General features: G+C 44.6%; 1 protein-coding gene and 5 long non-coding RNA genes across 14 annotated transcripts; 2 read left to right on the plus strand and 4 right to left on the minus strand.

Annotated features, from left to right (window-relative positions):
- The first annotated feature begins 16,854 nt into the window (after positions 1–16,854).
- Positions 16,855–28,375, plus strand: LOC122626832 (NHL repeat-containing protein 2). Of its 3 annotated transcripts, XM_043807251.1 has the most exons (4): positions 16,858–17,095; positions 17,151–18,358; positions 18,412–18,987; positions 21,683–21,880. In XM_043807251.1, the coding sequence occupies exons 1-4, from the start codon at positions 16,909–16,911 to the stop codon at positions 21,863–21,865; spliced, it is 2,154 nt and encodes a 717-aa protein (XP_043663186.1). In that variant the 5' UTR covers positions 16,858–16,908; the 3' UTR covers positions 21,866–21,880. The 3 variants fall into 3 exon arrangements, with proteins under 3 accessions (XP_043663187.1, XP_043663186.1, XP_043663185.1); XM_043807250.1 differs by lacking the exon at positions 21,683–21,880 and having other exon boundaries at positions 16,859–17,095; positions 18,412–19,191; XM_043807252.1 differs by lacking the exons at positions 17,151–18,358; positions 18,412–18,987; positions 21,683–21,880 and adding an exon at positions 28,232–28,375 and having other exon boundaries at positions 16,855–17,095.
- On the minus strand, positions 19,725–21,676 carry LOC122626834. 3 transcript variants are annotated; one of them, XR_006326744.1, is made up of 4 exons: positions 21,331–21,676; positions 21,068–21,247; positions 20,939–21,009; positions 19,725–20,881 (listed from the first exon to the last, which is right to left on the minus strand). It is a non-coding gene; the product is annotated as an uncharacterized LOC122626834 (long non-coding RNA). The 3 variants fall into 3 exon arrangements; XR_006326745.1 differs by having other exon boundaries at positions 19,725–20,581; positions 20,667–20,881; positions 21,068–21,676; XR_006326743.1 differs by having other exon boundaries at positions 21,068–21,676.
- On the minus strand, positions 22,410–28,215 carry LOC122626833. Of its 5 annotated transcripts, XR_006326742.1 has the most exons (4): positions 26,367–28,215; positions 26,238–26,308; positions 25,293–26,180; positions 22,410–22,636 (listed from the first exon to the last, which is right to left on the minus strand). It is a non-coding gene; the product is annotated as an uncharacterized LOC122626833 (long non-coding RNA). The 5 variants fall into 5 exon arrangements; XR_006326741.1 differs by having other exon boundaries at positions 25,293–26,308; positions 26,367–28,214; XR_006326740.1 differs by having other exon boundaries at positions 26,238–28,214.
- A 4,569-nt stretch (positions 28,376–32,944) lies between the features above and the next one.
- LOC122626837 lies at positions 32,945–33,880 on the minus strand. The gene is made up of 2 exons (XR_006326747.1): positions 33,255–33,880; positions 32,945–33,171 (listed from the first exon to the last, which is right to left on the minus strand). It is a non-coding gene; the product is annotated as an uncharacterized LOC122626837 (long non-coding RNA).
- A 10,593-nt stretch (positions 33,881–44,473) lies between these two features.
- LOC122626836 lies at positions 44,474–46,313 on the minus strand. The gene is made up of 2 exons (XR_006326746.1): positions 44,784–46,313; positions 44,474–44,700 (listed from the first exon to the last, which is right to left on the minus strand). It is a non-coding gene; the product is annotated as an uncharacterized LOC122626836 (long non-coding RNA).
- LOC122626838 lies at positions 45,949–46,545 on the plus strand. The gene is made up of 2 exons (XR_006326748.1): positions 45,949–46,043; positions 46,384–46,545. It is a non-coding gene; the product is annotated as an uncharacterized LOC122626838 (long non-coding RNA).
- The last annotated feature ends 24,968 nt before the right edge of the window (positions 46,546–71,513 follow it).

The following is a 71,513-nucleotide window of genomic DNA, read 5'->3' on the forward strand; positions in this document are numbered from 1 at the left end:
AATGTTAGTGAACTACAAATCTACATACCTGTGCTACTGTTTTTCATGACAACACTTTAAACTTTTTTAATTCTCTTAGGAAATATAAACCACAAATGTTGCAAAATAATTTGCCGCCAATTTTGTCTTACGCATGTTATCGACAATCAGCTATCTTTGAGAGGTTGGCGATAAGCCTGTATCGCTTATAAAAGTAAAAATCGACTTTTTTTATCTAAATAGACTATCCTAAAAATAAAAAAACCATAAATTGTTTTATTCCGTTAAAATTTTTTTTGACTTTCTGCCAAAAAAAACAGTGTGCAATGTTGCAACTTTCTAAGTGTCTCGCCAACTCACAAATTTGGTCATGCTGTCTCACCAATACTGCTCCCACTTCTTAGATCCTCCTGAAGACTAGTGACACCTCTGCGGATCTGTTTGTAGATCACCACCGCCGTGTTGTCACTCCGCTTCCGTTACTTGCTTTGACCAGCCTCTTGAAGTCCCCTCTCCTGATGTACAACTTCCACAAAAACCCATTCACGCCTTGCACTTTGTCCAAATGACCACCGTCCTCAATCCTGTCTCTCGATTATAGGGGTCCACCAAAAAGTCGTTGCGCTGTTCTCTCCTCCCTAATTCTTTTGCATTGCAGCAAAATTATTTAACCGTGTCAATCAATACGCAAATCTGTTTTCTGGATCTCACACAAAACGTTAGCTCTTGCGAATTCTTTTGTCCTTCTTGATTTGCGCACCAGAGTTTTATAGTTTCTTTTATTTACCCCACCGCGTAGCACAAAAATGTATCTACTTTTTAAACAAAACTTAGTTTTGTGACAAATGTTGAAAATATCTCCAAATTCTGGTCCCAGGGTTCCTTATAATGACAAAAACACCTACGATGACCTTGTATTATTATATTTTATTAATGAGAGCTTAATTGTAGTTGGATTACTCTTCTACTGAGAAGCTTTATGGTCAGAGAAAAATTTGGTATGGCCCGTGTGATCAGTCGTTTCGTGAGCATAACCGTGAAGCTTTCACAGTCTTAGAATTGAAGTCGAAGCAGCCAGCTGCGCCCGCGCAAATAAACGTATTAAAATCGAACCTTTCGTCTATTTTTGCTAGCCGCCAGTCCAAATTTTCATCGGAAAAATTCTTCCGATTTTTCATGGAGCCCGAACAGGGACTACGGCTGACATTTATTTAATTTTTAATATAATAAAAAGTGAATTGCCTTTGACAAAACTTATGGTGTTAATTTCTGTGGAAATTTGGAGAAATTTATGTGCGTTAAATACATGCGGTCAAACTGCAAAAGTTCAGTAAACCTACATACATACAAATACATAACGCCAGTTTGCCGCCAATTTCGTTTCTCTTTTGTGCAGTGCAGAACAGTTATCTGTCTGCTATATATACCTCGCACATTGGTTATTTTCAGCAGTACATACTGTGGCAGTGGCTCTCAAACCGTACATAGTGGAAAGTTCCTGCAAAACTCGGCAGTGAACTTAAGCCCTGCTCACATTTGTATGTACATCTATGCATTTGCGTGTACATTAATACGATTTATAGTGAGATATTTGGCCTTATAAAATTGTATTACTTTTTTTGAATTTCTCGGCGGTGTTTGTGGGGATATTTAACCCGAAAGGGATCCGCTTAAATATTTCGGACAGTTTATGTGTCATACAAACTACATATTTTGTGCATTTCGGTGGTTCTTCGGCACAGTTAACCCTCATATAACCCAATAAAATTTATTGTTGAATTTGAAGTTGGAAATCAAGTTTTTTATATTTGGGCATCGATTAAAAATTGGTTTCGCGCGCATTTCGCTGACGTGTACCGTGCGTTCCTTCTTGTTCTTCCGGTGCCGAATCTTACATATCACTGAAATCCACAATTTGATACGGCCCATCGAACCTCGGAGCTAGTTTGGCCGCAAACTCTTCAGCCGCTTTTGATAAATGTTGCTCTTTGGACCACACCACTTCACCAATCCTCGGCTTCCACTGCCTTCTCCGCAGGTTGTAATGCCTCGCTTGGTCCTGGGACACCCTCTCCAGGTTCCTCAGCGTTTCCTTCCGGTGACTCTAGTTGCCTTCCTGTACCTAGCGTTTCTCTGTCATAGAGTGCGTTTGGTAATCTTGGCTCGCGGCCCTGTGTAAAAAATGCCGGTGAGTAGCCTGTGAAATCTGACACACTGAAATTAACAGCCAGCATGATTTCAGGCCAACTCTTATCCCAATTCCTCTGGTTTTGTCCGGCAAACTGTGCTATCATTGTGCGGTTGGCTCTCTCCGTCGGATTCTCCTGCGGGGTGTGCGGTGCAATAAACTGCTGCTTTACTCCCATGTCGTTGAGGAACTTCTTGAAAGCCCGACTCGTAAACTGCACGCCGTTGTCCGTAATCACCACCTTCGGTACTCGAAATCGTGCGACTATGCGTTCCCTGAACGCTTTCTGCAATGTTCCAGCCGTGGCTGTTCGCAAAGGCACCTATTCCGTCCACTTTGAAAACCTGTCGATCAGCACCAACAACATATTGTTTCCATGCTTCGATCTTGGTAGTGGTCCGACGAAATCGGCGCACGCTGTCGCCCAGGGCTCTTCCGGGATCTGTGTCAACCTCTTTCCCGCCGCCTGCCGCTGATTCGGTTTCAACCTTGTGCAGTCCTCGCATTTTCGAAAGTAGGGCCTTGCGTCTCTCAGCATGGACAGTTTCCCTCAGCCGCCGCGGAAGACATAGCTTCCAGGTCACTACATCTTCGTTCCTTGCACTATGCGGAATCTGCCTGTAAAGGGTGCTAACCGGCTGAAGTATGAAATGACCTTTTCGCCATCTTCTGTGTCCTGTGTGAGGATCGCGCCAATCCCATAGTCACTGGCGTCCGTTTCCAGGATGAACATTTTTCCGAAGTCGGGGCACGCCAAGACTGGGTCGGTAACCAGTCTGGCCTTTACCTCCTCGAAGGCTTGCTGGTGGTCCTGTGACCATGTCCACCTGGTACCCTTGCGGAGGAGGTCATTGAGTGGCCTTACAATGCGCGCGAAATCGGGCACGAAACGACGGTACCAAGATGCGACTCCAAGGTATTGCCTTGGATATATAGCTCGCGGACTGATGACGGTGGTTCTAGCTGGGCTATGGCCGATACCATCTCTGGGTTCTTGCCTATCCCTTGGCTTGACGCGGTGCCCTAGGTACAGTAGTTCTTGCTTAAAGAACTGGCATTTCTCCGGGTTTATTCTTTGGTTCGCGCTCTTCAATCGACGGAACACTTCCCTGAGGTTTCTTTTGCGTTCCTCTAGGGTGCGGTCAATCACGATAATGTCATCTTGATACGCAAATGCAAGTGGCGACATTTCCGGTCCAATCACCTGATCCAGGGTCCGTTGAAATGTGGCCGACGCGGAGTGTAATCCAAACGGCATCACTCTCCATTGAAACAGCCCTTTCCCTGGGACCGTGAAAGCCGTGAAGCCGCGGCCTGACTCTTCCAACGGTATTTGCCAATACCCATCCTTGAGGTCCAGGCTGCTTATGAAACGCGCCTCCCTTAGCTGGTCGAGGATGTAGTTTATCCGTGGCATCGGGTAGGCATCCTTTATGGATTTCACGTTTATCTGCCTGAAGTCCACGCATAGTCTCCATTTTCCCGTTTTCTTCTTCACCATGACTATGGGTGAGCTGTACGGGCTCCTTGAATGCTCTATCATTCCCATCTTCAGAAGTTCGTCCACCTTTGCATTGATCTCCCCTTGAATCTTTGGATTCTTGGGGTAGTATCTCTGCTTAATTGGTGTATCATCCTTTATGGTTATGGTGTAATCGGCTATACTAGATCTTTCGGTCATGGAGTGAAACTCCGCGAGCTCTGTTTCTAGGAATATATTCATGTCATCCTCTTCGCCGTCCTTTTGGACTACTGCGACCGACAACTTCTCCTCGAGCCACCCGTTGTGTCTGCCTCTGGCCGGTATCCGGATTTCATGACCGGCGCACCTGATCTCGGCCCCGACTTGCGTGAGGAAATTCCACCCCAGTACCAACGCATCCACTATTCCTGGTAATATCAGCAGGCTCATGCTGAGTCGCCTGTTGCCGAACTCCACTCCTATTTCGAGCTTTGCGTTGATTTCGCCGCACCTTCCATCTGCCAACCTTACCTGCCGTCGTATCGTTATAATCGCTCCACGGGCAGCCAGCTTGTCCGCCAGCTCTTCGCTTATGAAGCTTGCTGTTGCCCCGGTGTCGATCGTGGCCTTGTACGTGTACCCGCCGATCGTTACCGCTGCGGACAACTGCTGCTCCTCTTTGCCAGTTAGTTTAGAGAGGCGGTACCTTGCAACCCCGGCTCGCCTCTCTGCGGCTGGGATCGCTGGCCATTTCCCGCTCTCTAGCAGCATTCCGTACTTCGGATTCCTATTTTTCCGCACATCCAGCAGAACAGCAGCCTCTGTTATCGGCAGCCTCTTGCCCAATGGTCGTGTCCACCGAACCTGCGACACGCTTCTTGCGGATTGGCAACATGGGTTTGGTTTTGACCCGAGTTGCCCCCAAGAGTCGTTCCAGTGTGTCTCTGGGTGGTTACTGGCGGCCTCCATAGGGTTGTGTTTTGTCGCCTAGACTGAGCCGGGGTATATTGCGCCCACTGTTCCTGTGTATGCGTACCTAGATCTCCTGAGTCCTCACACTTCTACACGTGACGTGTGTTGCGACCGGGGCTTTGTTGCGGCTGAATTTATGTTCTTCCGCAAAGGCTTCCCGTTCCTGTGCAATTTCTCGTACTCATCTGCCAGGATCATAAGTGTCTCTAGGTCGTCCACGTGGTAGGATCTCAACGCGATTCGGAGATCTGGCGTGCAGTTCTCCTTGATGAGCTCCAGCATTTCCTTTTTCCCATACCCAAGAGGTCTTATCAGGGTCTGCATCTCGACCATGTAGTCCTTAAATGCTTCCCTAAACCCTTGCTTCCTTTGCTTCACCTTGTCCGCGAGTTTTATGAAGTATCCCCTGGGCAGGAAATACGTTTGAAAGATATCTATAAATTCGGCCCACGTCCTCCAGTGTTTGTTGTTTGAAATGTACCATTTCAAAGCCTTTCCCTGCATTAATTCCGGCATGGCTCGGGGAATCATGTTCAGGTCCAAACCGTATGTGTTTGCGGACCATCCCACCTGCTCCAGGAATTCGAGGGGTTTTTCTACTCCGTCGAAGCGAAAAGATCATTCTCTTACTTGCTTTGCTACTTTTGCGTAGTCCGGCTGGCTGGGCCTGGGTCTTTCTGGACTTGGCCTCCTTTCCCTCGTCTCTCTCCGTTGACCTTCTCAAAACATCTCCTCCATGTTCAGACTTGCGATTAAGTCTTCACCCTCGGGGTTCGTAAGCTTTATGATTGGACCTAGTCTGTCTGGATATGCTGCCTCCAATTCTGTCCAGACTGCTGCGAGCTTTGGGTCGTTTTCTGTCTCTGCGTAATACTCCGCTAGGGCCTTTCGCATGTCCTCTGTCCTTCCGGACAGCGATATGCGCAACCTCTGTGCGACATATGCGAAATCTTCCTTTTTGAGACGGTAGATCCAACTTCTACCCATACTGCTTTATTTGTGTTTACTGCCGGAATAATCACGTTATTTGGGCGCCAAATGTAACGAACTGATTTGCTTGGGCTGCTCGCTACGGAATACGTGCGGCTAGCTCAGTAGATTTGTGCGTCCGTCCCACCAAATTTATATTATAACGTGATCACCCGGTTACCAGTAATAACACTTGCAGATTTGTCTCTTGGGTCTTTATTTGTGCTTAGTTTACAACGTAATTCGATTGTCCAGACGTCTCTGCTCTCCCGTCGTAGCGTCGGACCCTCGCCTGGTATTGCCGCGGACGCACGTGTGCGGGTGGCGAGAAGAAAGGTCAAGGGCTTAGGGAAGCGTCACCGTTCCCAGACTAGGGTGAAAAATGGGCGGGCTCTAAAAGGCATACGCCTCGCTAGCCACAACCTCTTGTTCCTTGCTCTGTCCCGCCGGACGCCTGTTCCGGGCCTCCGGGTTACCCGTGCTCGATTGAGAGACTTTCCTTGTCCCGACGGCTGTAGCTCTTCTGCTGACTTCGCTCTTCACTTGTTCACTGGCATACTTGTTCTCCTTGACTGTGTCCAGCTTCTAGCGTTCGGCCTGCTTATATAGGCCTTCTTTAACGGTTCATCCCTCTGGTCTCCAGTCTCCGGATCCAAAGTACACGATTTTACCGTTGGCCCGGTCCAAAGTTCAACTTGTCCCGTTATTCGCCTTTAAACCTTCTGCCTCTCCAAACTCTCTTTTCTCTAGGTTCAGAGTCTCCACACTCTCTTTCTCCAGCTCCAGAGTCTAGAAACTCTCTTCTCTCAGAGTCTCCTTGGTTTTGCACTGCCGTTACTACGCGTTGCCATCACCATGCCATCACCATCTGCATTTGTGCGGAGTTTTAACTCCTCACAAAGTTTAAGCTTTAAATTTGAGCTTTAAGATTTGTATGATTGCAATATATTGTTTATGCACAAATCACATAGCAGTAACAGCGAAGTTGAAGCTTTAAGCAGCTTTCTATAATTGGCACTAATATTGTTTATATATAAATCACGTCGGAGTCACCAAAATGTTAAGCGAATAATAATAATAATAATCAATAATAATATTTATTAGCCTTTATTTTGCAAATGAATGCCGATTTTGATTTTAGGGAATTCAAACGATTTTATTTATATATCTTCGAGAAATTTGGCAACAATGCGCATGCATGGGGTACGAAAACGAGGTACAGAGTATTATAGATCGAACAGCATAACGCAACGACAAAGATGCAGGCGAGAGTAAAAGAGGGCGCGATCTTTAGCTGATCCGCATAGATAATTGTTTTCTCCCATGTTGACAACAACTAGACATAAGTTTAGGTGCGGCTGCGAGACCCGACATTGAGCAAACAGTCAGTTTTGAAATTAATGTTTCCTTTCATCTCAGCTGTGTTAATTTGTGTTAAGCAATGTTAATTTAAAATTATGCTGAACCTAACACTACATAAGATTAAACTCCTGTTAAAGCAACAGCACAATTACAGATTATTAGTACGTTAGAAGAAATCATTAAGTTACGTCTTCTTTTGCGTCGTCTTTCGCTGCGATTGGCAGCCAAATCACGCCAAATCGATCCACTTTCTGAAAATCACCAATGCACAGTGGTTTTTTTTTGGCTGAAATTCTATATGTTGTCCAATCGTCACCAAATTTGGTTTGTGTTACTCTTTACTTCCCCCAAGATGACCCACTTTTTCATATAGCTGCCATATAAACGATCGTGCCGATATGAAATAAAAATATTTACCTTACCAAAGAAAAAGATTTGTTATCTATATTTAAGTATTTACCAATGAAATACAACATTCAATTAAATTATTCTGAAAAATTGTTTTAAATATATGCTGCGTAACTGCATCCTCAGAGCGACTATTGTTGCTCCAAATGTCTTGCAGCTCTGCATTCCCAAACAAATATTCAACTACAAAAACGTTATTTTTTCAAAAAGGAACAAAAAGGAGCATATGAAACTAGTTGTATAATATTATATACATGTTAGTTAATAACTTGCCGTTAAAATTCTTTTGAAGTGGCTTGCCATACAAAAGTTATATTCCACGAAACACAGCTACATTTTTTAAGTTGACTGTAAAAACGGCACATAAACAAAACACGAAGAAACTACACAAAAACATATAACATACACAAAAATGTTAGTGAACTACAAATCTACATACCTGTGCTACTGTTTTTCATGACAACACTTTAAACTTTTTTAATTCTCTTAGGAAATATAAACCACAAATGTTGCAAAATAATTTGCCGCCAATTTTGTCTTACGCATGTTATCGATAATCAGCTATCTTTGAGAGGTTGGCGATAAGCCTGTATTGCTTATAAAAGTAAAAATCGACTTTTTTTTATCTAAATAGACTATCCTAAAAATAAAAAAACCATAAATTGTTTTATTCCGTTAAAATTTTTTTTGACTTTCTGCCAAAAAAAAACAGTGTGCAATGTTGCAACTTTCTAAGTGTCTCGCCAACTCACAAATTTGGTCATGCTGTCTCACCAATACTGCTCCCACTTCTTAGATCCTCCTGAAGACTAGTGACACCTCTGCGGATCTGTTTGTAGATCACCACCGCCGTGTTGTCACTCCGCTTCCGTTACTTGCTTTGACCAGCCTCTTGAAGTCCCCTCTCCTGATGTACAACTTCCACAAAAACCCATTCACGCCTTGCACTTTGTCCAAATGACCACCGTCCTCAATCCTGTCTCTCGATTATAGGGGTCCACCAAAAAGTCGTTGCGCTGTTCTCTCCTCCCTAATTCTTTTGCGTTGCAGCAAAATTATTTAACCGTGTCAATCAATACGCAAATCTGTTTTCTGGATCTCACACAAAACGTTAGCTCTTGCGAATTCTTTTGTCCTTCTTGATTTGCGCACCAGAGTTTTATAGTTTCTTTTATTTACCCCACCGCTAGCACAAAAATGTATCTACTTTTTAAACAAAACTTAGTTTTGTGACAAATGTTGAAAATATCTCCAAATTCTGGTCCCAGGGTTCCTTATAATGACAAAAACTCCTACGATGACCTTGTATTATTATATTTTATTAATGAGAGCTTAATTGTAGTTGGATTACTCTTCTACTGAGAAGCTTTATGGTCAGAGAAAAATTTGGTATGGCCCGTGTGATCAGTCGTTTCGTGAGCATAACCGTGAAGCTTTCACAGTCTTAGAATTGAAGTCGAAGCAGCCAGCTGCGCCCGCGCAAATAAACGTATTAAAATCGAACCTTTCGTCTATTTTTGCTAGCCGCCAGTCCAAATTTTCATCGGAAAAATTCTTCTGATTTTTCATGGAGCCCGAACAGGGACTACGGCTGACATTTATTTAATTTTTAATATAATAAAAAGTGAATTGCCTTTGACAAAACTTATGGTGTTAATTTCTGTGGAAATTTGGAGAAATTTATGTGCGTTAAATACATGCGGTCAAACTGCAAAAGTTCAGTAAACCTACATACATACAAATACATAACGCCAGTTTGCCGCCAATTTCGTTTCTCTTTTGTGCAGTGCAGAACAGTTATCTGTCTGCTATATATACCTCGCACATTGGTTATTTTCAGCAGTACATACTGTGGCAGTGGCTCTCAAACCGTACATAGTGGAAAGTTCCTGCAAAACTCGGCAGTGAACTTAAGCCCTGCTCACATTTGTATGTACATCTATGCATTTGCGTGTACATTAATACGATTTATAGTGAGATATTTGGCCTTATAAAATTGTATTACATTTTTTGAATTTCTCGGCGGTGTTTGTGGGGATATTTAACCCGAAAGGGATCCGCTTAAATATTTCGGACAGTTTATGTGTCATACAAACTACATATTTTGTGCATTTCGGTGGTTCTTCGGCACAGTTAACCCTCATATAACCCAATAAAATTTATTGTTGAATTTGAAGTTGGAAATCAAGTTTTTTATATTTGGGCATCGATTAAAAATTGGTTTCGCGCGCATTTACGTGTGTGATTTAACCCTTGTTTCGGAGATTTACTAGTATTTGGACTATTTTTATTTATTCCAATTCATTCAAAAATGGAAAAAGAAAAGGAAGTATCGGCAAAGCTTAATTCTAAATTAATAGTGGCTATGCAAAAACACGATAGGGTTATGAGCGATATTGGACGTATGAAAACTGCATTTGAGGAAAAAACTATTTCGTTCGATAGTTTTCAACTGGAATACCGAATGCAACTTCTCGAAACATATTGTGAAAAATTAATGGGATATTCAGTCATACATTGATGTGCTAAACCCAGGAAATGATTTAAGAGCGTCTGTCGAGGATATGTGCATAATCACGAAGGCTTTATATCGGTCGGCAATGAGTCGAGTCGAGGCTCCGAGACTTAGTCACGGGGATAACAGTGGGTTTCGTCATTCGTCCTATTTACCAAAAATGAATTTGCCCAAATTCAGTGGAAAACATTCCGACTTTAAAAATTTTATAAGTCTTTTCGAGAGCTTAGTGCATAATGACCCGTCTCTAACAAATATAGAAAAATTCAACCATTTGCTGACATGTCTAACAGACGATGAATTGGGAACTGTCAAGGCGTTTCAAATTTCGGATTTAAATTATGAGAAAGCATTGGCTAGTCTGAAAAACGTTTACGACAATAAATGCTTGATTTTTTTTGACACAATTTCTCAATTGTTTGACCTCCCTCAAGTATCGAAACCATCTGCACCAGGCTTGAGGTCCCTTATTGACGAAATATCGGCCCTTTATTCGTCATTACAGTCGTTGTGTAGTGAAAATGACATAAATAACGCAATTTTTATTCACATTGCAATGTCCAAGGTAGATCACACTACAAAATCCCGATTTGAAGAACAGCTTGATTATAACACGCTACCGACATGGTCCGATTGTGCGATTCAATTGAATCGAAGATATCAACATCTAGCTGCTGAGGAGTCAACCAAAAGTAAAGGGAAGCCTAGCCAAGCTTCCAATAAGGGATATTCCAAATCCTCCTTCTCATGCACACAGACAGACCGCAGACCGGATTCAAAGTGTCGATATTGCTCAGCCACAAATCACAGTTTAGGCAGTTGTCAACCTTTCATGGCTTTATCGGTGATTCAGCGGTTCGATTTTACAAAACACAATCGGTTGTGCATAAATTGTTTAAATCCAGGTCATCCAGTGAAGAAGTGCAAAGCAACAAAGTGTCGTGTTTGCTCTAAGCCTCACAACACACTTCTTCACAGATTCGAGGTGGAGCAGCAAACATTTTCGTCGGGATCAGTTCCTCAAGTGCATGTCCAGGCACCTTCAGTAGCAGTTGATCATAATAATCAAGCCCATTCTTGTCATGTTGCTAGTACTGACCAAGTTATTCTTGCTACTGCTGTCGTTAAAGTAGGGGATAGATTTGGACAGTTTCAATTAGCACGAGCGCTGTTAGATTCAGGATCTCAAATCAATTTTATGGCAGAGGACTTAGCACAGCGTCTAAATATCACTACTGTAGGGAAAAACGACTCGGTAGTACGGCACAAAGTCCACACTTCAATTCATTCTCGCGTCAATGCTCATAATTTCGCGACCAATTTTTGGGTGTTAAGATCAATTTCATCTTATCAACCCGATCACGAAGTCAATTGTGCCCAATGGAAAATTCCGGCAAACATTGAACTGGCAGACCCTCGTTTTCACAAGCCCGCAAAAGTGGACTTACTGATTGGCGCAGAATCCTTTTTCGATCTTTTGAGCGTAGGCCAAATAAAATTGGGTTCTGAACATCCTTCACTTCAGAAAACTTTACTAGGATGGATTGTTTCGGGAAAGTTCACTCAACGCGCATCAAAGAACGCTCAGGTATGCAGCGTCTTTGGCAAAAATGGCATGAAAATGTAAGTTTTCTCGACTCTCTTGTGGAACGATTTTGGGAATTGGAACACGTTCCTGAGAGATCGAAGGCTGTTTATACAGCTGAACAACTTGCTTGCGAGCAGCATTTTGAGCAAACCGTACATAGGCTTTCGTCTGGTCGTTTTGAGGTGAAGTTGCCATTTAAGAAGGCTTAGGCTTATCCTTCGAATCGACAAAGCGCAGATTTCTTGCATTGGAACGCAAGCTTGCAAATAATCGCGAGTTACATGACATGTATCAGGAGTTTATGAGAGAGTATCTTAACCTTGGGCACATGTCACTGCTTCCAACACCTCCTCCAGAGAAACACTATTACATTCCACATCAATGTGTCCTGAGACCTGATAGTAGCACCACAAAGTTGCGAGTTGTTTTTGACGCTTCAAGTAAAACTTCAACCTCGATCTCATTAAATGAGACTCTAATGGTGGGTGCCACTATTCAGAGGGAGCTTTACGCCATTCTGGCAAGATTTCGTTTGCACAAATATGCCTTGACGGCGGATATCTCAAAAATGTATAGGCAAGTTAACATTGCAAACGAAGATAGAGATTTCCAACTTATTGTGTGGAGGGAAAAATCAACGCAAGCTCTCCAAACCTATCGCCTCAACACTGTCACTTATGGGACAGCCTCTGCTCCGTTTCTGGCCATCCGCTGCCTCTTTGAGCTATCAAAAATTTACGCTGAGTCACATCCTGTTGCATCAGAGGTGATTTCAAGCGACTTCTATGTCGACGATATGCTCACCGGAGCGAACAGTATTGAAGAGTTGGAGGTAATTCGCAAAGAAGTGACGAAGGTTTTGGAGTTAGGGGGTTTTCATCTAGCCAAATGGGCAACAAATCACCCAAGTTTGATGAACAACCAGGGATCAGAAAAATCTCTTATATTTAACACTTCTGAATCCGTTAAAACGCTCGAGATGAGATGGAACCCTCAAAATGATGCGTTTCATTATTGCTTGGAGGATTCGTTTCAGTCCTTACCACCAACTAAACGCAACATTTCGTCCGTCACAGCTCGTTTGTTTGACCCTTTGGGATTATTATGTCCATTGATTACACGAGCAAAAATCTTGCTTCAGGAACTGTGGCGACAGAAATTAGATTGGGACGAATCGGTTCCCATGAACTTGCATACCAGTTGGAACGAATTTAAGCAGAATTTACTAGCAATTGACAAGATCTCCATTCCTCGATATATCTGTCTGTCTGGCTATGACACTGTTCAAATCCACGGATTTGCTGATGCATCGAGCCACGCCTACGGCTGTTGCATTTATATTCGTACCGTGGCTGGGACAAATAGGTTATCAAGACTTCTAACCGCAAAGTCTAGAGTGTCCCCACTAAAAACAAAGTCAATTCCAAGGCTCGAGCTGTGTGCAGCGCATCTGCTGGCCAAATTATGGTCTCAAGTATCTCCTTTGCTTAACAAATTGGAGCTTGAAAGCATTAACTTCTGGTCGGATTCACAAGTCACATTATACTGGTTAAAGAGGGATCCATCAACTCTAGCAACATTTGTCGCAAATAGAATCTCTGAAATTCAAGAACTCGCAGAGAATGTAGTTTGGCGTCATGTGCCCAGGAAGAAAATCCGGCTGATTTAGTCTCACGTGGAACAGACTTAGAAGGTTTGAGGTGTACTCTATGGGAAAATGGACCGGAGTTCTTACTCCGAAATCCAAGCGATTGGCCTCGGTCCCATCAGATTGAAGTTTCAACGAAGTTACAGTTTTCTGAGAACAAAAAAAGCGTGGCAGTATGTTCCGTCACAAAAAATCAACCGAATGTCTTTATTGAGCTTGTTGGAAGATGTTCATCATTTAGTAAACTCTTACGGATCATGGCCTACGTAAATCGATTCATTCAAAGAAAGAAGCGTCAACGCGAGGTCGTCATTTCGGCTAACGAACTGAAGTTGTCGTTTCTTAGGATGGTCCAAATATTTCAAAAGGCGGATTTCAGTTCAGAATACGTCAAGTTGGGGAAGTCTGAATGTTTAAGCCCACATCTACAACGTTTAAATCCTTTTATACATACCAGCGATTTAGAAGGTGTGACGTTCAACTTAATCCGAGTTGGGGGGAGATTGCTAAATGCACCAATTCCGTAAGATGCCAAGTTTCCACTATTACTGTCCTCAAAGTCAGAATTTGTTTCGCTATTTCTTCGCAACCTGCATCGGACTCATTACCATGCCGGTGTCAAGGTGATGGTTTCACTTTTGAGGCAACATATATGGCTGATCAATGCGCGAGAAGCATGTACAAAAATTGTCCGTAGCTGCGTTCACTGTTTCCGGTATAAACCAGTGCTGATGAGCCAGATAATAGGCAATTTACCAGCCGATAGGGTCCGAATAGAGCGCCCTTTTCTAGTTTGCGGAGTAGATTTTTGTGGTCCATTTTATGTGTCCTTAAAGGTCCGCGGTAGACCTCCTATCAAAACTTATGTGGCCGTTTTTGTGTGCTTTTCGTCAAAGGCTGTTCACCTTGAACTTGTTGTCGACCTATCCACTGACAGCTTCTTATCCGTCTTTAAAAGGTTCGTCGGGAGGAGAGGGCTGCCGGAGAAAGTGTACAGCGACAACGCCACGAATTTCGTAGGAGCGTGCAACGTGCTGAAGGAGCTCAGCGAAGCGTTTCACCGCAATCGGGACGAGCTGAGCGGATACGCGGCTCAAAGAGGCGTCGAGTGGTGTTTCATACCGCCGAGGTCACCACACTTCGGAGGACTTTGGGAAGCAGCCGTCAAATCCGCCAAAACCCGGTTGCTGCGAGGAGTCGGCAACGCCAAGCTAACGGCGGACGAGTTGAGCACCCACCTGGTCGAGGTAGAGGCGCTGCTCAATTCGCGTCGCCGGGCAACGATCCCAACGATGGAGAGGCCCTAACACCAGGACACCTACTAATCGGGCAGCCTCTGATCACGCTGCCGCAAGAATCCGGCACAGGAGGAGTGTGCAGCAAGGCCAGTTGCGCATATTTGAAGCGGTGGCGAATGCTGTCCGCTCTCAAGCAGCAGTTTTGGGACAGCTGGCCCAAGGACTACATCGCCAGCCTGCAGCAGCGCAACAAATGGAGCGTCGGATGCCGCGATCTGGAGGTCGGTTGCCTAGTGGTCGTCCACGAGGACAACGTGCCCCCGCAGCGGTGGCTAACAGGCCGCGTGGTGGCAACAACAGCAGGCGAGGACGGTAGAGTGCGCGTGGCGGAAATTCGGACGTCAGGAGGCGTCATCAAGCGCGCCATCCACAAGCTGGCATTGCTGCCAGTGGATACTGCTCCTGTTGAGAAGATCAAAGAGCCGGAGGCCTTTAACGGGGCCGGAATGTCGGAGCAGTAATTTATGTTAAAAAGAAATACTTGTAATTTGTAAACTAGATGAAATGTAAACATAGCATAACAGCTTACATGAGAGCTTAATTGTAGTTGTGCTCACTGGATTACTCTTCTACTGAGAAGCTTTATGGTCAGAGAAAAATTTGGTATGGCCCGTGTGATCAGTCGTTTCGTGAGCATAACCGTGAAGCTTTCACAGTCTTAGAATTGAAGTCGAAGCAGCCAGCTGCGCCCGCGCAAATAAACGTATTAAAATCGAACCTTTCGTCTATTTTTGCTAGCCGCCAGTCCAAATTTTCATCGGGAAAATTCTTCCGATTTTTCAAATATTATATATTATTATATATATTATTTATTAATAGTTCTTATTATATATTATATTAATATGTTTAATGAATTATTAATGTTTTGCAAAACATGTGTGTATAGCTTAAAACTTTAATGAGTTTACAAAGTGTGTCCTTCAATGTGTCACCCCTGAGATCTCGGCACCGACTACTACTCGTTAATTACGTGGATCTCTATTCTCTCACGCTCTATCGTTCTCTCACGTTCTTAAATGCGACGACCGCTTCGTCTCTCCCGGTCTACTTGGTTTTCTGGCTTTTTCGAAACGGCTTCCACAACGGACTTCTAGGTTATAGCTGGGGTACTATCTTTGAGCTGACGTTTTTCTGGTGAAGCTGGACATTGTCAGGACATCTTTGTATCGCTACTGCGCAAAATCCGTCTTGAGATTCCGCTTTCGTTTTCTTAAAAGTATCAATTGCAGTTTGCTCGTTTATCCTGCTTATTTAATATTATATTTCAATCTGTTTGGATAGTTATAACATAAAAATGATATTTATTTATATTGATTACTCCCGTTTTTTGCGTTTATTATTACCCGGAATCGGTTTGGATTCTCCGCAAGTCTGTTAAGATCTAATTAATGTTTACTTGTTTACCGTTGAATCAGCGCACCGTGCTCGGGTATTCTCCTAACCATCATATTGGATTTTTACAACAGTTGGCCTGGGGTGCTGCTTCATTGGGCTACGGATTCGGAAACCAATTCTTCAGCGATGAGGAGTCAGACAATCCGCAAAACGTGGTTTTTTGAAGCCTCACACTTATGGTCGGCAAATTACTTTTTAATACAATCAGCGATTATGATGTCATGTTCAAACTTCGTATTACTATATTTTACAGGGTAAATATACATTTTCTCACATATTGAGTTATTTTATAAAGAAATCTATTACATAATTATTGGCTAATTCTAAAATTAGAGAACATTTCGATTAATTTCGTAAATATCAATTTCGTCTAGAATTATGGTATTTATTTTGTTATCTGTTTAGAATATTTAAGTTTCCAGATCATTTATTAGAATTCTTTTTTTAATTTTGCCACTTTTGCATCCCGTCCCGCAGGAATTTATTCTGAAGTTTGTTATCGAAATTACTACCGTTCTTTAGATATAATATTAATTTGGAATCCGTTTTAATTTCTTTGTAACTAAAAAGTCCTTTAAAATAAACAGTACAGAATACCCGATGTTAACACCTTGTACTTCGCATCATCAGCCTAACTCAACTACCTTCGTTTGTGGGACTACTGTGGGACGGCTGTTGACGTTAAAGCTTACACTATGCGACTCTTACTTAAGACATTAATCACACGTTATATATATATATATATATATATATATATATATATATATATAATATATATATTATTTAGAGTTCTTTAGGATATTGCATATATGTATATCTTTATACGTGTGAAAGTGCAGTCGACGTGTTCCAGTCTCTATTGGATAACTATCAAATTTATTTTCCATATAGTTCCCAAAAGCAAGTTCATCGTTCATTAGTTTAATATTTTAATTCTTAACATATTTTCATTTTCGATTTTTAGTTTGCACCCTAACAAATTTTTAAAAGTCGGCCCATGTTCCTTTTCTTACCGTTCCTAATACTAATACTAATAATAATATTATTTTTTTCATCACGGACCTCTGGTCACATTAACTTTATCCGAATATATACACAATATTATATATTATAATTAGTTAAGCATGGATTGCAATGATGACTTAGCGGCAATTGATATTTTGACATTTATAACTGATGAACTGCTGCAAACATACAAAAGCAGTAATGGAGAAAATGAAAAGGCTAGGACAATTACCAGGTTTCTTGACCGATGGAATGACGATATCTCCATTGCGAAACTCAAGGGTCTCGCTCTTGAATTTGAAACAGGTAAAACAAAAATTGTAATAATCAATGCATCATATTATTAATTCCTGTACTTCAGATTTAGACTGGTTTAATGTAAGTTGTCCTTTATCGGTAGCAGGATTGCAAGGAAAAATAATTGTATTAGACTTTTTCACATATTGCTGCATTAATTGTATGCATGTGTTGCCTGAGTTGCACTCATTGGAAGAACGCTTTCCAATAGAAAGTGGTATTGTAGTAATCGGTGTTCACAGTCCTAAGTTCGAAAATGAACGCAATGCGGCAAACCTTCTATCCGCTGTTCAACGATATGGAATATCTCATCCCATTGTTAATGATTCACGATCTGGAATGTGGCGCGCTATAGGTATCCGCTGCTGGCCATCTCTCTTGATTTTAAGCCCAACTGGTGTTCCCATGATGTTATTAATGGGCGAAGGGCATGGAAAATTCCTACAGGAATTTGTGGCTGCTTCCCTATCGTTTTTTAGCCGGCAAGGTAAAATTGACCACAGAGGTCTGCCTATAAAATTATTTAGCGACTTCCAACCGGCGTCCAACTTGCGTTTTCCCTCAAAGATTGTTCGAAGCCCCAATGGCCGGTATGCTATTGCTGATACGGGGAACAACAGGGTGCTTGTGCTTACCGGTGGAGGTATGATACAACACAAAATAGGTGGATACCAGCCTGGTTTCGTGGATGGAAACTTAACAACAGCACGGTTTAATAAACCTCAAGGCATAGCATTTCTTAATGAAAACATTTTGATTGTAGCGGACACAAAAAATCACGCCATTCGTCAAATCTCTCTTACAAATGGAATGGTGGAAACTCTTGCTGGCACAGGCCATCAGGGAAACGAACGAATAGGTGGACGTCTAGGTCCATTGCAACCACTTTCATCACCATGGGATGTTGCAATATTTCGAACGCGAGACATGGATATGTCCTTTCATCTTGATGAACGTAACATACTAGAAAAAACAATAATGCTTATATCCATGGCAGGCACCCACCAGATATGGGGTTATTTTCCCGAAGGAATTATTTGGTGGAAATTCCGTAAATTTGAACCCCTTTGCTGTGTCTCACTAATAGGAAATGGTTTGGAGGAAAACCGTAATAATTCTTACCCACAGAACGCTGCATTCGCGCAGCCGTCTGGTCTCGCTATATCAGGAGACGTTTTATATATAGCTGACAGCGAAAGCTCGAGCATTCGCAAAGCTTCTATGATAGACGGAAAGGTTATGCCTGTCGTTGGAGGAGATCGAAACCCACTTGTATGTTCCACTTCATGAATTTGTTTTATATATTTTATGTATGATTTTTCTAGAACTTATTTGCATTCGGTGACATTGACGGTAGACTATTCAACGCAAAACTTCAACATCCGTTAGGAGTCACTTTCAATGATGCCAATAACAGACTCTATGTTGCAGATACCTATAATCATAAAATCAAAGTTATTGACATCGAATCAAATGATATATCTACTCTACAAATTAAAAACCAAGATAATACCAACCTGGTTTTAAACGAACCCGCCGGACTGTGCTTGGACGCCAACGGACGGAATTTGTTGGTAGCTGATACCAATAACCATTCAATACATATTATAGATTTGGTAACGCTTATAGCACAACCATTTTGTTTAGATTTCAGCCTAATTGCGTCCGCTAGTGAAACTGATGCGCCACAAGATGCACAAAAAACAAAGGAAAATAATATAATAAGAACATTGCCTCTTGATTTAATTAAACCAAGCAACATTTTTTTTAACCTTCGACTTTCGCCGAGACTTAACTTTACAGAGAAAGCTCCTCAAAAGTGGATACTGAAAAGTGTATGTCAATCTGTAAAAGTACATCCCTCATGCGGAACTCTACTTGATGGGACTTGCGACTTGCAGGTGCAGGTTACTAAGCCCGATTTCTTCTGTGAAAGCAGTCAAATATTTACAATTGAATTCGTATTAAATTTATGCCTCTCAAATTGTTGTCTAGTAAAAAAAATTACAGTTTCTATAAAACGCAATGACATAACAGAACAATGTATATCCAACCACAACGTAATTATTGATATTGAGCAATAAAAAAATGTTTTTTAAAGAAAATTTTTGCATATATCGATCAATGATAATTTTTCAAAATTTAACTAATGCTTAGTGTAAATACTCGATTAGTTAAAAAAGGTATATCGGGTAGAAAGAAGGGCTTCCATGTGAAGGTAGTAGTTGAAGGTAGTTACATAGGCTCTGTTTGTATTGGGTAACACGAGCTCTTATCTATCTAAAAATGGCTTAAGTTCATTTTTTTGTACTGGTTACTGGTCAAATAAAAGGGCTGTCTTATATTTTGAATACATATTTAAAATTTTGTATACCCGTATATATTGGATTCGTTGCAAAGTATGTTACTAGAACGAAGTGTTTTCCCCACTAAAGTACATATGTATATGTATTCTTGATCGGGATCAAAAGCCGAGTCGATTTGGCCATGTCTGTCCGTCCGTATGAACGCCGAGATCTTAGGAACTATAATAGCTAGAAGTTGAGATTAAGCATGCAGACTCCAGATTTGGAAAATGTTTTGATATTTTTTAATTTTTGTATATGTCTTGTAAATTTCTATCGATTTGCCAAAAACTGTTTGCCACATCCAATCTACCGCATACAAACCGCACAAAACTGCCACGTCCACAGTTTTGAAAAAAAGTTGAAATTTTTCAATTGTCTTTTTTGGTTTGAAAATTTAAAATATTTTTACCAAATTGTCGGGTCTTGCAACTGCCAGCAATTACTAAGCTTGTTAAATGTAAAAACATACCAACCTTGGAGACAATCAAACTCGTTGGTACCTAAGCCGTGCGATAACCTTTCGTTATCTATGCTAACCCCTTGCGCTCTCTTGTTCTTTTTCTCTCCGGCGTGCTCTCTTTGACTTCACGTTATGCAATAAGGTAGCTCATTCATACTCGCCTTCGTAACTTATTCATATTTCTTTCAAACTAGAAAATAAAAGAATAATTTAAAATCGCTACAATAATAAATCATCGTTTTATTTAGCAAAAAAACAGATAATAAAAAAGCTTAATAGCTCAACATTTGGTGATTTGGGCATAAACAATATACAATAAAGCTTAAACTTAATTATATCGCTTTTGTTGTTAAGTGCGTTGTTGAAACAACATTTGTTTGCAATATTCAAAAAAGAGACAAGGGCAGTAAGCTATAAAAGAAATTCTGTTGGTTACGCAAGATTGCATATACATAATGAGTTATATTTGTGCGCGTGTATAGAAAAATAACGGAAGCGGACGCTAATTCTCTTTGCGCTCATCTATCGTTTGAACCGAGTTTCGGATTGCAGTATTTGCCTTTTTGCTCTTGTTGGAGTTTTGCAGTTATCGAGAGTATCGATAAGTATCGCGATAGGGCGATGGTTTCGGTGGCGCTCGGTGGGAATCCGGTTAGGCGATCCGGCCGTTTGAATAATTCCGGTTCGCTGGAAGTCGACAAAAAAACATCTTACTTGGAGCAAGACCGCCAACCTCGCCGCCAAAGAATTCATCCATATTGGGAAAACTTACCCGCCCGACAGGGCTTACGGAGTAGGATCTCAATCCACAATCTTCCCTGGAACGATCCCGATACCGCCGGTGAGTCCGTTCCAAGCCTACTACCTACTGAGCGCAGGGAGAGCAATGTTCATTGGACTCGCTTGACTCCGGCACAATTCTTGGCTATTCCGTGAGTCGTCGACCGCTGCAATTTCCTTCGACAGTCGTCAACTGCAGTCCTGGCGCTAAAATTGAAAACTAAATTAGGCTTATTTTTATTATTAATACTTTGTTCAACATACCGCGATCTTTGTTAATCAATCCGGAGTCAAACGCGAGTCCGAATTGTCGTCGTCGTGCCGTTCTATTGCCGCTAAATTTGGGTCGCGAGAATTCAGTTAGTCCGACAGGGATATATAACACATACTCACGTTTGATTCGCACGTCCCTTCTTGTCCCTTGGAGCTCCTCAAGATTAGGTGACCCTATACGTATGTAAATACGTCCGTTTCAGTGCCGTCATTAAAAGCACCGCCAATTGCGGGCCAAGTTTCCGCGGTGTCTTGTAAATCTCGAAGGCTTCCTAGACTTGTCGCTTTGACCGTTTCAGCCTGATGAGGTATTGATAAGTAAATTTAAATGATGTTAGCATTAGTATAATTATGTTTATGTTCATTAAAAAGGGAGAGCTTACCGGAATGGTTGAGTGAGTGTTCACTGTGGGGGAGATGGAGCCGTCGTTGTCGTCTGGAGTGACCCCGACGTATAAATAATGGGTGATGTCCGTTAAATCGTCCGGGCATCCTAGGTTTGGTGGGCACGCATGGCCAAAGCATCTGCGGCCAAAAAAACTTAAAGTTCTCGTCAATTTGTAAGATTTAATGCCTTCGTTGTGTAGAGTTGTGAGACGTTTATAGTTATCGATGTTTATGTTGCGAGCTGTGTGGCAGGGCGGAAACTCCGCCCTGGGAAAAGCCTGAGCTAGTGGCACTGCCACAAATATGAAAACAAACAGTTCGTAACAACATCTTTAAAGCGGAAGGCAGGTGCAGGTTACTAAGCCCGATTTCTTCTGTGAAAGCAGTCAAATATTTACAATTGAATTCGTATTAAATTTATGCCTCTCAAATTGTTGTCTAGTAAAAAAAATTACAGTTTCTATAAAACGCAATGACATAACAGAACAATGTATATCCAACCACAACGTAATTATTGACATTGAGCAATAAAAAAATGTTTTTTAAAGAAAATTTTTGCATATATCGATCAATGATAATTTTTCAAAATTTAACTAATGCTTAGTGTAATTACTCGATTAGTTAAAAAAGGTATATCGGGTAGAAAGAAGGGCTCCCATGTGAAGGTAGTAGTTGAAGGTAGTTACATAGGCTCTGTTTGTATTGGGTAACACGAGCTCTTATCTATCTAAAAATGGCTTAAGTTCATTTTTTTGTACTGGTTACTGGTTACTGTCTTATATTTTGAATACATATTTAAAATTTTGTATACCCGTATATATTGGATTCGTTGCAAAGTATGTTACTAGAACGAAGTGTTTTCCCCACTAAAGTACATATGTATATGTATTCTTGATCGGGATCAAAAGCCGAGTCGATTTGGCCATGTCTGTCCGTCCGTATGAACGCCGAGATCTTAGGAACTATAATAGCTAGAAGTTGAGATTAAGCATGCAGACTCCAGATTTGGAAAATGTTTTGATATTTTTTAATTTTTGTATATGTCTTGTAAATTTCTATCGATTTGCCAAAAACTGTTTGCCACATCCAATCTACCGCATACAAACCGCACAAAACTGCCACGTCCACAGTTTTGAAAAAAAGTTGAAATTTTTCAATTGTCTTTTTTGGTTTGAAAATTTAAAATATTTTTACCAAATTGTCGGGTCTTGCAACTGCCAGCAATTACTAAGCTTGTTAAATGTAAAAACATACCAACCTTGGAGACAATCAAACTCGTTGGTACCTAAGCCGTGCGATAACCTTTCGTTATCCGGCGTGCTCTCTTTGACTTCACGTTATGCAATAAGGTAGCTCATTCATACTCGCCTTCGTAACTTATTCATATTTCTTTCAAACTAGAAAATAAAAGAATAATTTAAAATCGCTACAATAATAAATCATCGTTTTATTTAGCAAAAAAACAGATAATAAAAAAGCTTAATAGCTCAACATTTGGTGATTTGGGCATAAACAATATACAATAAAGCTTAAACTTAATTATATCGCTTTTGTTGTTAAGTGCGTTGTTGAAACAACATTTGTTTGCAATATTCAAAAAAGAGACAAGGGCAGTAAGCTATAAAAGAAATTCTGTTGGTTACGCAAGATTGCATATACATAATGAGTTATATTTGTGCGCGTGTATAGAAAAATAACGGAAGCGGACGCTAATTCTCTTTGCGCTCATCTATCGTTTGAACCGAGTTTCGGATTGCAGTATTTGCCTTTTTGTTCTTGTTGGAGTTTTGCAGTTATCGAGAGTATCGATAAGTATCGCGATAGGGCGATGGTTTCGGTGGCGCTCGGTGGGAATCCGGTTAGGCGATCCGGCCGTTTGAATAATCCCGGTTCGCTGGAAGTCGACAAAAAAACATCTTACTTGGAGCAAGACCGCCAACCTCGCCGCCAAAGAATTCATCCATATTGGGAAAACTTACCCGCCCGACAGGGCTTACGGAGTAGGATCTCAATCCACAATCTTCCCTGGAACGATCCCGATACCGCCGGTGAGTCCGTTCCAAGCCTACTACCTACTGAGCGCAGGGAGAGCAATGTTCATTGGACTCGCTTGACTCCGGCACAATTCTTGGCTATTCCGTGAGTCGTCGACCGCTGCAATTTCCTTCGACAGTCGTCAACTGCAGTCCTGGCGCTAAAATTGAAAACTAAATTAGGCTTATTTTTATTATTAATACTTTGTTCAACATACCGCGATCTTTGTTAATCAATCCGGAGTCAAACGCGAGTCCGAATTGTTGTCGTCGTGCCGTTCTATTGCCGCTAAATTTGGGTCGCGAGAATTCAGTTAGTCCGACAGGGATATATAACACATACTCACGTTTGATTCGCACGTCCCTTCTTGTCCCTTGGAGCTCCTCAAGATTAGGTGACCCTATACGTATGTAAATACGTCCGTTTCAGTGCCGTCATTAAAAGCACCGCCAATTGCGGGCCAAGTTTCCGCGGTGTCTTGTAAATCTCGAAGGCTTCCTAGACTTGTCGCTTTGACCGTTTCAGCCTGATGAGGTATTGATAAGTAAATTTAAATGATGTTAGCATTAGTATAATTATGTTTATGTTCATTAAAAAGGGAGAGCTTACCGGAATGGTTGAGTGAGTGTTCACTGTGGGGGAGATGGAGCCGTCGTTGTCGTCTGGAGTGACCCCGACGTATAAATAATGGGTGATGTCCGTTAAATCGTCCGGGCATCCTAGGTTTGGTGGGCACGCATGGCCAAAGCATCTGCGGCCAAAAAAACTTAAAGTTCTCGTCAATTTGTAAGATTTAATGCCTTCGTTGTGTAGAGTTGTGAGACGTTTATAGTTATCGATGTTTATGTTGCGAGCTGTGTGGCAGGGCGGAAACTCCGCCCTGGGAAAAGCCTGAGCTAGTGGCACTGCCACAAATATGAAAACAAACAGTTCGTAACAACATCTTTAAAGCGGAAGGCAGGTGCAGGTTACTAAGCCCGATTTCTTCTGTGAAAGCAGTCAAATATTTACAATTGAATTCGTATTAAATTTATGCCTCTCAAATTGTTGTCTAGTAAAAAAAATTACAGTTTCTATAAAACGCAATGACATAACAGAACAATGTATATCCAACCACAACGTAATTATTGACATTGAGCAATAAAAAAATGTTTTTTAAAGAAAATTTTTGCATATATCGATCAATGATAATTTTTCAAAATTTAACTAATGCTTAGTGTAATTACTCGATTAGTTAAAAAAGGTATATCGGGTAGAAAGAAGGGCTCCCATGTGAAGGTAGTAGTTGAAGGTAGTTACATAGGCTCTGTTTGTATTGGGTAACACGAGCTCTTATCTATCTAAAAATGGCTTAAGTTCATTTTTTTGTACTGGTTACTGGTCGAATAAAAGGGCTGTCTTATATTTTGAATACATATTTAAAATTTTGTATACCCGTATATATTGGATTCGTTGCAAAGTATGTTACTAGAACGAAGTGTTTTCCCCACTAAAGTACATATGTATATGTATTCTTGATCGGGATCAAAAGCCGAGTCGATTTGGCCATGTCTGTCCGTCCGTATGAACGCCGAGATCTTAGGAACTATAATAGCTAGAAGTTGAGATTAAGCATGCAGACTCCAGATTTGGAAAATGTTTTGATATTTTTTAATTTTTGTATATGTCTTGTAAATTTCTATCGATTTGCCAAAAACTGTTTGTCACATCCAATCTACCGCATACAAACCGCACAAAACTGCCACGTCCACAGTTTTGAAAAAAAGTTGAAATTTTTCAATTGTCTTTTTTGGTTTGAAAATTTAAAATATTTTTACCAAATTTCGGGTCTTGCAACTGCCAGCAATTACTAAGCTTGTTAAATGTAAAAACATACCAACCTTGGAGACAATCAAACTCGTTGGTACCTAAGCCGTGCGATAACCTTTCGTTATCTATGCTAACCCCTTGCGCTCTCTTGTTCTTTTTCTCTCCGGCGTGCTCTCTTTGACTTCACGTTATGCAATAATTCATACTCGCCTTCGTAACTTATTCATATTTCTTTCAAACTAGAAAATAAAAGAATAATTTAAAATCGCTACAATAATAAATCATCGTTTTATTTAGCAAAAAAACAGATAATAAAAAAGCTTAATAGCTCAACATTTGGTGATTTGGGCATAAACAATATACAATAAAGCTTAAACTTAATTATATCGCTTTTGTTGTTAAGTGCGTTGTTGAAACAACATTTGTTTGCAATATTCAAAAAAGAGACAAGGGCAAGATTGCATATACATAATGAGTTATATTTGTGCGCGTGTATAGAAAAATAACGGAAGCGGACGCTAATTCTCTTTGCGCTCATCTATCGTTTGAACCGAGTTTCGGATTGCAGTATTTCCTTTTTTGTTCTTGTTGGAGTTTTGCAGTTATCGAGAGTATCGATAAGTATCGCGATAGGGCGATGGTTTCGGTGGCGCTCGGTGGGAATCCGGTTAGGCGATCCGGCCGTTTGAATAATCCCGGTTCGCTGGAAGTCGACAAAAAAACATCTTACTTGGAGCAAGACCGCCAACCTCGCCGCCAAAGAATTCATCCATATTGGGAAAACTTACCCGCCCGACAGGGCTTACGGAGTAGGATCTCAATCCACAATCTTCCCTGGAACGATCCCGATACCGCCGGTGAGTCCGTTCCAAGCCTACTACCTACTGAGCGCAGGGAGAGCAATGTTCATTGGACTCGCTTGACTCCGGCACAATTCTTGGCTATTCCGTGAGTCGTCGACCGCTGCAATTTCCTTCGACAGTCGTCAACTGCAGTCCTGGCGCTAAAATTGAAAACTAAATTAGGCTTATTTTTATTATTAATACTTTGTTCAACATACCGCGATCTTTGTTAATCAATCCGGAGTCAAACGCGAGTCCGAATTGTTGTCGTCGTGCCGTTCTATTGCCGCTAAATTTGGGTCGCGAGAATTCAGTTAGTCCGACAGGGATATATAACACATACTCACGTTTGATTCGCACGTCCCTTCTTGTCCCTTGGAGCTCCTCAAGATTAGGTGACCCTATACGTATGTAAATACGTCCGTTTCAGTGCCGTCATTAAAAGCACCGCCAATTGCGGGCCAAGTTTCCGCGGTGTCTTGTAAATCTCGAAGGCTTCCTAGACTTGTCGCTTTGACCGTTTCAGCCTGATGAGGTATTGATAAGTAAATTTAAATGATGTTAGCATTAGTATAATTATGTTTATGTTCATTAAAAAGGGAGAGCTTACCGGAATGGTTGAGTGAGTGTTCACTGTGGGGGAGATGGAGCCGTCGTTGTCGTCTGGAGTGACCCCGACGTATAAATAATGGGTGATGTCCGTTAAATCGTCCGGGCATCCTAGGTTTGGTGGGCACGCATTGCCAAAGCATCTGCGGCCAAAAAAACTTAAAGTTCTCGTCAATTTGTAAGATTTAATGCCTTCGTTGTGTAGAGTTGTGAGACGTTTATAGTTATCGATGTTTATGTTGCGAGCTGTGTGGCAGGGCGGAAACTCCGCCCTGGGAAAAGCCTGAGCTAGTGGCACTGCCACAAATATGAAAACAAACAGTTCGTAACAACATCTTTAAAGCGGAAGGCGGCTGCAATTTTCAATAGAAAATTCCGAGCTCGAGGAACTTGGTTTGGACGAAATTGAAAGTAATCTGAGTGAAAATTTTTATGACTTTCTCGTAACGCTTAAATCCTCAGTTCGGGGGGAGATTTCAAAGCGCACCTTGCAAATGCACTCCCACTCATCCTTGACGGACATCATTTCTCAGTGTGATTGTGTCCACTCCGGCATAGGGCACAGACTCTGCCCCCTCTTGAGCTCCTAAGATTCGCTGGGGGCTACGCTAATTGGCTAGACTTTTATTTTATGCTTACTACCATCATAGATAGCCATCCGGATCTCACAAATATAGAGATGCTAGATCATCTACTATCTTGTTGCGGGACTCTGGGTTGGAAACCATTCGCTTGGTGAAAACAAATAGGTTGATGCATAATCGTCCATGTACTTCAAAAGCTGAAAGCTGCAAAATGGGAGGAGCGTTTGGAGGACCCAGTCTTAAAAAAATTAAATTCCAACGTGGGAAGCCATGGCATCGTTTCCGGAGCAGCACTGCAGGACGTTGGAGAATATGGATTTCGCCATGCATTTCGCCATATTCTCCAGGCAATTAGGTGGGAAGTAATAGAACTTATGATTTGTATAGGCCCGCCATTCAACTCCGGCAATTTTCAATCTCCTTCACCTTGGAGACTTGCCCTCGCCTTCATCTCAAGAAAGATCTCAGGTTACAGAAACGCTTGCATCTGACTCACCAAATCACACTATAAAAACATCCTGTATTGCTGTCACCGTATTAAGGGGGTATTCTACCTTCGCGGTTTGAAAAAATCGTTTTTTTTTTTTCATATTTCTAAAGTAGACATAACTAAAAACATGCCCGTGAAGGATTTGATCGAAAACATGCTGTACGGTCCTGGCAAAGCTGATTAAATTGGTACGTTTTGCCATTATGTAATTGTAACATTTATCTTTAAACGCGTTTTCCCGAAAGTAGTGTTTTTCAAAAGTTTTGGCACCATTTTGACGAAACCATAGAAGATATTCTAGATCTGTAAAGCGTTACTTATTCACAAAACATCTCGCTAGGTCTACCCACAAGCTTTTTTTTTCAATTTTTTACAGTCATTTTTAGATTGAAACACATGGTCAAAATATGAAACTTTTTTTCAACTCGCTGCCATTTTGTGAAATTTGCAAATATAAAAAAAATGCTTGTGTCTAGACCTAATCGACGTTCTTAAAATTAAGTTAAAAAAAATTTCTTGTTGTTTACAGGTTCTGAAGCTGAGATTTCTTGCCAGCCGTTTGACTCTGTCGCAACGACGCGCCAATGGCAAATGTTACGATAAATTCATGTGGTTTTTTAGTTTTTTTCAAGTTTAAGCATTAATTAATAAAATAAAAAAAAATTTGTTCGGATATCATTTGTAGTTTTTTTGCAATCTATCCTTGAAAAAAAGGCCCCAAATTTGAGCGCGAAAGTAGAAGACCCCCTTAATAAAAGAACAGTTCAGGAACAGAAAAAACAAAACCTGCTAAACGCATGGTAAAAGCAAGGCTACGGGCCATAAATTTCTTAACTTCAACATGGACGATCTTGTGAAATAAACGGAGGCAAAAACCTTTCTAAAAATGTTTTCTAGTAAATAACTGTATTCTTTAAATTTGTGTATATCAATACGTAAATAATAAAACAATAATAATTATAGGGTTATTTATGTGAGAATAGTTTGTTACATATACATTATAACTTAAGGTTTCATTTTCATTCCTTTTATTTTTGCGTCCCAATGCTTATCGTTAAAGTGGGACTAGCTAAAATAAGAAATTCTCTTAGATCTGTTGGAGAAGCTGTTGAGTTTTCCACTGGCTGGAGAAACGGCAAGGAAATGACAATAATATTATTCAGTATGTTTTTATACCCTTTACTCGTTTAGTTAAAGGGTATACTATATTCGTTGAAATGTATGTAACAGGCATAAGGAAGCGTTTCCGACCATATAATATATATATTCCTGATCAGGATCATCTGACCATGTCAGTTCGTCTGTCCGTCTGTTTGTTGCTGCGTCTGCCTATGGAGTGTGTAAGTTAACAACTAATAGAGCGCTCAATATATTTGAGTCATCAGCAACATAGTTTACGTTTATAATGCCCTAGCAACTAAGTAGCTTCATACAAATAATGCTGATGCGCCCCAACTGAGTTCAGCACTCCGCGCTAAGAACGGTCAGCAGCGGCAATCGGACACCCAGTATCCGGGGTACCGAATTGCGCTGCATAAATGCTGAGTCGGCTTGCCGACCATGGGTTTTAGCGTGATGCATTAGAGCTAGGGTAAATTCATATTTTCCCGACTCTTCGTATTCGGTTTTAAGCTAGGCCGTAAAATACCATTTCTTTATATTCAACATTCTCGCTAAGCCAAAAGGCCAACAATCGACCAAGGGGCCAAAGTCACGTCCTCCATCCTAATCTCTGTAAGATGTCACCACTCTCTGGCTTAACAGCCGGACACCGAGGACTCTGGAAGAAGAACCACCAGCATCTGGAGTCGCAGAAGACATCCGGACGGGAGGAAGAAGCTAATTGGCGACGTGGGGCTTAAAAATGTGGTGCCGGTCGATTCCCCTTTCACAGTTAGTTTCATTCATGGTTCTAACAGAGTTCACCAGAAATTTTTAATGAATATTTTTGGAAAAACATCTCCGTTCTTTCTTTTAGACGAGCTGACACCATTCGATGGTATTATAGGATTTGACTTCTTAGCTCAGGTGGGAGCAAAACTCGACGCAGAAAAAGGTACAATAAATTATGGTTCTGTTTCTGAAAAGCTTCAGCATCATAATTGCGACAATGTAAATCTTACTAACGTAAATGACATCGCCGTACCGGAACTTGTAAAAGTTCAATTCCGAAACATGATCGCAAACAGATCTAAGGCATATTCAGCCTCCAACGAGGCACTGCCGTTTAACAATACTGGTGTTGCCACAAATTGCACAAGCGATGGTAAGCCGGTATATTCCAAATTATACCCGCTTCCCATGGGTGTATCTGAGTTTGTTAAGCGAGAAATCGCAGACTTACTGCAGAAAGGCATTATTAAAACCTCAGGGTCACCGTACAACAATCCAACATGGGTTGTGGACAAAAAAGGCCATGATGAGCTGGGGAACAAAAATAAGCGTTTGGTTATAGACTTTAGGAAGCTTAACGAAAAAACCATCGCTGATAAGTTCCCAATGCCAAACATCCCCATGATACTGGCAAACTTAGGAAAAGCCAAGTACTTTACAACGTTAGATTTGAAGTCCGGCTACCACCAGATATACTTGGCCGAGCATGACCGTGAGAAGACCTCTTTTTCGATTAACGGTGGAAAGTATAAATTTTGTCGATTACCGTTCGGGTTGAAGAATGCAGGAAGCATCTTCCAAAGAGCGATCGACGACGTCTTACGGGAACAAATTGGCAAATCGTGCTATGTTTATGTAAATGACGTCATTATTTTTTCTGAAAATAAAGACGACCTAGTTAGGCATATAGATTGGGTTTTAAAAAGCCTGTGCGATGCCAACATGAAGGTATCCAAGGTATCCAAATCTGGAATTTATTGTCACCAATGGAGGTGCAAAAACCGACCCAGAAAAAGTAAAAGCCATGAAGGAATACCCAGAACAGTTATTACCGTTGCTTCGTTAAAGACTTTGCGGCGATCGCGAGGCTTTTGACAAGCTTGTTGAAAGGAGAAAACGGCTCTATCAGCAAGCACACGTCCAAAAAACTTCTATTGATTTCGGTGGCTGAGATATGTCTTGGCTTTAGTCAAGTTACAACACTACCTATACGGCACTCGCGATATTAACATTTATACGGACCATCAGCCGCTGACAATCGCGGTGTTCGATCGGAATCCAAATCCGAAAATAAAAAGGTGGAAAGCGTATATTGATGATCATAACGCAAAAATCCACTACAAACCGGGTAAAGACAAACATGTGGCTGACGCTCTTTCCAGGCAGAACATTAATGCCCTACAAAATGAACCTCAGTCAGACGCTGCGACTATTCAAAGCGAACTGTCACTGACCTACACGGTCGAAGCGACAGACCAACCAGTAAACTGCTTCAGAAATCAAATTGTTATAGACGAAGCACGTTTCCGACTAAAGCGAAGCTTGGTGTTGTTTCGTAGTAAAACTCGTCACCTAATCAATTTCGCCGACGGTCGTGAACCCCGAAGTCGTAAATGCGATACACTGCGATCTGCCCACCCTGGCAACTTTTCAACATGATTTAATTGCTCATTTACCGGCTACCAAGTTTCGATACTGTAAGAATATTGTGATAGACGTAACCAATAGAAACGAGCAGTTGGAAATTATCACGACAGAACACAATCGTGCACACAGGGCGGCTCAGGAGAATACCAAGCAAGTCCTTTATAAGTACTATTTCCCCAAAATGAGCAGCATAGCAAAAGAAGTGGTTGAAAATTGCAAAATATGCACCAAAGCCAAATATGACAGGCACCCTAGGAAACAGGAGCTCGGGGAAACCCCCATACCAAGCTATACCGGCGAAATGTTGCACATTGATATCTTCTCAACTAATAAGAGGCAATTCTTAACATACGTTCACAAGTTCTCGAAGTTTGCAATAGTGCAACCAGTGCTGTCCAGAACAATAGTGGACGTCACAGGGCTCCTGATTCAACTCGTAAATTTGATCCCCAAAATAAGAACGATATATTGCGACAATGAAGCCGCCTTCAATTCGGAAACTATCACCTCGTTACTTAAAAACAGCTACCACATTGATATTGTAAACGACGCCCGGCTGCATAGCTTGTCAAACGGTAAAGTGGAACGACAGCATTTTGACAAAAATAGCCAGGTGTCTTAAGTTAGTCAAAAAAATCAGCGATACGACAGAACTAATCTTGAGGGCAACGATGAAATATAATAAGACCCTACATTCTGTCACTCAGGAGAAAACGGTCGAGATCCCCCACACGGGTTCCGATGGTCGCTGCCTATGCATTAAAGACCGGTGGATAAAGGCCCAGCAAAACAACATCGAAAGCTGCAACCCAGATAGGCAAAACCGTGTTTTTGAGGTAGGAGACGAGGTTTTTGTCAAAAACAATAAAAGGTTAGGAAAGCAACACCATTGGGCACAGAACAAAAAGTGCAGGCAGACCTGGCAACGTCTGTTTTTATTAAGGGGAGGGTGGTCCATAAGGACAACCTGAAATAAGATTCCCACTTTTAATTTGCTAATACCATATTCTTTAATAGTAAGCCAGATTTAAGTAAATACGCCGTAGTCTCATTTTACGTTTGGATTTCAGGTTCGCCTTCATAACGCTCATCACCCTGGCAGTGGCAAGTGCACGGATTACCGACTTTTCTCACGCCAAATACATTCCCTTCATAGATGGAGATGTACTGGTGTTTGAACATCGTGACTGCCTGAGGCACTCGAGCACCTATCTGAATTTATTAGCATGGTAGATGATACAGAAAAATTGTCCGAATCTTTTCCACAGTCGCATATGCGCAAATTATTAGATGTCGATACAGATCATCTTAGAAACTTGTTGTCCTTTCTAAAAAATACACCACCGAATTGCGAGAAGTTTAGTCTTCTTGGGTACAGCTCTTAAGGTAGTTGCGGGAACTCCTGACGCCTCAGATTTCCTAAAAATCAGAATGACAGCAGCTCAGATAGTGGACTCAAACTCCAGGCAGATTAACATAAACCCCGAAACTCAAAAACAGATAAACAAGCTAACCGACACCATTAACAAAATTATTAAAGCGGGAAGTAACGATTTGGTTGACACCCCGCATCTGTACGAGGCACTACTAGCGAGGAATAGAATGCTGACAACAGAGATACAAAATTTAATTCTCACTGTAACATTGGCTAAAGCTAACATAGTAAATCCCACTATCCTTGATTATGCCGATCTGAAATCACTTATTGAACAAGACACCCCAATAGTTAGTTTATTAGAAGCCTCTAAAATTAGGGTTCTTCCGTCCGATAACATTATCCATATACTAATAGCCTATCCTAGAGTCAAGGTCAGTAAATACGTCCGTTTCAGTGCCGTCATTAAAAGCACCGCCAATTGCGGGCCAAGTTTCCGCGGTGTCTTGTAAATCTCGAAGGCTTCCTAGACTTGTCGCTTTGACCGTTTCAGCCTGATGAGGTATTGATAAGTAAATTTAAATGATGTTAGCATTAGTATAATTATGTTTATGTTCATTAAAAAGGGAGAGCTTACCGGAATGGTTGAGTGAGTGTTCACTGTGGGGGAGATGGAGCCGTCGTTGTCGTCTGGAGTGACCCCGACGTATAAATAATGGGTGATGTCCGTTAAATCGTCCGGGCATCCTAGGTTTGGTGGGCACGCATGGCCAAAGCATCTGCGGCCAAAAAAACTTAAAGTTCTCGTCAATTTGTAAGATTTAATGCCTTCGTTGTGTAGAGTTGTGAGACGTTTATAGTTATCGATGTTTATGTTGCGAGCTGTGTGGCAGGGCGGAAACTCCGCCCTGGGAAAAGCCTGAGCTAGTGGCACTGCCACAAATATGAAAACAAACAGTTCGTAACAACATCTTTAAAGCGGAAGGCAGGTGCAGGTTACTAAGCCCGATTTCTTCTGTGAAAGCAGTCAAATATTTACAATTGAATTCGTATTAAATTTATGCCTCTCAAATTGTTGTCTAGTAAAAAAAATTACAGTTTCTATAAAACGCAATGACATAACAGAACAATGTATATCCAACCACAACGTAATTATTGACATTGAGCAATAAAAAAATGTTTTTTAAAGAAAATTTTTGCATATATCGATCAATGATAATTTTTCAAAATTTAACTAATGCTTAGTGTAATTACTCGATTAGTTAAAAAAGGTATATCGGATAGAAAGAAGGGCTCCCATGTGAAGGTAGTAGTTGAAGGTAGTTACATAGGCTCTGTTTGTATTGGGTAACACGAGCTCTTATCTATCTAAAAATGGCTTAAGTTCATTTTTTTGTACTGGTTACTGGTCGAATAAAAGGGCTGTCTTATATTTTGAATACATATTTAAAATTTTGTATACCCGTATATATTGGATTCGTTGCAAAGTATGTTACTAGAACGAAGTGTTTTCCCCACTAAAGTACATATGTATATGTATTCTTGATCGGGATCAAAAGCCGAGTCGATTTGGCCATGTCTGTCCGTCCGTATGAACGCCGAGATCTTAGGAACTATAATAGCTAGAAGTTGAGATTAAGCATGCAGACTCCAGATTTGGAAAATGTTTTGATATTTTTTAATTTTTGTATATGTCTTGTAAATTTCTATCGATTTGCCAAAAACTGTTTGCCACATCCAATCTACCGCATACAAACCGCACAAAACTGCCACGTCCACAGTTTTGAAAAAAGTTGAAATTTTTCAATTGTCTTTTTTGGTTTGAAAATTTAAAATATTTTTACCAAATTGTCGGGTCTTGCAACTGCCAGCAATTACTAAGCTTGTTAAATGTAAAAACATACCAACCTTGGAGACAATCAAACTCGTTGGTACCTAAGCCGTGCGATAACCTTTCGTTATCTATGCTATCCCCTTGCGCTCTCTTGTTCTTTTTCTCTCCGGCGTGCTCTCTTTGACTTCACGTTATGCAATAAGGTAGCTCATTCATACTCGCCTTCGTAACTTATTCATATTTCTTTCAAACTAGAAAATAAAAGAATAATTTAAAATCGCTACAATAATAAATCATCGTTTTATTTAGTAAAAAAACAGATAATAAAAAAGCTTAATAGCTCAACATTTGGTGATTTGGGCATAAACAATATACAATAAAGCTTAAACTTAATTATATCGCTTTTGTTGTTAAGTGCGTTGTTGAAACAACATTTGTTTGCAATATTCAAAAAAGAGACAAGGGCAGTAAGCTATAAAAGAAATTCTGTTGGTTACGCAAGATTGCATATACATAATGAGTTATATTTGTGCGCGTGTATAGAAAAATAACGGAAGCGGACGCTAATTTTCTTTGCGCTCATCTATCGTTTGAACCGAGTTTCGGATTGCAGTATTTGCCTTTTTGTTCTTGTTGGAGTTTTGCAGTTATCGAGAGTATCGATAAGTATCGCGATAGGGCGATGGTTTCGGTGGCGCTCGGTGGGAATCCGGTTAGGCGATCCGGCCGTTTGAATAATCCCGGTTCGCTGGAAGTCGACAAAAAAACATCTTACTTGGAGCAAGACCGCCAACCTCGCCGCCAAAGAATTCATCCATATTGGGAAAACTTACCCGCCCGACAGGGCTTACGGAGTAGGATCTCAATCCACAATCTTTCCTGGAACGATCCCGATACCGCCGGTGAGTCCGTTCCAAGCCTACTACCTACTGAGCGCAGGGAGAGCAATGTTCATTGGACTCGCTTGACTCCGGCACAATTCTTGGCTATTCCGTGAGTCGTCGACCGCTGCAATTTCCTTCGACAGTCGTCAACTGCAGTCCTGGCGCTAAAATTGAAAACTAAATTAGGCTTATTTTTATTATTAATACTTTGTTCAACATACCGCGATCTTTGTTAATCAATCCGGAGTCAAACGCGAGTCCGAATTGTCGTCGTCGTGCCGTTCTATTGCCGCTAAATTTGGGTCGCGAGAATTCAGTTAGTCCGACAGGGATATATAACACATACTCACGTTTGATTCGCACGTCCCTTCTTGTCCCTTGGAGCTCCTCAAGATTAGGTGACCCTATACGTATGTAAATACGTCCGTTTCAGTGCCGTCATTAAAAGCACCGCCAATTGCGGGCCAAGTTTCCGCGGTGTCTTGTAAATCTCGAAGGCTTCATAGACTTGTCGCTTTGACCGTTTCAGCCTGATGAGGTATTGATAAGTAAATTTAAATGATGTTAGCATTAGTATAATTATGTTTATGTTCATTAAAAAGGGAGAGCTTACCGGAATGGTTGAGTGAGTGTTCACTGTGGGGGAGATGGAGCCGTCGTTGTCGTCTGGAGTGACCCCGACGTATAAATAATGGGTGATGTCCGTTAAATCGTCCGGGCATCCTAGGTTTGGTGGGCACGCATGGCCAAAGCATCTGCGGCCAAAAAAACTTAAAGTTCTCGTCAATTTGTAAGATTTAATGCCTTCGTTGTGTAGAGTTGTGAGACGTTTATAGTTATCGATGTTTATGTTGCGAGCTGTGTGGCAGGGCGGAAACTCCGCCCTGGGAAAAGCCTGAGCTAGTGGCACTGCCACAAATATGAAAACAAACAGTTCGTAACAACATCTTTAAAGCGGAAGGCAGGTGCAGGTTACTAAGCCCGATTTCTTCTGTGAAAGCAGTCAAATATTTACAATTGAATTCGTATTAAATTTATGCCTCTCAAATTGTTGTCTAGTAAAAAAAATTACAGTTTCTATAAAACGCAATGACATAACAGAACAATGTATATCCAACCACAACGTAATTATTGACATTGAGCAATAAAAAAATGTTTTTTAAAGAAAATTTTTGCATATATCGATCAATGATAATTTTTCAAAATTTAACTAATGCTTAGTGTAATTACTCGATTAGTTAAAAAAGGTATATCGGGTAGAAAGAAGGGCTCCCATGTGAAGGTAGTAGTTGAAGGTAGTTACATAGGCTCTGTTTGTATTGGGTAACACGAGCTCTTATCTATCTAAAAATGGCTTAAGTTCATTTTTTTGTACTGGTTACTGGTCGAATAAAAGGGCTGTCTTATATTTTGAATACATATTTAAAATTTTGTATACCCGTATATATTGGATTCGTTGCAAAGTATGTTACTAGAACGAAGTGTTTTCCCCACTAAAGTACATATGTATATGTATTCTTGATCGGGATCAAAAGCCGAGTCGATTTGGCCATGTCTGTCCGTCCGTATGAACGCCGAGATCTTAGGAACTATAATAGCTAGAAGTTGAGATTAAGCATGCAGACTCCAGATTTGGAAAATGTTTTGATATTTTTTAATTTTTGTATATGTCTTGTAAATTTCTATCGATTTGCCAAAAACTGTTTGTCACATCCAATCTACCGCATACAAACCGCACAAAACTGCCACGTCCACAGTTTTGAAAAAAAGTTGAAATTTTTCAATTGTCTTTTTTGGTTTGAAAATTTAAAATATTTTTACCAAATTGTCGGGTCTTGCAACTGCCAGCAATTACTAAGCTTGTTAAATGTAAAAACATACCAACCTTGGAGACAATCAAACTCGTTGGTACCTAAGCCGTGCGATAACCTTTCGTTATCTATGCTAACCCCTTGCGCTCTCTTGTTCTTTTTCTCTCCGGCGTGCTCTCTTTGACTTCACGTTATGCAATAATTCATACTCGCCTTCGTAACTTATTCATATTTCTTTCAAACTAGAAAATAAAAGAATAATTTAAAATCGCTACAATAATAAATCATCGTTTTATTTAGCAAAAAAACAGATAATAAAAAAGCTTAATAGCTCAACATTTGGTGATTTGGGCATAAACAATATACAATAAAGCTTAAACTTAATTATATCGCTTTTGTTGTTAAGTGCGTTGTTGAAACAACATTTGTTTGCAATATTCAAAAAAGAGACAAGGGCAAGATTGCATATACATAATGAGTTATATTTGTGCGCGTGTATAGAAAAATAACGGAAGCGGACGCTAATTCTCTTTGCGCTCATCTATCGTTTGAACCGAGTTTCGGATTGCAGTATTTGCCTTTTTGTTCTTGTTGGAGTTTTGCAGTTATCGAGAGTATCGATAAGTATCGCGATAGGGCGATGGTTTCGGTGGCGCTCGGTGGGAATCCGGTTAGGCGATCCGGCCGTTTGAATAATCCCGGTTCGCTGGAAGTCGACAAAAAAACATCTTACTTGGAGCAAGACCGCCAACCTCGCCGCCAAAGAATTCATCCATATTGGGAAAACTTACCCGCCCGACAGGGCTTACGGAGTAGGATCTCAATCCACAATCTTCCCTGGAACGATCCCGATACCGCCGGTGAGTCCGTTCCAAGCCTACTACCTACTGAGCGCAGGGAGAGCAATGTTCATTGGACTCGCTTGACTCCGGCACAATTCTTGGCTATTCCGTGAGTCGTCGACCGCTGCAATTTCCTTCGACAGTCGTCAACTGCAGTCCTGGCGCTAAAATTGAAAACTAAATTAGGCTTATTTTTATTATTAATACTTTGTTCAACATACCGCGATCTTTGTTAATCAATCCGGAGTCAAACGCGAGTCCGAATTGTTGTCGTCGTGCCGTTCTATTGCCGCTAAATTTGGGTCGCGAGAATTCAGTTAGTCCGACAGGGATATATAACACATACTCACGTTTGATTCGCACGTCCCTTCTTGTCCCTTGGAGCTCCTCAAGATTAGGTGACCCTATACGTATGTAAATACGTCCGTTTCAGTGCCGTCATTAAAAGCACCGCCAATTGCGGGCCAAGTTTCCGCGGTGTCTTGTAAATCTCGAAGGCTTCCTAGACTTGTCGCTTTGACCGTTTCAGCCTGATGAGGTATTGATAAGTAAATTTAAATGATGTTAGCATTAGTATAATTATGTTTATGTTCATTAAAAAGGGAGAGCTTACCGGAATGGTTGAGTGAGTGTTCACTGTGGGGGAGATGGAGCCGTCGTTGTCGTCTGGAGTGACCCCGACGTATAAATAATGGGTGATGTCCGTTAAATCGTCCGGGCATCCTAGGTTTGGTGGGCACGCATGGCCAAAGCATCTGCGGCCAAAAAAACTTAAAGTTCTCGTCAATTTGTAAGATTTAATGCCTTCGTTGTGTAGAGTTGTGAGACGTTTATAGTTATCGATGTTTATGTTGCGAGCTGTGTGGCAGGGCGGAAACTCCGCCCTGGGAAAAGCCTGAGCTAGCGGCACTGCCACAAATATGAAAATAAACAGTTCGTAACAACATCTTTAAAGCGGAAGGCGGCTGCAATTTTCAATAGAAAATTCCGAGCTCGAGGAACTTGGTTTGGACGAAATTGAAAGTAATCTGAGTGAAAATTTTTATGACTTTCTCGTAACGCTTAAATCCTCAGTTCGGGGGGAGATTTCAAAGCGCACCTTGCAAATGCACTCCCACTCATCCTTGACGGACATCATTTCTCAGTGTGATTGTGTCCACTCCGGCATAGGGCACAGACTCTGCCCCTCTTGAGCTCCTAAGATTCGCTGGGGGCTACGCTAATTGGCTAGACTTTTATTTTATGCTTACTACCATCATAGATAGCCATCCGGATCTCACAAATATAGAGAAGCTAGATCATCTACTATCTTGTTGCGGGACTCTGGGTTGGAAACCATTCGCTTGGTGAAAACAAATAGGTTGATGCATAATCGTCCATGTACTTCAAAAACTGAAAGCTGCAAAATGGGAGGAGCGTTTGGAGGACCCAGTCTTAAAAAAATTAAATTCCAACGTGGGAAGCCATGGCATCGTTTCCGGAGCAGCACTGCAGGACGTTGGAGAATATGGATTTCGCCATGCATTTCGCCATATTCTCCAGGCAATTAGGTGGGAAGTAATAGAAGTTATGATTTGTATAGGCCCGCCATTCAACTCCGGCAATTTTCAATCTCCTTCACCTTGGAGACTTGCCCTCGCCTTCATCTCAAGAAAGATCTCAGGTTACAGAAACGCTTGCATCTGACTCACCAAATCACACTATAAAAACATCCTGTATTGCTGTCACCGTATTAAGGGGGTCTTCTACCTTCGCGGTTTAAAAAAATCGTTTTTTTTTTTCATATTTCTAAAGTAGACATAACTAAAAACATGCCCGTGAAGGATTTGATCGAAAACATGCTGTACGGTCCTGGCAAAGCTGATTAAATTGGTACGTTTTGCCATTATGTAATTGTAACATTTATCTTTAAACGCGTTTTCCCGAAAGTAGTGTTTTTCAAAAGTTTTGGCACCATTTTGACGAAACCATAGAAGATATTCTAGATTTGTAAAGCGTTACTTATTCACAAAACATCTCGCTAGGTCTACCCACAAGCTTTTTTTTCAATTTTTTACAGTCATTTTTAGATTGAAACACATGGTCAAAAAATGAAACTTTTTTTCAACTCGCTGCCATTTTGTGAAATTTGCAAATATAAAAAAAATGCTTGTGTCTAGACCTAATCGACGTTCTTAAAATTAAGTTAAAAAAAATTTCTTGTTGTTTACAGGTTCTGAAGCTGAGATTTCTTGCCAGCCGTTTGACTCTGTCGCAACGACGCGCCAATGGCAAATGTTATGATAAATTCATGTGGTTTTTTAGTTTTTTTCAAGTTTAAGCATTAATTAATAAAATAAAAAAAAATTTGTTCGGATATCATTTGTAGTTTTTTTGCAATCTATCCTTGAAAAAAAGGCCCCAAATTTGAGCGCGAAAGTAGAAGACCCCCTTAATAAAAGAACAGTTCAGGAACAGAAAAAACAAAACCTGCTAAACGCATGGTAAAAGCAAGGCTACGGGCCATAAATTTCATAACTTCAACATGGACGATCTTGTGAAATAAACGGAGGCAAAAACCTTTCTAAAAATGTTTTCTAGTAAATAACTGTATTCTTTAAATTTGTGTATATCAATACGTAAATAATAAAACAATAATAATTATAGGGTTATTTATGTGAGAATAGTTTGTTACATATACATTATAACTTAAGGTTTCATTTTCATTCCTTTTATTTTTGCGTCCCAATGCTTATCGTTAAAGTGGGACTAGCTAAAATAAGAAATTCTCTTAGATCTGTTGGAGAAGCTGTTGAGTTTTCCACTGGCTGGAGAAACGGCAAGGAAATGACAATAATATTATTCAGTATGTTTTTATACCCTTTACTCGTTTAGTTAAAGGGTATACTATATTCGTTGAAATGTATGTAACAGGCATAAGGAAGCGTTTCCGACCATATAATATATATATTCCTGATCAGGATCATCTGACCATGTCAGTTCGTCTGTCCGTCTGTTTGTTGCTGCGTCTGCCTATGGAGTGTGTAAGTTAACAACTAATAGAGCGCTCAATATATTTGAGTCATCAGCAACATAGTTTACGTTTATAATGCCCTAGCAACTAAGTAGCTTCATACAAATAATGCTGATGCGCCCCAACTGAGTTCAGCACTCCGCGCTAAGAACGGTCAGCAGCGGCAATCGGACACCCAGTATCCGGGGTACCGAATTGCGCTGCATAAATGCTGAGTCGGCTTGCCGACCATGGGTTTTAGCGTGATGCATTGGAGCTAGGGTAAATTCATATTTTCCCGACTCTTCGTATTCGGTTTTAAGCTAGGCCGTAAAATACCATTTCTTTATATTGAACATTCTCGCTAAGCCAAAAGGCCAACGATCGACCAAGGGGCCAAAGTCACGTCCTCCATCCTAATCTCTGTAAGATGTCACCACTCTCTGGCTTAACAGCCGGACACCGAGGACTCTGGAAGAAGAACCACCAGCATCTGGAGTCGCAGAAGACATCCGGACGGGAGGAAGAAGCTAATTGGCGACGTGGGGCTTAAAAATGTGGTGCCGGTCGATTCCCCTTTCACAGTTAGTTTCATTCATGGTTCTAACAGAGTTCACCAGAAATTTTTAATGAATATTTTTGGAAAAACATCTCCGTTCTTTCTTTTAGACGAGCTGACACCATTCGATGGTATTATAGGATTTGACTTCTTAGCTCAGGTGGGAGCAAAACTCGACGCAGAAAAAGGTACAATAAATTATGGTTCTGTTTCTGAAAAGCTTCAGCATCATAATTGCGACAATGTAAATCTTACTAACGTAAATGACATCGCCGTACCGGAACTTGTAAAAGTTCAATTCCGAAACATGATCGCAAACAGATCTAAGGCATATTCAGCCTCCAACGAGGCACTGCCGTTTAACAATACTGGTGTTGCCACAAATTGCACAAGCGATGGTAAGCCGGTATATTCCAAATTATACCCGCTTCCCATGGGTGTATCTGAGTTTGTTAAGCGAGAAATCGCAGACTTACTGCAGAAAGGCATTATTAAAACCTCAGGGTCACCGTACAACAATCCAACATGGGTTGTGGACAAAAAAGGCCATGATGAGCTGGGGAACAAAAATAAGCGTTTGGTTATAGACTTTAGGAAGCTTAACGAAAAAACCATCGCTGATAAGTTCCCAATGCCAAACATCCCCATGATACTGGCAAACTTAGGAAAAGCCAAGTACTTTACAACGTTAGATTTGAAGTCCGGCTACCACCAGATATACTTGGCCGAGCATGACCGTGAGAAGACCTCTTTTTCGATTAACGGTGGAAAGTATAAATTTTGTCGATTACCGTTCGGGTTGAAGAATTCAGGAAGCATCTTCCAAAGAGCGATCGACGACGTCTTACGGGAACAAATTGGCAAATCGTGCTATGTTTATGTAGATGACGTCATTATTTTTTCTGAAAATAAAGACGACCTAGTTAGGCATATAGATTGGGTTTTAAAAAGCCTGTGCGATGCCAACATGAAGGTATCCAAGGTATCCAAATCTGGAATTTATTGTCACCAATGGAGGTGCAAAAACCGACCCAGAAAAAGTAAAAGCCATGAAGGAATACCCAGAACAGTTATTACCGTTGCTTCGTTAAAGACTTTGCGGCGATCGCGAGGCTTTTGACAAGCTTGTTGAAAGGAGAAAACGGCTCTATCAGCAAGCACACGTCCAAAAAACTCCTATTGATTTCGGTGGCTGAGATATGTCTTGGCTTTAGTCAAGTTACAACACTACCTATACGGCACTCGCGATATTAACATTTATACGGACCATCAGCCGCTGACAATCGCGGTGTTCGATCGGAATCCAAATCCGAAAATAAAAAGGTGGAAAGCGTATATTGATGATCATAACGCAAAAATCCACTACAAACCGGGTAAAGACAAACATGTGGCTGACGCTCTTTCCAGGCAGAACATTAATGCCCTACAAAATGAACCTCAGTCAGACGCTGCGACTATTCAAAGCGAACTGTCACTGACCTACACGGTCGAAGCGACAGACCAACCAGTAAACTGCTTCAGAAATCAAATTGTTATAGACGAAGCACGTTTCCGACTAAAGCGAAGCTTGGTGTTGTTTCGTAGTAAAACTCGTCACCTAATCAATTTCGCCGACGGTCGTGAACCCCGAAGTCGTAAATGCGATACACTGCGATCTGCCCACCCTGGCAACTTTTCAACATGATTTAATTGCTCATTTACCGGCTACCAAGTTTCGATACTGTAAGAATATTGTGATAGACGTAACCAATAGAAACGAGCAGTTGGAAATTATCACGACAGAACACAATCGTGCACACAGGGCGGCTCAGGAGAATACCAAGCAAGTCCTTTATAAGTACTATTTCCCCAAAATGAGCAGCATAGCAAAAGAAGTGGTTGAAAATTGCAAAATATGCACCAAAGCCAAATATGACAGGCACCCTAGGAAACAGGAGCTCGGGGAAACCCCCATACCAAGCTATACCGGCGAAATGTTGCACATTGATATCTTCTCAACTAATAAGAGGCAATTCTTAACATACGTTCACAAGTTCTCGAAGTTTGCAATAGTGCAACCAGTGCTGTCCAGAACAATAGTGGACGTCACAGGGCTCCTGATTCAACTCGTAAATTTGATCCCCAAAATAAGAACGATATATTGCGACAATGAAGCCGCCTTCAATTCGGAAACTATCACCTCGTTACTTAAAAACAGCTACCACATTGATATTGTAAACGACGCCCGGCTGCATAGCTTGTCAAACGGTAAAGTGGAACGACAGCATTTTGACAAAAATAGCCAGGTGTCTCAAGTTAGTCAAAAAAATCAGCGATACGACAGAACTAATCTTGAGGGCAACGATGAAATATAATAAGACCCTACATTCTGTCACTCAGGAGAAAACGGTCGAGATCCCCCACACGGGTTCCGATGGTCGCTGCCTATGCATTAAAGACCGGTGGATAAAGGCCCAGCAAAACAACATCGAAAGCTGCAACCCAGATAGGCAAAACCGTGTTTTTGAGGTAGGAGACGAGGTCTCCTAAGACAGATCATCTTAGAAACTTGTTGTCCTTTCTAAAAAATACACCACCGAATTGCGAGAAGTTTAGTCTTCTTGGGTACAGCTCTTAAGGTAGTTGCGGGAACTCCTGACGCCTCAGATTTCCTAAAAATCAGAATGACAGCAGCTCAGCTAGTGGACTCAAACTCCAGGCAGATTAACATAAACTCCGAAACTCAAAAACATATAAACAAGCTAACCGACACCATTAACAAAATTATTAAAGCGGGAAGTAACGATTTGGTTGACACCCCGCATCTGTACGAGGCACTACTAGCGAGGAATAGAATGCTGACAACAGAGATACAAAATTTAATTCTCACTGTAACATTGGCTAAAGCTAACATAGTAAATCCCACTATCCTTGATTATGCCGATCTGAAATCACTTATTGAACAAGACACCCCAATAGTTAGTTTATTAGAAGCCTCTAAAATTAGGGTTCTTCCGTCCGATAACATTATCCATATACTAATAGCCTATCCTAGAGTCAAGGTCAGTAAATACGTCCGTTTCAGTGCCGTCATTAAAAGCACCGCCAATTGCGGGCCAAGTTTCCGCGGTGTCTTGTAAATCTCGAAGGCTTCCTAGACTTGTCGCTTTGACCGTTTCAGCCTGATGAGGTATTGATAAGTAAATTTAAATGATGTTAGCATTAGTATAATTATGTTTATGTTCATTAAAAAGGGAGAGCTTACCGGAATGGTTGAGTGAGTGTTCACTGTGGGGGAGATGGAGCCGTCGTTGTCGTCTGGAGTGACCCCGACGTATAAATAATGGGTGATGTCCGTTAAATCGTCCGGGCATCCTAGGTTTGGTGGGCACGCATGGCCAAAGCATCTGCGGCCAAAAAAACTTAAAGTTCTCGTCAATTTGTAAGATTTAATGCCTTCGTTGTGTAGAGTTGTGAGACGTTTATAGTTATCGATGTTTATGTTGCGAGCTGTGTGGCAGGGCGGAAACTCCGCCCTGGGAAAAGCCTGAGCTAGCGGCACTGCCACAAATATGAAAATAAACAGTTCGTAACAACATCTTTAAAGCGGAAGGCGGCTGCAATTTTCAATAGAAAATTCCGAGCTCGAGGAACTTGGTTTGGACGAAATTGAAAGTAATCTGAGTGAAAATTTTTATGACTTTCTCGTAACGCTTAAATCCTCAGTTCGGGGGGAGATTTCAAAGCGCACCTTGCAAATGCACTCCCACTCATCCTTGACGGACATCATTTCTCAGTGTGATTGTGTCCACTCCGGCATAGGGCACAGACTCTGCCCCCTCTTGAGCTCCTAAGATTCGCTGGGGGCTACGCTAATTGGCTAGACTTTTATTTTATGCTTACTACCATCATAGATAGCCATCCGGATCTCACAAATATAGAGAAGCTAGATCATCTACTATCTTGTTGCGGGACTCTGGGTTGGAAACCATTCGCTTGGTGAAAACAAATAGGTTGATGCATAATCGTCCATGTACTTCAAAAACTGAAAGCTGCAAAATGGGAGGAGCGTTTGGAGGACCCAGTCTTAAAAAAATTAAATTCCAACGTGGGAAGCCATGGCATCGTTTCCGGAGCAGCACTGCAGGACGTTGGAGAATATGGATTTCGCCATGCATTTCGCCATATTCTCCAGGCAATTAGGTGGGAAGTAATAGAACTTATGATTTGTATAGGCCCGCCATTCAACTCCGGCAATTTTCAATCTCCTTCACCTTGGAGACTTGCCCTCGCCTTCATCTCAAGAAAGATCTCAGGTTACAGAAACGCTTGCATCTGACTCACCAAATCACACTATAAAAACATCCTGTATTGCTGTCACCGTATTAAGGGGGTCTTCTACCTTCGCGGTTTGAAAAAATCGTTTTTTTTTTTCATATTTCTAAAGTAGACATAACTAAAAACATGCCCGTGAAGGATTTGATCGAAAACATGCTGTACGGTCCTGGCAAAGCTGATTAAATTGGTACGTTTTGCCATTATGTAATTGTAACATTTATCTTTAAACGCGTTTTCCCGAAAGTAGTGTTTTTCAAAAGTTTTGGCACCATTTTGACGAAACCATAGAAGATATTCTAGATTTGTAAAGCGTTACTTATTCACAAAACATCTCGCTAGGTCTACCCACAAGCTTTTTTTTCAATTTTTTACAGTCATTTTTAGATTGAAACACATGGTCAAAAAATGAAACTTTTTTTCAACTCGCTGCCATTTTGTGAAATTTGCAAATATAAAAAAAATGCTTGTGTCTAGACCTAATCGACGTTCTTAAAATTAAGTTAAAAAAAATTTCTTGTTGTTTACAGGTTCTGAAGCTGAGATTTCTTGCCAGCCGTTTGACTCTGTCGCGCCGGCAGTGGTTTATTCAACGACGCGCCAATGGCAAATGTTATGATAAATTCATGTGGTTTTTTAGTTTTTTTCAAGTTTAAGCATTAATTAATAAAATAAAAAAAAATTTGTTCGGATATCATTTGTAGTTTTTTTGCAATCTATCCTTGAAATTTGAGCGCGAAAGTAGAAGACCCCCTTAATAAAAGAACAGTTCAGGAACAGAAAAAACAAAACCTGCTAAACGCATGGTACCGAATTGCGCTGCATAAATGCTGAGTCGGCTTGCCGACCATGGGTTTTAGCGTGATGCATTGGAGCTGGGGTAAATTCATATTTTCCCGACTCTTCGTATTCGGTTTTAAGCTAGGCCGTAAAATACCATTTCTTTATATTGAACATTCTCGCTAAGCCAAAAGGCCAACGATCGACCAAGGGGCCAAAGTCACGTCCTCCATCCTAATCTCTGTAAGATGTCACCACTCTCTGGCTTAACAGCCGGACACCGAGGACTCTGGAAGAAGAACCACCAGCATCTGGAGTCGCAGAAGACATCCGGACGGGAGGAAGAAGCTAATTGGCGACGTGGGGCTTAAAAATGTGGTGCCGGTCATTCATGGTTCTAACAGAGTTCACCAGAAATTTTTAATGAATATTTTTGGAAAAACATCTCCGTTCTTTCTTTTAGACGAGCTGACACCATTCGATGGTATTATAGGATTTGACTTCTTAGCTCAGGTGGGAGCAAAACTCGACGCAGAAAAAGGTACAATAAATTATGGTTCTGTTTCTGAAAAGCTTCAGCATCATAATTGCGACAATGTAAATCTTACTAACGTAAATGACATCGCCGTACCGGAACTTGTAAAAGTTCAATTCCGAAACATGATCGCAAACAGATCTAAGGCATATTCAGCCTCCAACGAGGCACTGCCGTTTAACAATACTGGTGTTGCCACAAATTGCACAAGCGATGGTAAGCCGGTATATTCCAAATTATACCCGCTTCCCATGGGTGTATCTGAGTTTGTTAAGCGAGAAATCGCAGACTTACTGCAGAAAGGCATTATTAAAACCTCAGGGTCACCGTACAACAATCCAACATGGGTTGTGGACAAAAAAGGCCATGATGAGCTGGGGAACAAAAATAAGCGTTTGGTTATAGACTTTAGGAAGCTTAACGAAAAAACCATCGCTGATAAGTTCCCAATGCCAAACATCCCCATGATACTGGCAAACTTAGGAAAAGCCAAGTACTTTACAACGTTAGATTTGAAGTCCGGCTACCACCAGATATACTTGGCCGAGCATGACCGTGAGAAGACCTCTTTTTCGATTAACGGTGGAAAGTATAAATTTTGTCGATTACCGTTCGGGTTGAAGAATGCAGGAAGCATCTTCCAAAGAGCGATCGACGACGTCTTACGGGAACAAATTGGCAAATCGTGCTATGTTTATGTAGATGACGTCATTATTTTTTCTGAAAATAAAGACGACCTAGTTAGGCATATAGATTGGGTTTTAAAAAGCCTGTGCGATGCCAACATGAAGGTATCCAAGGTATCCAAATCTGGAATTTATTGTCACCAATGGAGGTGCAAAAACCGACCCAGAAAAAGTAAAGTCCATGAAGGAATACCCAGAACAGTTATTACCGTTGCTTCGTTAAAGACTTTGCGGCGATCGCGAGGCTTTTGACAAGCTTGTTGAAAGGAGAAAACGGCTCTATCAGCAAGCACATGTCCAAAAAACTCCTATTGATTTCGGTGGCTGAGATATGTCTTGGCTTTAGTCAAGTTACAACACTACCTATACGGCACTCGCGATATTAACATTTATACGGACCATCAGCCGCTGACAATCGCGGTGTTCGATCGGAATCCAAATCCGAAAATAAAAAGGTGGAAAGCGTATATTGATGATCATAACGCAAAAATCCACTACAAACCGGGTAAAGACAAACATGTGGCTGACGCTCTTTCCAGGCAGAACATTAATGCCCTACAAAATGAACCTCAGTCAGACGCTGCGACTATTCAAAGCGAACTGTCACTGACCTACACGGTCGAAGCGACAGACCAACCAGTAAACTGCTTCAGAAATCAAATTGTTATAGACGAAGCACGTTTCCGACTAAAGCGAAGCTTGGTGTTGTTTCGTAGTAAAACTCGTCACCTAATCAATTTCGCCGACGGTCGTGAACCCCGAAGTCGTAAATGCGATACACTGCGATCTGCCCACCCTGGCAACTTTTCAACATGATTTAATTGCTCATTTACCGGCTACCAAGTTTCGATACTGTAAGAATATTGTGATAGACGTAACCAATAGAAACGAGCAGTTGGAAATTATCACGACAGAACACAATCGTGCACACAGGGCGGCTCAGGAGAATACCAAGCAAGTCCTTTATAAGTACTATTTCCCCAAAATGAGCAGCATAGCAAAAGAAGTGGTTGAAAATTGCAAAATATGCACCAAAGCCAAATATGACAGGCACCCTAGGAAACAGGAGCTCGGGGAAACCCCCATACCAAGCTATACCGGCGAAATGTTGCACATTGATATCTTCTCAACTAATAAGAGGCAATTCTTAACATACGTTCACAAGTTCTCGAAGTTTGCAATAGTGCAACCAGTGCTGTCCAGAACAATAGTGGACGTCACAGGGCTCCTGATTCAACTCGTAAATTTGATCCCCAAAATAAGAACGATATATTGCGACAATGAAGCCGCCTTCAATTCGGAAACTATCACCTCGTTACTTAAAAACAGCTACCACATTGATATTGTAAACGACGCCCGGCTGCATAGCTTGTCAAACGGTAAAGTGGAACGACAGCATTTTGACAAAAATAGCCAGGTGTCTCAAGTTAGTCAAAAAAATCAGCGATACGACAGAACTAATCTTGAGGGCAACGATGAAATATAATAAGACCCTACATTCTGTCACTCAGGAGAAAACGGTCGAGATCCCCCACACGGGTTCCGATGGTCGCTGCCTATGCATTAAAGACCGGTGGATAAAGGCCCAGCAAAACAACATCGAAAGCTGCAACCCAGATAGGCAAAACCGTGTTTTTGAGGTAGGAGACGAGGTTTTTGTAAAAAACAATAAAAGGTTAGGAAAGCAACACCATTGGGCACAGAACAAAAAGTGCAGGCAGACCTGGCAACGTCTGTTTTTATTAAGGGGAGGGTGGTCCATTAGGACAACCTGAAATAAGATTCCCACTTTTAATTTGCTAATACCATATTCTTTAATAGTAAGCCAGATTTAAGTAAATACGCCGTAGTTTCATTTTACGTTTGGATTTCAGGTTCGCCTTCATAACGCTCATCACCCTGGCAGTGGCAAGTGCACGGATTACCGACTTTTCTCACGCCAAATACATTCCCTTCATAGATGGAGATGTACTGGTGTTTGAACATCGTGACTGCCTGAGGCACTCGAGCACCTATCTGAATTTATTAGCATGGTAGATGATACAGAAAAATTGTCCGAATCTTTTCCACAGTCGCATATGCGCAAATTATTAGATGTCGATACAGATCATCTTAGAAACTTGTTGTCCTTTCTAAAAAATACACCACCGAATTGCGAGAAGTTTAGACTTCTTGGGTACAGCTCTTAAGGTAGTTGCGGGAACTCCTGACGCCTCAGATTTCCTAAAAATCAGAATGACAGAAGCTCAGCTAGTGGACTCAAACTCCAGGCAGATTAACATAAACTCCGAAACTCAAAAACAGATAAACAAGCTAACCGACACCATTAACAAAATTATTAAAGCGGGAAGTAACGATTTGGTTGACACCCCGCATCTGTACGAGGCACTACTAGCGAGGAATAGAATGCTGACAACAGAGATACAAAATTTAATTCTCACTGTAACATTGGCTAAAGCTAACATAGTAAATCCCACTATCCTTGATTATGCCGATCTGAAATCACTTATTGAACAAGACACCCCAATAGTTAGTTTATTAGAAGCCTCTAAAATTAGGGTTCTTCCGTCCGATAACATTATCCATATACTAATAGCCTATCCTAGAGTCAAGGTCAGATGTAAAAAAGTCCTCGTGTATCCGGTATCACATTATCAAGTAATCCTACGACTCGAAGAAGACACTTTGGCAGAATGTGAAGAAGACACCTTTTCGGTCACCGAGTGCATGGAGACAACGCACAACAACTTCTGCGAGCGATTTCGACGCAAAACCTGCGCCCGCTCGCTTCACGCGGGAAACACAGCCCAGTGCCATACTCAATCCAGCCACCTGATGGCAGTAATGCCTATAGATGACGGCATCGTTATCATTAACGAGGCAACAGTCCGCGTCAGCACAGATGGCGGCCCAGAGGTGCTAGTCAAAGGAACGCATATGGTAACCTTTGAACGATCAGCTACCATCAACGGAAAAACAATAGACAAGCAGCTTGGCGTAGCAAGATCACCACTACTGAACATCGTCGGCCACGACCCGGTACTGAGCATGCCCTTGCTACACCGCATGAACAACGACAACTTGCGCTTTATCCAAGGGTTCAAGGACGAGGTTGACGCCGCAGGTTCCCCTAAACTTTGGTTCGTGGCTGGAGTAATCTTGAACGTTGGTCTGATTGGTTCACTCATCCTTTTTCTGGTATTAAGGAGAAAGCGAAATACAACAAACCATCGATAAGCTTAATATAACCGAGGTCGGTCATAATCTGAGGGGGGGAGTAGTTAACAGCTTATAGAGCGCTCAATATATTTCAGTCAGCAGCCACATAGTTTACGTTTATAATGCCCTAGCAACTAAGTAGCTTCATACAAATAATGCTGATGCGCCCCAACTGAGTTCAGAGCTCCGCGCTAAGAACGGTCAGCAGCGGCAATCGGACACCCAGTATCCGAGGTACCGAATTGCGCCGCATAAATGCTTAGTGGGCTTGTCGACCATGGGTTTATGGCGTAATGCATGGGTAAATTCATATTTTCTCGACTCTTCGTATTCAGTTTTATGCAAGCACTTTAAGAATAAAGAACAGCTACTCCGGCACTTGGCCGTAAAATACCATTTCTTTATATTGAACATTCTCGCTGAGCCAAAAGGCCAACGATCGACCAAGGGGGCAAAGTCACGCCCTCCATCCTTATCTCCGTAAGAAGTCACCGCTCTCTGGCTTAATAGACGGACACCGACGACTCTGGAAGAAGAACCACCAGCGTCTGGAGTCGCAGAAGACATCCGGCGGGAGGAAAAATGTAATTTGTATGCTGAATCTTGACGTTCATACGGGCGGACAAATGGACATGGTCAGATCGAAGCAGAAGCTGGAAATAAAAATACACTTGTTTTTTTAGAAAAAAAAAATAAAATTCATTCTGTAAATAACAAAATATTTTTGTCAGGTAGTTACAAAAATATTAAGTATACCCCATACTGGTAGAGTAAAAGAAGTTGTTAAAAAGTATATAAGCAGGTAGCTGAGGTCCATTACGACGTGGTACCGGCGTCAGAGCAGACGTGGGGTTGACATGTTGTTGTTTTTTACCAGGCGTTTGCCTTGGGGATCGCAGCCGTTAGCTACCGTGAGTCCGCATACGACGACAATCCATATCCCATGTGAAGGGCACCCAGCGACACGGTCCGCACCACTTAGGACGACGAGAGCGGCGAGACAGCAGAACGAAGCCGCTGAGCAGACCCTAGTCTGGGAACGGTGACGCTTCTCTAAGCCCACAGCCTTTCTTCTCGTCACCAACCGCGTGGCCGCGGCAGTACCAGGCGAGGTTCTAGATCCACGACGGGAGAGCGGACACATCACCGGAGAATCAAATCACAGTATAAGTCTAGTCAAGGATAAAGATTAAAGAAACGAGAACTGCAAAGTGTTGTTACTGGTAACCGGGTGATCACGTTTCAAAATAAATTTGGTGGGACGAACACACTAAATCTTCTGAGCTATCTGCACGTATCTCGTAGTGAGCAGACCTATAACATAAGTTCGTTACAATATTAATAGTCTTGCAAATTTCTATCTATGATTATAGCACTCTATTTTGATTTATTTGTTTTTGCATTCGATCTATAAAAAACATTTTGCCACGCTCACTGAAAAGCCCATAAGCCGAAAAAAAACCCCGCTCACTCTTTATAAAAAATTTATTGATTGCTTTATGTATACCGAAAATAGTCTTACCACACCCCTTCTTAGGCTCACAAACCACCCAAAACTGTCACGCCCACACTTTTTTTCTTATTACTTCTTTTTTATTTTGTAAGGATGGTATTTGCATGTTAAAAATGAGCCCTACTGGCCAGGAGTTGGATTTGAGAGGAGCGTAAATATGTAGGAAAATAGGGTGATGTGGGATGACCCGTTGCCAACCCAACTCACCCCACTAAAAGCGACCGCTACAGGTAGCAACAGGTAGCAGTTCTATTTGCTGACAAACAAATACTTGCTCACACGCTTCGACCGACCGAATTGCGCAGCGGGCTTAGACACGGCCAAAACGCTGATTGGCATATTTGACGCCGACTGAACCACTTCAACTGGGCTGGTTGAAATATCCTGGAGTTAGTAAAGATTAGACTGAGAACGGATGAAGAACTTTTAGCTGAATGCGACGACTTAACTTATGTATATGTATACGAAATATATGTACATATAAGAGCTCCGATCCGATGCATGCTCCGCTTAGGCCAAGTGAACTTTTAACCCACATAAGAAAATTCAAATAATACTACTAAATAAATACTAAACTAAATAAATATAAAAAGAAATACTAAAATAAATAGAAATAAAATACTTAATACTGAATATTAAAATTACGAGTGGATAACTCATTAAAATTTTTGAGTTAAAATGTTGGATGGAATTATGTCATTGATTTGATGTACATATATTTCAAAGCGCGGTGGTGTAAAAACTAAAATACAGAAAAAAATGTTTAGTGAAGTTGCATGTGTTTAGTCCATTGAAAACGATCGTATGGACAACACACAGGCGACTTGCTGTGCTACTCAATATGGTCACCGAAGAAGAAGAAGAAGCGAGCTGGCAATAAGCAACTCTTTAGAAGAGGAGCATCCCAATGGTTATAAATGGCCAGAATTCCGAGAATTGTTTACTCAACGATGTGATAGTGTAGAGACGCCGGCAGTCATTTTGTTAAACATGAACAATAGTGGCTCAAGAGCGAATAAGTGTTTGTCTGTGTATGCTACCAGACAAGTATCGGCATTGCTATCAAAGTGGAAAGAAATAAACAATGAAGAAATTGCGGTATCGGTCGTGCTGGGACATGTGGCTCAAATAAACCACCGATTGCAGCGTCGCATCAAACATCCAGACACGAAGCGAATTGCAACAACAAATGCGTGCCTTTGCTTTTGGTAAGCGCAATGACCAAAAATCGCCAGATTGTGCTAGTGTTCCACAACGTAAGTGGCAGAAATTATCATCACGCATGAAGTGTCACTATTGTGGCAAACCTGACCACCTGGACTGAACAGGCGAAAATGGCGAAAAGTAACCCTACACACAGCAACTCTACTCCAAAGAAGGATATGTCAACCAAAAAGTGTTACAAGTGTGGACAGCTGGGCCACATTGCAACAAGATGCACAACATCGTCAACCCAGGCAGAGAAACCCAGAAGGGAATTTTTATCAAATGGGTGAGCCCGTTCCATTCTTTTTTCATTCGGTTGCTGAGTGCTCCCAATTGAAAGAAAAATTAGCACATAAGTTCATGGGAAAAATAATTAATAATACTGTACTTATAAATGGTATAGTTGAAGGCTCCGTGACATGTACAATGCAAATTCCAGCTACTGTAAATATTTGTAATTTTTACCTTAGAACTTCTGTTCCATGTAATCATGAACAAATCATACTTCAATGATGTGTTGACTGGCCGTGAGTAACAATAAGTGCCAGCGAGTTTGTTTTATATAAAATTAATATCATCAATACACGGACTAGCATTGCCAATATTTTATTTATTTAACAAAATTATTTATTTATTTTATTTTATTTTAACAAATTAAGTTTAGAACTAAATTCTAAACCTAATATAAATTTAACGAGTGCTAGCTGCTTAGGCCTGATCGGTGCTTAAGCTTTCACCACAGGTGCATTGAGGATGTGTGGTCCCCTTTAGAAGGTGCTCGTGAGTTTGTTGTGTGTGTCCAATTCGAAGATACTGCCTGTGCGCCTTTTGGTTAATGTGGGGAGTGATAGTTTTCTGCAAGTTGTATTTAGTGTAGCGTATCTATGATCAAAAAGGGCCCATCGTGCGAGTTTGTCTCTCTTTGTCCATGTGGCGATGAGATTTTTGATGTCCTTTGAGTTGGTTGGCGTAAACAGGTGTGTAGGTGTGCTATGTATTTGGCTTGCAGCCTTATCGTCGTTTTCGTTACCTGGGATTCCCATGTGGGAATGGGTCCAGAATAGTGTGATTTTTGTATAGTTTTTGGAAATTATTTTTTGTATGTCTTTGATGGATATATCGTTGTGTTCTGGGTTTAGAATGGTTGATAAGGCTGATTGGCTGTCAGTGCAAATTATGAACAATCCTGGGGTGTTTCTGGCAAATTGGCAGGCTTTTAGTATACCAAGTGCCTCAGCGGTGAAGATAGATTGGAAATTTGGTAGTAGGCCTCCTGCGATCAGTGTATTTTCGCTGTCCACTACGGCAAAGGATGTAGAGTTGATAGTTTTTGAGTCATCTGTGTATAGCCATCGTTTTGTTCCTAGGCGGTGTTTCTCTTCTAGGAAGTAAGTTTGATATTCAAGACCTTAGGTAGTTCTTTTCAATGTGTCATGGAGCTTGGTATTTATGTTGAGGACACATCGCGACCATGGCGGGTCCAATATTATGGTCTTAGTGGTCTGAGCCACCAAGTCGAGTTTTGTTCAGCACAGCGACGGAGGGTGGACGGGTATTTGTATATTTTTTTGTGCTTAAAGGTTGCCATGAATTCTTTGGCGAGGGATTTATTTGTTGTGGTGAAAAGTTTAGGGATGAGATCCATTGTGTTTCTGATGACTTTTTCCTATATATTAAGTAGGCCAGATTCGGCTAGTATGCGGGGGTGGGTGATGTGGGAAAGACGCCGGACTGCTGCGTGATATGGGTATTTTAGCTGTTTTATGTGCGACTTGGCTGCCCATCGGAAAATCGGGAGACCATAGTCAATATTTGAGAGGATGAGGGCACGGGTGATGTATATGAGGGTATTTGTATGAACATTCAAGTATTTGGAGCTTAAAAATTTAACAATGTTCAGACGGGCTTCAAGTTGTTTTCTTAAGTAAAGGCAGTGACGCAGCGCAAGTTTTCATGTTGCCACGCCCACTCTAACGCCTACAAACCGCCCAAAACTGCCACCCCACACTTTTGAAAAATGTTTTGATATTTTTTCATTTTTGTATTAGTCTTGTAAATTTCTAACGATTTGCAAAAATCTTTTTGCCACGCCCACTCTAGCGCCCAAAAACCGCCAAAAACTGCGTCTACGTATATGAGGGTATTTGTATGAACATTCAATCTTTTTGCCACGCCCACAAACCGCCCCAAGCTGCCACGCCCACACTTTTATCTTCTCGACAGTTTTACCAAGGCATGATAGAAGTGATATTGGGCGGTAGCTGGTAATTTCGTCCGAAGGTTTGTTGGGCTTGGAGTTGGGGACAACAATGGCAGAGTTCCATGTATGCGGGTACGATCCCGTTTCAAGCATAATGTTGTATATGTCAAGTAGCTTTATTTTCAGTGTGAGAGGTATATTTTTGATCATTGGGTAAGAAAGCCTGTCTGCGCCTGGACACCTGCCTTTTGTGTCCCTTAGGGCAGCTTCGAGTTCGCAGAGCGTGAAGTTCTGCTCGAGTTTTTTTTGCGGAGCAAGAGATGGCATTGGGATGGTAAGGGGTAGAGAGAGGGAGGAGTTTATTTTGTATGTATACATTGGCAAATTTGGTGTTTGCCAAGTAGTTGGACCACGTGTGGCCAAAAACTTCCGCAATATCGTTGGGGTGAGATAATGTGCCAGAAGCGGTGTAACGAACTGATTTTCTTATTTCGGCTCGCTACGAAATGCAACGGCTAGCTCAGAGATTTTGTTTGTTCGTCCCACCAAATTTATGATTTGTGTGATTGCCCGACCAAGAAGAAGACAGATTCTCAGATTTAACCACTTTTATTTAGCGTCACTTGTTGAACAGGATTCAGTGATCCTCGCCGCTGGATGCACGTCGTTGCTCCCTCGTCGTCCTTCCGTCGTACGCCTGCGTCGCTGCCGACGGGGATCCGTACCGGCTCGCCTGGGGCTTAGGATGTTATGGGGCAGGGTGTATCGTCCGCGACTAAGCTAGCGCTCCACTCCGAACCACCATGCGACCACTGACTCCACCGTCCCTTCCTGCGTGTGCCAGGCGCTTGTTGCCCTGGCGGAAGGATAACCTGCGGGCTCGACTGGGGCTTAGGATGTTATGGGGCAGGGTGTATCGTCCGCGAGTTAAGCTAGCGCTCTCCTCCGAACCACCGTTGCGACCACTGACTCCACCGTCCCTTTCTGACTACGCTAGGTCCTCGCCGAAGGATAACCTGCGGGCTCGACCGGGCTTAGGATGTTATGGGGCAGGGTGTATCGTCCGCGAGTTAAGCTAGCGCTTCCCTCCGAACCACCGTTGCGACCACTGACTCCACTGTCCCTTTCTGACCACGCTAGGTCCTTGTGTTTGCTCGTCCTTCGCTGATCTTCACGTGCGGCGATCCACTCTGGATGCCCGCTTGACGCACTTGTGTTCCCGTCGTTTCACTGTCACTCGGTATCGACTCTTCGCGTACTTCTTAGCTTTCCGTATGGCTGTATGGCCCTTCGCGTACTTCTTCTCGACTGTATGGCTGTATGGCCCTCGCGTACTTCTTCCTGACTGTCTGGCTGTAAGGCCCTCGCGTACTTCTTCTTGACTGTCCCGAGCTGCGCCGGCGCCGTCCCTTATATCGGCTGCGGGAATCCCGTTATTTCCCCTTTTGCACACGGCTCGCTCGGGTCCAAGGTCCAAACATGTCCAGTTAGTTCACGGTGCGTCCTCTTTGTGCCTGTCCAAAGTCCGCACCGTTACCGTATGACCTCTACGCCCTTGGCGGGTTCGAGTCCAAGGTCCAGCGCGGTACCGTTAATTCACGGTCTCTCCGCTTTGCCGGGGTCCAAGGTCCATTATTTACCGTTCGACCTGACCGCCCTTGGCTCCTCTCGCATTCCAGCCGTCTTCGCTGTTGCTCTGCCGATCTCCTGCACCCGGATTTGTGGGGAGTTTTAAGACTCCTCACATCTCCCCCTTTCTTCGGAAGATTTCAAAAGAATGCTGCTTCCGGCGGTCCTCTGCTTCGGTTCCTCCTTGCATGGGCAACTTCCACAATCAGCTCTCGTCGACCCTGCGCCCTCTGTTCTCAGCCTGGCAGTCGCAGCTTATTAGACCCCGTCGTTCAGCGTCTTGACTTGGCATCTTGAACCTCCTTGCGCCTTCCTGATCGCAGCCTTACGTCTCAGCGTATTCGAGCATCTCGACGTGGCATCTTGATCCTCAACATTCCATCCTCCTTACGTCGACCTGCGCCTCCTTGATCTCAGCCCGGCAGCCTCAGCCTAGTAGACCCTTTCGTTCGACGTCTCGACTCGGCATCTTGATCTTTGCGCCCTCCTCCAGCCTCCTGTATCTGTTGCCGTCCGCTTCTTGTCACCAGCTCCGCATTTAAATTTGCCGCCTCTTCATCGCTTCGCATCCCTGGCAACTCCACCGATACTCACCATGATCGAGTTATCGATATTGGCGACCGGCGTTGCCACTTCCTGTTCCGATGTTCCGATGTCGTGCCGATTGCTGCCAATAGTGTGGCAGCGTGTTGAAAATCAATATAATATCCAGTATTTTTGTTCCTATCGATCGACGTATTATCGTAGCGGCCCATCCGATTTTCTCCAGACCGTGATTTCGGAGTGCAGCTCATGGAGGTAGTTACGGAATTTAGTGTAAAACGCCATATTTACCATCCTCTTCATTCAGCTCCTCGGACATGCCATGAGCCCTGATGCCAGGTTGCCGGCCTGGACACGGGCACCCTGGAGGCCTCGCGGGGATCTCGGATGAATGCCCTACATGCTCCGGGCGGCTGCCCCTGGTCCTCAAGCGCACTGGAGGCCTCCTCTTCCGTCTCCGCGCCTGCGGCAGCCTCGCGTCGATTTGCCGGCCTGCGTGCCTGGCCCCGCGTCCGATTGCTGGCCCGCGTGCCTGGCCCCGCGTCCGCTTGCTGGCCCGCGTGCCTGTTGGCTGCTACAGATGACTCGCACCCTTTTTTTTACGGTGAGCAACATGTGCCCTTACCCTCCCCTGACCCACAACTCTCACTATGTCGTTTTCGCTTTTCGTGTTTATTCAGGCACATATACTTGAATGTTCCCGCCGCGACGCACCTTCAGCCGGAACCGCTGGCCGTCCAGCACGAACAGCTTGGCCCAGCGGTTCATGTTGCCACGCCCACTCTAACGCCTACAAACCGCCCAAAACTGCCACCCCACACTTTTGAAAAATGTTTTGATATTTTTTCATTTTTGTATTAGTCTTGTAAATTTCTAACGATTTGCAAAAATCTTTTTGCCACGCCCACTCTAGCGCCCAAAAACCGCCAAAAACTGCGTCTACGTATATGAGGGTATTTGTATGAACATTCAATCTTTTTGCCACGCCCACAAACCGCCCCAAGCTGCCACGCCCACACTTTTATCTTCTCGACAGTTTTACCAAGGCATGATAGAAGTGATATTGGGCGGTAGCTGGTAATTTCGTCCGAAGGTTTGTTGGGCTTGGAGTTGGGGACAACAATGGCAGAGTTCCATGTATGCGGGTACGATCCCGTTTCAAGCATAATGTTGTATATGTCAAGTAGCTTTATTTTCAGTGTGAGAGGTATATTTTTGATCATTGGGTAAGAAAGCCTGTCTGCGCCTGGACACCTGCCTTTTGTGTCCCTTAGGGCAGCTTCGAGTTCGCAGAGCGTGAAGTTCTGCTCGAGTTTTTTTTGCGGAGCAAGAGATGGCATTGGGATGGTAAGGGGTAGAGAGAGGGAGGAGTTTATTTTGTATGTATACATTGGCAAATTTGGTGTTTGCCAAGTAGTTGGACCACGTGTGGCCAAAAACTTCCGCAATATCGTTGGGGTGAGATAATGTGCCAGAAGCGGTGTAACGAACTGATTTTCTTATTTCGGCTCGCTACGAAATGCAACGGCTAGCTCAGAGATTTTGTTTGTTCGTCCCACCAAATTTATGATTTGTGTGATTGCCCGACCAAGAAGAAGACAGATTCTCAGATTTAACCACTTTTATTTAGCGTCACTTGTTGAACAGGATTCAGTGATCCTCGCCGCTGGATGCACGTCGTTGCTCCCTCGTCGTCCTTCCGTCGTACGCCTGCGTCGCTGCCGACGGGGATCCGTACCGGCTCGCCTGGGGCTTAGGATGTTATGGGGCAGGGTGTATCGTCCGCGAGCTAAGCTAGCGCTCCACTCCGAACCACCATGCGACCACTGACTCCACCGTCCCTTCCTGCGTGTGCCAGGCACTTGTTGCCCTCGCCGAAGGATAACCTGCGGGCTCGACCGGGGCTTAGGATGTTATGGGGCAGGGTGTATCGTCCGCGAGTTAAGCTAGCGCTCTCCTCCAAACCACCGTTGCGACCACTGACTCCACCGTCCCTTTCTGACTACGCTAGGTCCTCGCCGAAGGATAACCTGCGGGCTCGACCGGGCTTAGGATGTTATGGGGCAGGGTGTATCGTCCGCGAGTTAAGCTAGCGCTTCCCTCCGAACCACCGTTGCGACCACTGACTCCACTGTCCCTTTCTGACCACGCTAGGTCCTTGTGTTTGCTCGTCCTTCGCTGATCTTCACGTGCGGCGATCCACTCTGGATGCCCGCTTGACGCACTTGTGTTCCCGTCGTTTCACTGTCACTCGGTATCGACTCTTCGCGTACTTCTTAGCTTTCCGTATGGCTGTATGGCCCTTCGCGTACTTCTTCTCGACTGTATGGCTGTATGGCCCTCGCGTACTTCTTCCTGACTGTCTGGCTGTAAGGCCCTCGCGTACTTCTTCTTGACTGTCCCGAGCTGTGCCGGCGCCGTCCCTTATATCGGCTGCGGGAATCCCGTTATTTCCCCTTTTGCACACGGCTCGCTCGGGTCCAAGGTCCAAACATGTCCAGTTAGTTCACGGTGCGTCCTCTTTGTGCCTGTCCAAAGTCCGCACCGTTACCGTATGACCTCTACGCCCTTGGCGGGTTCGAGTCCAAGGTCCAGCGCGGTACCGTTAATTCACGGTCTCTCCGCTTTGCCGGGGTCCAAGGTCCATTATTTACCGTTCGACCTGACCGCCCTTGGCTCCTCTCGCATTCCAGCCGTCTTCGCTGTTGCTCTGCCGATCTCCTGCACCCGGATTTGTGGGGAGTTTTAAGACTCCTCACATCTCCCCCTTTCTTCGGAAGATTTCAAAAGAATGCTGCTTCCGGCGGTCCTCTGCTTCGGTTCCTCCTTGCATGGGCAACTTCCACAATCAGCTCTCGTCGACCCTGCGCCCTCTGTTCTCAGCCTGGCAGTCGCAGCTTATTAGACCCCGTCGTTCAGCGTCTTGACTTGGCATCTTGAACCTCCTTGCGCCTTCCTGATCGCAGCCTTACGTCTCAGCGTATTCGAGCATCTCGACGTGGCATCTTGATCCTCAACATTCCATCCTCCTTACGTCGACCTGCGCCTCCTTGATCTCAGCCCGGCAGCCTCAGCCTAGTAGACCCTTTCGTTCGACGTCTCGACTCGGCATCTTGATCTTTGCGCCCTCCTCCAGCCTCCTGTATCTGTTGCCGTCCGCTTCTTGTCACCAGCTCCGCATTTAAATTTGCCGCCTCTTCATCGCTTCGCATCCCTGGCAACTCCACCGATACTCACCATGATCGAGTTATCGATATTGGCGACCGGCGTTGCCACTTCCTGTTCCGATGTTCCGATGTCGTGCCGATTGCTGCCAATAGTGTGGCAGCGTGTTGAAAATCAATATAATATCCAGTATTTTTGTTCCCTATCGATCGACCGCTATTATCGTAGCGGCCCCATCCCGATTTTCTCCAGACACGTGGATTTCGGAGTTGCAGCTCAATGGAGGTAAGTTACGGAATTTAGTGTAAAAACCGCCATATTTACACATCCTCTCTTCATTCCAGCTCCTCGGACATGCCATGAAGCCCCTTGATGCTCCAGGGTTGCCGGCCCTGGACACGGGCACCCTGGAGGCCCTTCAGCGGGGATCTCGGATGAATGCCCCTACATGCTCCGGGCGGCTGCCCCTGGTCCTCAAGCGCACTGGAGGCCTCCTCTTCCGTCTCCGCGCCTGCGGCAGCCTCGCGTCGATTTGCCGGCCTGCGTGCCTGGCCCCGCGTCCGATTGCTGGCCCGCGTGCCTGGCCCCGCGTCCGCTTGCTGGCCCGCGTGCCTGTTGGCTGCTACAGATGACTCGCACCCTTTTTTTTACGGTGAGCAACATGTGCCCTTACCCTCCCCTGACCCACACCTCTCACTATGTCGTTTTCGCTTTTCGTGTTTATTCAGGCACATATACTTGAATGTTCCCGCCGCGACGCACCTTCAGCCGGAACCGCTGGCCGTCCAGCACGAACAGCTTGGCCCAGCGGTTCATGTTGCCACGCCCACTCTAACGCCTACAAACCGCCCAAAACTGCCACCCCACACTTTTGAAAAATGTTTTGATATTTTTTCATTTTTGTATTAGTCTTGTAAATTTCTAACGATTTGCAAAAATCTTTTTGCCACGCCCACTCTAGCGCCCAAAACCGCCAAAAACTGCGTCTACGTATATGAGGGTATTTGTATGAACATTCAATCTTTTTGCCACGCCCACAAACCGCCCCAAGCTGCCACGCCCACACTTTTATCTTCTCGACAGTTTTACCAAGGTATGATAGAAGTGATATTGGGCGGTAGCTGGTAATTTCGTCCGAAGGTTTGTTGGGCTTGGAGTTGGGGACAACAATGGCAGAGTTCCATGTATGCGGGTACGATCCCGTTTCAAGCATAAAGTTGTATATGTCAAGTAGCTTTATTTTCAGTGTGAGAGGTATATTTTTGATCATTGGGTAAGAAAGCCTGTCTGCGCCTGGACACCTGCCTTTTGTGTCCCTTAGGGCAGCTTCGAGTTCGCAGAGCGTGAAGTTCTGCTCGAGTTTTTTTGCGGAGCAAGAGATGGCATTGGGATGGTAAGGGTAGAGAGAGGGAGGAGTTTATTTTGTATGTATACATTGGCAAATTTGGTGTTTGCCAAGTAGTTGGACCACGTGTGGCCAAAAACTTCCGCAATATCGTTGGGGTGAGATAATGTGCCAGAAGCGGTGTAACGAACTGATTTTCTTATTTCGGCTCGCTACGAAATGCAACGGCTAGCTCAGAGATTTTGTTTGTTCGTCCCACCAAATTTATGATTTGTGTGATTGCCCGACCAAGAAGAAGACAGATTCTCAGATTTAACCACTTTTATTTAGCGTCACTTGTTGAACAGGATTCAGTGATCCTCGCCGCTGGATGCACGTCGTTGCTCCCTCGTCGTCCTTCCGTCGTACGCCTGCGTCGCTGCCGACGGGGATCCGTACCGGCTCGCCTGGGGCTTAGGATGTTATGGGGCAGGGTGTATCGTCCGCGAGCTAAGCTAGCGCTCCACTCCGAACCACCATGCGACCACTGACTCCACCGTCCCTTCCTGCGTGTGCCAGGCACTTGTTGCCCTCGCCGAAGGATAACCTGCGGGCTCGACCGGGGCTTAGGATGTTATGGGGCAGGGTGTATCGTCCGCGAGTTAAGCTAGCGCTCTCCTCCAAACCACCGTTGCGACCACTGACTCCACCGTCCCTTTCTGACTACGCTAGGTCCTCGCCGAAGGATAACCTGCGGGCTCGACCGGGCTTAGGATGTTATGGGGCAGGGTGTATCGTCCGCGAGTTAAGCTAGCGCTTCCCTCCGAACCACCGTTGCGACCACTGACTCCACTGTCCCTTTCTGACCACGCTAGGTCCTTGTGTTTGCTCGTCCTTCGCTGATCTTCACGTGCGGCGATCCACTCTGGATGCCCGCTTGACGCACTTGTGTTCCCGTCGTTTCACTGTCACTCGGTATCGACTCTTCGCGTACTTCTTAGCTTTCCGTATGGCTGTATGGCCCTTCGCGTACTTCTTCTCGACTGTATGGCTGTATGGCCCTCGCGTACTTCTTCCTGACTGTCTGGCTGTAAGGCCCTCGCGTACTTCTTCTTGACTGTCCCGAGCTGCGCCGGCGCCGTCCCTTATATCGGCTGCGGGAATCCCGTTATTTCCCCTTTTGCACACGGCTCGCTCGGGTCCAAGGTCCAAACATGTCCAGTTAGTTCACGGTGCGTCCTCTTTGTGCCTGTCCAAAGTCCGCACCGTTACCGTATGACCTCTACGCCCTTGGCGGGTTCGAGTCCAAGGTCCAGCGCGGTACCGTTAATTCACGGTCTCTCCGCTTTGCCGGGGTCCAAGGTCCATTATTTACCGTTCGACCTGACCGCCCTTGGCTCCTCTCGCATTCCAGCCGTCTTCGCTGTTGCTCTGCCGATCTCCTGCACCCGGATTTGTGGGGAGTTTTAAGACTCCTCACATCTCCCCCTTTCTTCGGAAGATTTCAAAAGAATGCTGCTTCCGGCGGTCCTCTGCTTCGGTTCCTCCTTGCATGGGCAACTTCCACAATCAGCTCTCGTCGACCCTGCGCCCTCTGTTCTCAGCCTGGCAGTCGCAGCTTATTAGACCCCGTCGTTCAGCGTCTTGACTTGGCATCTTGAACCTCCTTGCGCCTTCCTGATCGCAGCCTTACGTCTCAGCGTATTCGAGCATCTCGACGTGGCATCTTGATCCTCAACATTCCATCCTCCTTACGTCGACCTGCGCCTCCTTGATCTCAGCCCGGCAGCCTCAGCCTAGTAGACCCTTTCGTTCGACGTCTCGACTCGGCATCTTGATCTTTGCGCCCTCCTCCAGCCTCCTGTATCTGTTGCCGTCCGCTTCTTGTCACCAGCTCCGCATTTAAATTTGCCGCCTCTTCATCGCTTCGCATCCCTGGCAACTCCACCGATACTCACCATGATCGAGTTATCGATATTGGCGACCGGCGTTGCCACTTCCTGTTCCGATGTTCCGATGTCGTGCCGATTGCTGCCAATAGTGTGGCAGCGTGTTGAAAATCAATATAATATCCAGTATTTTTGTTCCCTATCGATCGACCGCTATTATCGTAGCGGCCCCATCCCGATTTTCTCCAGACACGTGGATTTCGGAGTTGCAGCTCAATGGAGGTAAGTTACGGAATTTAGTGTAAAAACCGCCATATTTACACATCCTCTCTTCATTCCAGCTCCTTGGACATGCCATGAAGCCCCTTGATGCTCCAGGGTTGCCGGCCCTGGACACGGGCACCCTGGAGGCCCTTCAGCGGGGATCTCGGATGAATGCCCCTACATGCTCCGGGCGGCTGCCCCTGGTCCTCAAGCGCACTGGAGGCCTCCTCTTCCGTCTCCGCGCCTGCGGCAGCCTCGCGTCGATTTGCCGGCCTGCGTGCCTGGCCCCGCGTCCGATTGCTGGCCCGCGTGCCTGGCCCCGCGTCCGCTTGCTGGCCCGCGTGCCTGTTGGCTGCTGCAGATGACTCGCACCCTTTTTTTTACGGTGAGCAACATGTGCCCTTACCCTCCCCTGACCCACAACTCTCACTATGTCGTTTTCGCTTTTCGTGTTTATTCAGGCACATATACTTGAATGTTCCCGCCGCGACGCACCTTCAGCCGGAACCGCTGGCCGTCCAGCACGAACAGCTTGGCCCAGCGGTCCTTGTGGCTTCTGCCCGCCTGGGCCTCGGCCTCCTCGACCACTCTGGGTGGCCACTCCGCGCGCTCGAGTTCCTTCCATGGCTTCCCGCACAGCGACTGCTGCCTGCGGAGGCATGGTCGCTGCGGTGGCTGTCTTGCCTCGGGGCACGACTCCTGCCGCGCGAGCTTCGGTGGTGGTGGTGCGGGCCACACCCACGGACCCTTCTCCGGGTTCTCTCCCGCGTCTCCGACCTCTACCTGTGCGCGAACTTGCGGGTCGCGCGCTCGCTTCTCCACCGGCCTCCATCCGACCGCGCCCACCTCCTCCCACACGCGGGCCTCCGGCGTGTCCTCCGGCGGTGCGGGCCATGTCCAGGTCACCGTTTGCTGGTGCCACCGGCGGCCGCCCAGGCCGATCGTGCGCAGCATCTGCGCGACGTGCGCCTGGTCCACTTCCCAGGACTGCTGCCGCTCGCACCGGGGCCCCTCCTCATCCTGGGGTGGCGGCGTCGGCGGCGTCGGTGGTGCTGGCGGCGGTGATGGCGTGCGTGGTGGCGGTGGTGGCTGCGGCTGCGCCGGTGACGGCGTCGGCGGCAACGGCGGCTGCGGTTGCGGCCGCGGCGTCGGTGGCTGCGGCATCTCCGGGTGCTGCGGCTCCGGTGTCGGCGGCTGCGGCTGCTCCTGCTGCTGCTGCGTCGGCGGCTGTGACTGCGCCGGTGGCGGCAGCGGCGGCTGTGGCTGCGGCGTCGGTGGCTGCGGCATCTCCGGGTGCTGCGGCTCCGGTGTCGGCGGCTGCGGCTGCTCCTGCTGCTGCTGCGTTGGTGGTGGCGGTGGCGATGGCTGCGACGGCGGCGGTGGTGTCGGTGGCAACGGCGGCTGCCGTGGGGGGAACGACGACGGGGGGGGGGGGACCCCCAGTGCCTCCTCCTCCTCTTGCCACTCCGACAGTCGTTTTTCCCACGCGGCCTTGGCGGCGGCTGCCTTCCGCTCCACCACCATCCGCTCGAACCGCCGCAGCGTGGCGATCCGTGCATCCGCGAACTCGCGCACCTCCCGCGGTCCTTCGACGCATCGCCTCTCCCAGCCGAATCCGACCGTGGCCTGTGTCGCCCGCCGCACGCTGCGGTAGGCCATCCTCGCCTTCGCGCTCCGGCCTCCTTCGTCCTCCTCGAGGATACCACCGGGTGACGGTCTCACCCCGTCGTCCTCCTCGCTCTCTGAAGAGGGACACATAATCCACGGTTCTTCGTGGATCGCCTCCATCCCCTCCGACAGCTCCGTGTCGGGCACCTCCTCCGTGTCCTCCTGGACCGGGATGGGATCGCGACACCAAGGGTGACGCCAGAAGCTGGAGTAGACTCGGAGTCCGCCCTCCATATCGCTCCGGGCTGTTCCCCGGTGCCGGTCACCCTCACCTCCCGGTTGTTCTCTGCGTTGCTGCTCATCTCGTGCCGACTTGATTTTAAAAGAAAGCCTCTAGCTTTTTCCGCCGCGACGAAACCTCGGTTTTCGATTTACTCCTTTCCGCCGTTATTCCGCGGGGCCTGTACGGGATTCTCCTCCGTGCACCTGCCTCCTACGGAATTCGCAATTGTGTGCGTTAGCCGTTAACGGTTTTCCGGCTGTGTACCCTCCCTGTCCCGCTCTCGCGCTCCAACGGGCCTTTTGTGTGAGTGTGTGTGTGAGTGATTAACTGCGACTTCCGACTTCTCGATAATCGCTAATATGAGCCGTTTTTGTCTTCTTCGTTGTGGCGTGTTCCAAAATACAAATCACCGGCGACGTGAATTTCTTTATTTTGAACGGCCCGTCGAACTTCGGTGCCAGTTTTGCCGCGAAGCCCTCAGCTGCTTTTGATAGGTGGTGCTCCTTGGCCTACACAGTTTCGCCCACCTTGGGTTTCCACGGCCTCCTCCGGAGATTATAGTGGCGCGCCTGATCCTGCGCTGCCTTTTCCATGTTCCTCCGCACCAGTTCGAAGATCTCCTTCAGTTTTCCCGCGTTTTCCGCCGGCGTCTGTGGATACTGCCCGTTCCGGCCGTCTGTTCGTCGAACAACGCATTCGGCAGCCTCGGTTCTCTTCCCTGCGTTATAAATGCCGGCGAGTATCCAGTGGTTTCTGCCACGCTCGTGTTCACCGCCAACTGCAGCTCTGGCCAGTTCTCGTCCCATGTCCTCTGATCGGCCCCCGTGAACTGCGCGATCATCGTCTTCACGGTCCTGTTGGCCCTTTCGGTCGGGTTTTCTTGTGGAGTGTATGGAGCCGTGAGCTGGTGTTTTACACCCAGCTCCTCCAAAAACCTCTTGAATGCCCTGCTCGTGAACTGGACTCCGTTGTCCGTGATTATGACCTTTGGCACTCCGTACCTGGCCACTATCCGCTCTCGCACGGCCTTTCGTAGCGTCTCGGTGGTCGCCCTACGCATCGGAACAATCTCGGTCCACTTGGAGAACCTGTCCACCAGGACCAGCAGCATCGAATTGCCGTGCTTTGACCTCGGCAAGGGGCCCACAAAGTCCGCACATACGGTGGCCCACGGTTCTTCCGGCACCTGTGTCAGCATTTTCCCGGCTGCTTGCAGTTGGTTGGGCTTGTATCTCATGCAGCTCTCGCAGTTCCTCACGTATTTCCTGACGTCTCGGTGCATTCCTGGCCAGTGGTACCTGGCTGCCACCCTCGCCATAGTCTTCCGACTCCTGCACTCCTGCTGTTCGTCCGGTTGCCCTTCTTCCGTTATCCTGCGGCTCGTTTCCTGCAGCGGCTGCCTCGATAGGGCGTCCGCGACGATGTTCAGCTGGCCCTTTCTGTACGAAATCTCGAAGTCGTATTGTTGGAGCTCCAATGCCCATCTCGCGATCCTTCCGGACGGACTCTCGATGCTGTTCAGCCACTTCAGGGCCATGTGATCCGTTATCACTTTGAAATGGTAGCCCTCCAGGTATGGTCTTAATTTCCTGACAGCCCACTCTATTGCTAAACATTCCTTCTCTGTTGCAGAATAATTTTTCTCCGCTCCGTTCAGCGCTCTGCTGGAGTAGGATATCACCCGCTCGCCTTGCTCGGAGTGCTGTGTGAGGATAGCGCCCAGCCCGTAGTCGCTGGCGTCCGTCTGTAGCACGAACGTCCGTGTGAAGTCGGGGCATGCCAGGATCGGGTCGGCGACCAACCTAGTTTTGACGGCCTCGAACGCTTCTTGGTGGGCGTCAGTCCATTCCCATTTTGCTTGTTTCTTTAGGAGTGCGTTCAGTGGTTGTACCAACGTTGCAAAATCCGGTACAAAACGTCTGTACCACGACGCCACTCCTAGATACTGTCGCAGCTCCTTAACGTTTCCCGGGGGCTTTAGCTGAGCTATTGCCGCTACCTTCTCCGGATCCGTTCCGATGCCCTGATCCGTCACCCGGTGGCCCAGGTATTGTAGCTCCTTTCGAAAGAACTTGCAGTTATCTGCGTTAACTTTCAGGTTTGCCGCCCTCAGCCTCCGGAACACCTCTTTCAGGTTACGCTTGTGCTCTTGTAGTGTCCGTCCGATCACAATTATGTCATCCTGGTACGCAAATGCGTGTGGCATCATCTCTGGTCCTATCACCTGGTCCAACGCCCGCTGGAACGTTGCCGATGCGGAGTGCAGTCCGAACGGCATTACTTTCCATTGGAACAGTCCCTTTCCCGGCACCGTAAATGCCGTATATTGCCGACTTGCTGCTGCCAACGGAATCTGCCAGTACCCGTTCTTCAAATCCAGACTGCTTATGTATTTCGCCTCCCTTAGTTGATCCAGAATGTAGTTGATCATTGGCATCGGGTACGCATCCTTCACGGACTTTGCGTTTATTTGGCGGAAATCCACACACAAACGCCACTGGCCCGTCTTCTTTTTCACCATCACTATGGGAGAGCTGTACGGGCTCCTAGACGGCTCGATGCACCCCTTTTGTAGCAACTCGTCGACCTTGGCGTTGATCTCAAGCAGTTGCATTCTTACGGTCCTCTCTCCCAGTCCTACGTCTACTTCGAGCAGCGATGTGACCTCCTCGAACCGTCCATCAGCCATCCGCACCTCTCTTCTCGTGGCTACGACCTCTCCCACTGCCCGCAACCTGTCCGCCAACTCTTCGCTAATAAAGCTTGCTGTGGCTCCGGTGTCCATCGTGGCCTTAACTTCCATACCGTCTATGAGCACTGTGGCGGACAGTTGCCTTTCTTCCGCCTTCAGCTTGCCCATTAATTTTGAGGGGCAGCACCTTGCGAACCCTGGTTGCCCCTCTGAGGCTGGGGTCGCGTGGCGTTTCCCGATCTTGGGCAGCATTCTGCGGTCTTCCGGCCGATTCGCCCGCACGACCAGCAAAATGTGATCGGTCGGTTCCGACACTCCCGCATCCAGTGCTCCTGGCTTCCGCACCTATGGCAGGCTTGCGCTGGGTTTAGCACAAACCCCCGCCGCGCCGGGTCTGGTCCTCGCCCGTTCGTCTCGTGCCTCGACGGTCCTGTGGGCTCCTCTTGGCACCTTCTGCACACCGTGTGCTGTTCCCCTCTTTGGAAATCCCGCTGGTGGCGGGCTCTTTGGGTCCGCTCTGATTCGAACCGCTCCCTCTGGGAGTCCAGTTCCTCGAATTCGTCGGCCAGGACCATCAGAGCATCCAGGTTTCGGCACTCGTATGGGCGGACAAACATCCGTAGAGCCGGAGTGCTGTTCTCCCTTATCCTCTCCAGGATCTCCTTGTGGGACATCCCCAAGGGCCGCATTAGGGTCTGCATGTCCACCATGTAATCTTTGAAGCATTCGCCATGCCGCTGCTTCCTCTGCCTGACCTGGTCTGCCAGCTTCGTCATGAAGCCTCTGGGCAGGAAGAATTCCTGGAAGCTATGGATGAACTCTGCCCATGTCTCCCAGAATCTGTTGTTGGCGATGAACCACTTTAGGGCCCTGCCCTTCAGCAGTTCCGGCATCGCTCGTGGGATTTGGTTGATATCCAGGCCGTACGTCATTGCTGACCACTCCACCTGTTCCAGGAACTCCAATGGCTTGTCGTGACCGTCGTATCGGAAGCTCCACTCCCGCACCTGTTTCGCCACCTTTGCGAAATCCGGAGGGGCTACCCTTGCGATGTCTCGCCGATCGCGGCTGGGCTCCCGCCTCTCCCTTCTCTCGCGGCTGCTTTCCCGCCGTTCACTCCCGGTTTCCGGCCTTTCGGGTCTGCTCCCGCTGGCCTCCATCATGCTGTGGACATCGAGGCTCCCCACCAGGCCTTCCACACCGGTGACTTTGATCTCCGGGGCCGGTCTTCTTGCGTACTTCCTTTCCAACGCCTCCAGTATGGCGACTGTTTCGGGCTCGTCTGTGGTCTGCTGGATAAATTCGGACAGCGTCCTCCGCATATCCTCGACCAACCCTTCGAGCTTAATGCCTAGGGCGCTTGCTATTGCGGGAAAGTCATCCCTCTTCAGGCTGTATAGCCACGATTTCCCCATCTTCTCCTCTGTTCTTTTTGATCAGGACAATCACGGTTGGGCGCCAGATGTAACGAACTGATTTTCTTATTTCGGCTCGCTACGAAATGCAACGGCTAGCTCAGAGATTTTGTTTGTTCGTCCCACCAAATTTATGATTTGTGTGATTGCCCGACCAAGAAGAAGACAGATTCTCAGATTTAACCACTTTTATTTAGCGTCACTTGTTGAACAGGATTCAGTGATCCTCGCCGCTGGATGCACGTCGTTGCTCCCTCGTCGTCCTTCCGTCGTACGCCTGCGTCGCTGCCGACGGGGATCCGTACCGGCTCGCCTGGGGCTTAGGATGTTATGGGGCAGGGTGTATCGTCCGCGAGCTAAGCTAGCGCTCCACTCCGAACCACCATGCGACCACTGACTCCACCGTCCCTTCCTGCGTGTGCCAGGCACTTGTTGCCCTCGCCGAAGGATAACCTGCGGTCTCGACCGGGGCTTAGGATGTTATGGGGCAGGGTGTATCGTCCGCGAGTTAAGCTAGCGCTCTCCTCCGAGCCACCGTTGCGACCACTGACTCCACCGTCCCTTTCTGACTACGCTAGGTCCTCGCCGAAGGATAACCTGCGGGCTCGACCGGGCTTAGGATGTTATGGGGCAGGGTGTATCGTCCGCGAGTTTAGCTAGCGCTTCCCTCCGAACCACCGTTGCGACCACTGACTCCACTGTCCCTTTC

The sequence above is a fragment of the Drosophila teissieri genome, chromosome 2L (genome assembly GCF_016746235.2).
Source record: "Drosophila teissieri strain GT53w chromosome 2L, Prin_Dtei_1.1, whole genome shotgun sequence".
Taxonomy (NCBI): domain Eukaryota; kingdom Metazoa; phylum Arthropoda; class Insecta; order Diptera; family Drosophilidae; genus Drosophila; species Drosophila teissieri.

Bases quoted from the DNA above. Each gene is read 5' to 3' on its own strand.
- LOC122626832 (XM_043807251.1), top strand. From the start codon at position 16,909: ATGGATTGCAATGATGACTTAGCGGCAATTGATATTTTGACATTTATA. The intron at 17,096-17,150 runs GTAAAACAAAAA...CCTGTACTTCAG, and splicing joins CGCTCTTGAATTTGAAACAG to ATTTAGACTGGTTTAATGTA. The intron at 18,359-18,411 runs GTATGTTCCACT...TGATTTTTCTAG, and splicing joins GAGGAGATCGAAACCCACTT to AACTTATTTGCATTCGGTGA.